The sequence below is a fragment of the Solanum stenotomum genome, chromosome 9 (genome assembly GCF_019186545.1).
Source record: "Solanum stenotomum isolate F172 chromosome 9, ASM1918654v1, whole genome shotgun sequence".
Lineage (NCBI taxonomy): Eukaryota > Viridiplantae > Streptophyta > Magnoliopsida > Solanales > Solanaceae > Solanum > Solanum stenotomum.
Genome location: NC_064290.1, coordinates 46,051,617 through 46,123,705, shown reverse-complemented (window position 1 = coordinate 46,123,705; position 72,089 = coordinate 46,051,617). Strand labels below are relative to the sequence as shown.

General features: G+C 32.5%; 3 protein-coding genes and 1 long non-coding RNA gene across 4 annotated transcripts; all 4 read right to left on the bottom strand.

Moving 5' to 3' along the window:
- Positions 1 to 31,423: 31,423 nt before the first annotated feature.
- On the bottom strand, positions 31,424 to 32,659 carry LOC125877927 (defensin-like protein 1). Its single transcript, XM_049559220.1, has 2 exons — positions 32,575 to 32,659; positions 31,424 to 31,776 (listed from the first exon to the last, which is right to left on the bottom strand). The coding sequence occupies exons 1-2, from the start codon at positions 32,630 to 32,632 to the stop codon at positions 31,604 to 31,606; spliced, it is 231 nt and encodes a 76-aa protein (XP_049415177.1). The 5' UTR covers positions 32,633 to 32,659; the 3' UTR covers positions 31,424 to 31,603.
- A 7,863-nt stretch (positions 32,660 to 40,522) lies between these two features.
- Positions 40,523 to 40,989, bottom strand: LOC125877930 (uncharacterized). The gene is made up of 3 exons (XR_007447646.1): positions 40,901 to 40,989; positions 40,721 to 40,799; positions 40,523 to 40,645 (listed from the first exon to the last, which is right to left on the bottom strand). It is a non-coding gene; the product is annotated as an uncharacterized LOC125877930 (long non-coding RNA).
- Positions 40,990 to 53,468: 12,479 nt separating this feature from the next.
- LOC125877580 (uncharacterized) lies at positions 53,469 to 54,943 on the bottom strand. The gene is made up of 3 exons (XM_049558833.1): positions 54,638 to 54,943; positions 54,532 to 54,576; positions 53,469 to 53,684 (listed from the first exon to the last, which is right to left on the bottom strand). Exons 1-3 carry the CDS (start codon positions 54,941 to 54,943, stop codon positions 53,469 to 53,471), a joined length of 567 nt encoding a protein of 188 aa, XP_049414790.1.
- Positions 54,944 to 57,891: 2,948 nt separating this feature from the next.
- LOC125877579 (uncharacterized) lies at positions 57,892 to 60,761 on the bottom strand. The gene is made up of 5 exons (XM_049558831.1): positions 60,669 to 60,761; positions 60,496 to 60,594; positions 59,133 to 59,462; positions 57,993 to 58,082; positions 57,892 to 57,918 (listed from the first exon to the last, which is right to left on the bottom strand). Exons 1-5 carry the CDS (start codon positions 60,669 to 60,671, stop codon positions 57,892 to 57,894), a joined length of 549 nt encoding a protein of 182 aa, XP_049414788.1. The 5' UTR covers positions 60,672 to 60,761.
- Between the last annotated feature and the right edge of the window lie 11,328 nt (positions 60,762 to 72,089).

Below are 72,089 nucleotides of genomic sequence, written 5' to 3'. Positions count from 1 at the left end.
TTAAAGAGAACACTACAACCGCTAACTTTAACTCATGGGTTGGGTAATTCTTCTCATGAACTTTCAACTGTCTGGAGGCATAAGCTATAACCTTGCTATTCTGCATTAGGACACAACCCAAACCAATTCTAGATGCATCACAATACACCACAAGACCTTAAGTACCTTCTGGTAGCGTCAAAACTAGAGTTATAATCAATTTCTTTTTCAATTCCTGAAAACTTTTCTCACAAGTTTCAGACCATTGAAATTTCACTGCTTTTTAAGTCAACTTTGTCAAAGGAGATGCAATAGACGAGAACCCCTCAACAAACCTTCTATAATAGCCAGCTAAACCCAAGAAACTCCTAATTTCACTTGGAGATATGGGTCTAGGCCGATTCTGCACTGCCTCAATCTTCCGAGTATCTATTTTGATTCCGTCACCGGACACAATGTGGCCTAGGAATGCCACAGACTTGAGCCAAAACTCACACTTAGAGAACTTGGCATACAACTCTTTGTCTTTCAAAGTCTGAAGAACTGTTCTGAGATGACTAGCATGATCTTCTTCATTCCTTGAATAGACTAGTATGTCATCAATGAAGACGATAACAAACGTATCTATATAAGGTTTGAAGACTCGATTCATCAAGTCCATAAAAGTTGTCGGTGCATTGGTTAAACCAAATGACATGACTAAAAACTCATAATGACCGTACCGGGTCCTGAAAGTTGTCTTTGGAATATCACATTCCCTTACTCTTAACTGATGATAGCCTGATCTGAGGTCAATCTTTGAAAAGCAGGTGGCACCCTGAAGCTGATCGAAAAGATCATCAATCCTCGGAAGAGGGTACTTGTTCTTGATGGTAACCTTATTCAACTGGCGATAATCTATACACATCCCAAGGGAACCATCTTTCTTTCTCACAAACAAGACCGGAGCACCTCAAGGTTAGACACTCGGTCAAATGAAACCCTTGTTTAAGAGATCTTTCAACTGCTCTTTCAACTCTTTCAACTCTGCTGGTGCCATTCTANNCATTTGTCTTTTTAATTTCAATTTCAAATAGCAAATAAATGTAGCGATAAGATTGAGGGTAGAAATGAAGCATATCTTTCTAAATTTAAGTAAAAATAAACAGAGTAGAAGTAACATTAGGGTTATCAATAGGACGATTCATTCGGTTATTTTTAAAAAAATTATATCATTCAATTTTTTGGCTATTTTATAATGTATAACCAATATTAAAATTTTAAAATCATCCGAATCCTAATTTATGTGACACAAGCTGTACAAAAATTAGTCTTTTTTTTTGTTGTCTTGTAGATATTTTAAGTTATTATTTATTGTAAATTATAGTACTTTTTATTAAAGTTTTTAATAACATATGTTACTTTTTATGTTTGAGAGTTAAACCAACTTTTTTTTATATGTCTTTTAATTCTATATGTGTTTTGTCCTTTTCCATTTTCAAAAACTAATACTCTCTCCATTTCTTTTTATAAATATATTGGTTATTTCCCTCTTCTTATTGGAACACATGTTGACTTCTTATATATATATAATTAGTATTTTATTGAATTCATATAAAGTTGTCGTAGTACCTTTTCAAGTATTATCTTTGTTGTGGATGATTGGTTTTGCGTTTCAATAGATATGGACGATATGGTTGTGATCAATTAACTTTTCATTCATATTTGTTTTATATTTTTCCTATTGTGTACCAATAGTTAAACTTTCTATTGCAATAGAACTTTATAATTGTGAAATTTATAATTTTGCGTGAAGCTATTTCTAGTTACAATATAACTATATAAAAGTGAGAAAAAGCATATGTAATGCGATATAAATCCAATAACATTATTTATGACTGTGCGAAGCACAAATACATTTACCAGTACTCGCATAATAAATCTAAATAGCTTTAACAAAGTAATTAAGAAGAATCTTCTAAAGTTATACTTTGCGACCAAAGTTAATGCTTTCTTGATCTATCACATGACATCCCGTTGAACCAAAATGTACACAACATTTACACATGCCCTTAAAACATGTTAGATATCCAACTTCGCATAAATTGGAACAATCCTTAATCGAAGAACATTGTTGTCCCATCACAACATCTGAGGATCGAAAAAAAAAATTAGCACCTTGCACAAAAATTGTAATTGGTGGTTAATTCATGAGAAATTAAAAATTATTGTATGATTAAGACAGATCTAGAGTTAGTATGTTCTAAATTGGTGGGTAATAATTTAACAATTATAATAAAATGTTATGATATATATTTAATATAAAAAAAATCGAGTAACGTTCATAAAAAAAATTAAAGAGAGACTAACCGGATGAAAAGATTAAACAAGTGACTAGCAAAAACATAATCAACAAAGCCTTCTCCATATTAATTACTTAATACTAAGCAAAGTGTTTTATTTAAAAAGTATTTATAAAAGAAAAATGACTGAGTTTCAAAAAATCGATTAAAATTATGATCTAAGAGAAATCGAATTTCCAAAAGGACAGAGTCGCCACATAATTTTTAGTAAAAATCAAGAAAAAACTTTAAGATTTTCAAAAAAGATTTAAACAGATAAAATTGATTGAAAATAAAAGGGTTCGAAGTTCAATGTACATTCCGAGAAGGTGTTAGGCCCTCAAAATGTCCGCTAACTTGCGATTGACCGGCGATTTGACTAAAATTGACTTTGACTAATTTAAAAATTTAACTATGCATATATGAATATTAGCTATTTTAATAAATAAATAAAAAAAGAATTACTTGAACAGAAACTAAGCTTAAACATAAGAAAATATTATTATTATTTTCGTCAAACAAACGTCTAAGCAAATATATAATAAGAACTTAATTATTTTAATTAACACAAAAAAGAAGAAGTGACTAAATTTTGGGGAGTTAATTAAATCAAAACCATAATCAAATAAAATGTTAGTTAACACAATAAAGAAATAAACAAATAAGAGTAAAGGAAAATAAGATTCAAATTTGGGCTTTTTGCACAAATTCCAAATCAGATGGGTTTTGGGCCCAACACCTGTCTAAGTCTAACAATAAAGGTGGGCCTGATGCAGATTTGGGCCAAATCAGCCCTCTTCTTCTCTGTTGAACCTGCTGTATACACTGATTGTATCACATTGTATATAGTCATTTTTGAGCTGTATATCAGCGTAATAATCTCTTCAACATCTTGTATGTTTTCTTTTTTTCTTTCTGTATTCTGCTGCGTTTACACCTGTATTTCAGTATTTCGCCCCGTATATCAGTGTATACACTAGGTGTATCGATGTATACAGGTGTATCTCGACTTGTTTTCAACTTTCTGGATCCTGTACGCTTATTTCCCTTGCTGTTCGACAGCTTCCTTTGACAAGGCAGACTCGAAACAACTCAAGAATATGCAAAGGAGAGTCCAAAATGGACTCGGATTGATCATATGCACCNATTCTGCTGCGTTTACACCTGTATTTCAGTATTTCGCCCCGTATATCAGTGTATACACTAGGTGTATCGATGTATACAGGTGTATCTCGACTTGTTTTCAACTTTCTGGATCCTGTACGCCTATTTCCCTTGCTGTCCGACAGCTTCCTTTGACAAGGCAGACTCGAAACAACTCAAGAAATGCAAGGGAGAGTCCAAAATGGACTCGGATTGATCATATGCACCGAAAGAAGAGAAAAATAAATTAATATCTATAGAAGGGCTAACAAACTCAATTAAAAATATTCATCACATACGGGAAGAACAATGAACTGCATTTCACACAATATCGACCAAATGTTCTAACATAATTATGCTTAGTCGGAAATGATCAAAGTAAGTTGAAGTTGGACACATGATTGCTTGGTTAAGATTTTCCTTTATAAGGCTCAATCTAAGCTAAAGAAGTAGGTCAAATAAACAAAGAGCATTTACAATACTAAGGTTAATCAATGAAGACATCCAACCATATTTTTTAAGTCGGCTAAGCACTCACAAATATGCCTAATTGGATAAGAGATTAAAATAAGAACCTGAAATCATGCTTGGATTAACTAGATCACTCACGACATAATACTCAAAATAGCATCAGATTTCCAAACAATGAATTTGAATAAGCATTTTTGGGACTTTCGGATGATAAACAATGGAAACAGAAAGCTCAAGAATGCCTCACATCTCCATGCTATAATACCAAGAACAATACATAAAAGAAAACAATCTAAAGCTAGACAAATTAATTAAGCTTGTAACAAGCCATCATATATTTGCAAGCTACAGCAAGAGGGAAAAACTCTTGGCAAGTTTGGTATGATACATCAACCTATCCTTTTTCAAGATAGTATGAAATTAAAGTAACAATAGCTTACAACACTTGAATAGATTTGTATCCTAGATGTTATGCATTATACTATGAGGAAGAAGGGAAAGAAAACAGTAGCTAGGGATAAGATCTCAAACTTATCCATTTTTTTTAAAACAATACATATCCATATCTTTCAAAAAGAAGCAGAAGCAGATCATAGATAGGAATCGCCAAAGCAAATCACATAATGAATTAAATTCACACAACATTCATCTAAATCTAGCCAGAATGACAAATGAATTTAAGAGGAGGAGAGATTACCTTCTTCAGAGCGGCGTTCCGGGACAACGAGCTTGAACTATGAAGCTTCCACCACCGAAATGGAGCAACGCCGAATTCCGACAAGCTAGGAATCCACCCTAAGAACTTTAAAGGAGAACCAATCTCTTGATTTTCACTCTTTCTTAGTGCAAATTTAGTTGTTTTCGAGATAAGAAAAGGACTGTTATTTTAAAATGAGTCACCGTCTCTCTAACCTCTGTTTTGGTCGAGAATTTCGCCTCTCAAAAAATCCCCTTTAATCAGTGAACGAACAAGAGTATTTATAGGGGAGAATGGAATTGAAAAGGGGGAAACGGGCAGATTTTTTAATTTGAAATTCGATTTTTTGAAAGGATCACACTGTACAAATTCCTCCACATTCTTCAACAATCACAACGAGCAAACAAGGGGAGCCACTCGATCTCGAGGCAAGGACAGATGCAGCTTGAGATCGTAACACATGGAGGATGAAGGACAATTTGCGGGCTGCTGGCTGTACGAATTGTCGAAGGATGAGAGGAAAACGATGAGGAAGTGCAGCGTACTGTTGTACGCGTAGTTGTCATCATGTACATGCTGTCTATCACCGTGAACTCGCTGTGAGATCTTCCTCTTGAACCTTAGAGCGTCGTTCACGCGCTGAAGAAGAAAGCAGAAGCGTACTGTTGTGCATATGTTACTGCTGAAATGGGTTATTGGATTGAGGGAATTAGGTTGGGTTTCTATAGGTATTGTCATGGGCTGCTGTTGTATTGTATTAGTGTAATGTATTTGTATATTAATGGGTTGGGAATTTATGGTGTGGAGTAATAGAAATGGGCTAACAATTGCTAATGAATGGGTTTGGGCCAGGTCTGCTGGTTGCTGGAAATAATGGAATAAGAATTGGGTCCGAAAAGACAACCAAGAATGTGGTCGATTTGAATTAAGAAAATAACCACGTAAAATTGTAACTTCAATCAAATTGACGCACTTGGTTGAATTTGGCCAAAATTAAAATAAGACGAATTAATGTAAATTAATTAACGAGCTTCTTAATCTTAACAAAGTAAAATAATTAACTTAATTATAAACTAATTAATTTAAAATATAATTCATTGGATAATTAAACTAATTAACCAAATATTTAACTAAAACAAAATCTTTTTTTTAGATGATTTTTATATATTTATAAAATATACTAATTATATGCGTAATTATGTAAAACATATATATTATCTAAAAATTATAAAAAGTGACAAAACTATTTAAAACAACTTGCAAACTATATTTATTTATTTTAGTTATTTTTTCAAAATTTTATAAAAACTAATTATTTTAAATCGTTTGAAATTGAAAAAACTCTAAATGATTAATTTAGTCTAGCAATGGTTGAATCAGTCTCAATCACCACATTTGTGAAGCTATTGTGGGGTCCAAAATTGGGTGTCAACACAAAATAATATATTTTTTACTCTCAAGTGTTTCTCACTGTGACAATATATATAGGACCATGTTCATTAAATACATGATATATTTCTAGTACATAGATAATATTGATATTATTACGAGCCCGTTTGGGTTGACTTTAAAAAAAATAGTTTTATAGTCAAAAATAAAAAGTCAAACTAAAATGACTTTTTAGTCAAACCTACTTTTGGTTTTTGACTTATTTTAAGTCATTTTTTACCTTGTCAAACAATTTCTAACTTATTTTAAGTTAATTTTTGATTTATTTTAAGTTATTTTTTATATCAAANATTATAATAAAATGTTATGATAAATTAAATATAAAAAAAATCGAGTAACGTTCATAAAAAAAAAAATAAAGAAAGACTAACCAGATGAAAAGATTAAACAAGTGACTAGCAAAGACACAATCAACAAAGCCTTCTCCATATCAACTAAACTTTATTAAGCAAAGTAGTATATTTTTTGCTCTCAAGTGTTTCTTAATGTGACAATATGTATAGGACCATGTTCATTAAATACATGATATATTTCTAGTACATAGATAATATTGATATTATTACGAGCCCGTTTGGGTTGACTTGAAAAAAAATAGTTTTATAGTCAAAAATAAAAAGTCAAACTAAAATGACTTTTTAGTCAAACTTACTTTTGGTTTTTGACTTATTTTAAGTCATTTTTTACCTTGTCAAACACTTTCTAACTTATTTTAAGTCAATTTTTGACTTATTTTAAGTTATTTTTTATATCAAACACTTTCAAAAGTCAAAAATTGACTTAAAAGTGGATTTGACCAATTTTTAAGTCAATTGAAACACTCTCTATATTCATTTATGAGTTTTGTTTTTGTTTTCTTAATCTTAAATTTGTTTTCCTTCTTTCTTATGTGTAATGTTGTAATTATGATTGATTTGACTTATTTAAGTTGGAAAGAATCTCTCACTCCACCTTCCTCTCATTTGTCTGTTTGTCACGATTTAAATGATCCTGAATGACACTCACACTAATATCTTTTGGGAGAATTATTAAAGCTCAACCAACAATTAACAATTATAAAATTCAATTAAATCTTTATAAATAAACAATGCTCTTATTAACTCTCCAAAAATGTTGCCACACTCGTGTCGGATCTTTCAAAAATACATTTTTTTTAAGGATCCAACACACACCTGTCAACATTATTAAAGAACAACTACTATTTCATTCCCCTCCCCTCCCCTACCCCTCTAGCCTAGCTCGGCCCGAGCAAGGCCCAAAAGCCCCATGCCTTTCTTGATCGGACTAACCCATATTGAAAAGGACAAATTACTTAACTACACTCCTTTACTTACCTTAATATCCATTTATCCCTACTTATTTCAAAAAATTCAAAAATCCCTCATTTACCTATGTATCCTGCATGTATCCCGTGCACAACGCTATGTATCCCGCTATGTGAAATGTATCAAACACTATGTATTCTGTGCACAACGCTATGTATCCCGTGCACAACGCTATGTATCCCGCATGTATCCCGTGCACAACGCTGTGTATCCTGCAAACATCATTTTTAAGGGATTTTTTAGAAAACTAAAAGGGATAGGATGTTANCCCTTATTTACTTATGTATCCCGCATGTATCCCGTGCACAACGCTATGTATCCCGCTATGTGGAATGTATCAAACACTATGTATTCCGTGCACAACGCTATGTATCCCGCATGTATCCCGTGCACAACACTATGTATCTCGCTATGTGAAATGTATCAAACCTAATGTATACCGTGCACAACGCTATGTATCCCGCAAACATCATTTTTAAGAGACTTTTGGTAAATAGAAAACTAAAAGGAATAGGATGTTATTTAGTACTTTATAATATATGTTNCGAGGCAAGGACAGATGCAGCTTGAGATCGTAACACATGGAGGATGAAGGACAATTTGCGGGCTGCTGGCTGTACGAATTGTCGAAGGATGAGAGGAAAACGATGAGGAAGTGCAGCGTACTGTTGTACGCGTAGTTGTCATCATGTACATGCTGTCTATCACCGTGAACTCGCTGTGAGATCTTCCTCTTGAACCTTAGAGCGTCGTTCACGCGCTGAAGAAGAAAGCAGAAGCGTACTGTTGTGCATATGTTACTGCTGAAATGGGTTATTGGATTGAGGGAATTAGGTTGGGTTTCTATAGGTATTGTCATGGGCTGCTGTTGTATTGTATTAGTGTAATGTATTTGTATATTAATGGGTTGGGAATTTATGGTGTGGAGTAATAGAAATGGGCTAACAATTGCTAATGAATGGGTTTGGGCCAGGTCTGCTGGTTGCTGGAAATAATGGAATAAGAATTGGGTCCGAAAAGACAACCAAGAATGTGGTCGATTTGAATTAAGAAAATAACCACGTAAAATTGTAACTTCAATCAAATTGACGCACTTGGTTGAATTTGGCCAAAATTAAAATAAGACGAATTAATGTAAATTAATTAACGAGCTTTTTAATCTTAACAAAGTAAAATAATTAACTTAATTATAAACTAATTAATTTAAAATATAATTCATTGGATAATTAAACTAATTAACAAAATATTTAACTAAAACAAAATCTTTTTTTTAGATGATTTTTAAATATTTATAAAATATACTAATTATATGCGTAATTATGTAAAACATATATATTATCTAAAAATTATAAAAAGTGACAAAACTATTTAAAACAACTTGCAAACTATATTTATTTATTTTATTTATTTTTTCAAAATTTTATAAAAACTAATTATTTTAAATCGTTTGAAATTGAAGAAACTCGAAATGATTAATTTATATTGTGGGGTCCAAAATTGGGTGTCAACAGATGGAGCAGGTCCCTTTTGCCTTTGCTGAAAGGAGGAACGGTTTAAATTACCTTTCTGCTGCCCGGACTTCGCTCTCTTATTTCTGAACTCTTCTCTGTCCCTCAGCTTCTCTTCCTCAACCTGTTGCACATAGACCATCAACCTGGATATGTCCATGTCCCCGATAATCATTGCAGCCCTACCTTCCTTACTTGACAACCGAGACAACTCAGCAACAAACAAACTCATTCTATTCCTCATATCCGCAACCATCTCCGGAGCATAGCGGGATAGTTGGGTGAACTTTAAACTATACTCATGAACACTCAAAGACTCCTGCTTAAGTGTGATGAACTCACGTACCTTGGCCTCTTTCAATTCTCGAGGAAAGAAATGCCTCAAGAAAGCTTCTTCAAAACAGGCCCAACTCGCAGGTGGTGCATTCTCAACTCTGCCTCATTTCCACTGGTCGAACCAAGCTCTAGCAACGTCCTTCAATTGATACACAGCTAGTTCAACCCGCTCAGTATCTGCCACATGCATCACATCAAAAATCTTCTTCAACTCCTCAATAAAGTCCTCTAGATCCTCACTAGTACTCGAACCCATAAAACTCGGAGGATTCATCCCTAAGAACTCACGGATCTTAGAAGTGTCAGCTCCTTCCTGTCGAGCACCCCTTTGCTGACCAATCTGATTAGCTACAGCTTGACTCAACATTCTAATTGCCTCTCTGAACTCGGCATTAGAAACTTCCCCTTGATCTTGCACTCCCGGTACATAGGGTAACTCCTGCTCATCGGCATAACGTCTAGGAAGACGCCATCTACCAACTCTTCGTGGAGGCATGGCTATCTGAAATATGCACAAGCACATATTAGAAAGAAACTTTTTAGAGATAAACTCTAACGCACGAGATGAGTGTGAAAGAAATGAGAGATCTTCTTAAATGTTGCAGCCTCCCAATTATAGATGTGGCGCGCTTCACACCGATAACTAGGACTCTACAAACACGGCTTCATAGACTCCCTAGGACTCTTGAAAACCTGACTCTGATACCAAGTTTGTCACGCCCCGAGTCTACACCCTGGGCGGGACCGGCACTCGGAGATCATTGCTGGCCCCAAGTGAATCCTTGGCATGGCTTTCTTAACTCAGCGGAAACCTAACTCAACAGAATAACTTCATGCAAAGCAAAGTCATAAGAACACTTAACTGATACAAATCTGGCCAACAAGGCACCTCGAGCCTCAAAATAGAATATTTACATGTATACATAGATAAGAGACTCAAAACTAACTGATTGTCTGTCTATGAAGCCTCTAAAATACTGAGATGGATGTTGGGACAGACCCCGTAACATCCTAATAGAAAAAAACTAAGTACACAAAATAATTGAGTCCTCCGAAAAGCAAGGAGGCTCACCACTGACTCTGGAGTGCTCAGCTAGATCAACGACGTGCAGGAAGCTGATTTGGGGTACCTGTATCTGCATCGTCATAAGATGCAGGCCAACTGGCATCAGTACATGGAATGTACGAGTATGCGAGCTGGAAACTAAGCAACAAAGGCTAGAAGGAAATCTAGAAAAAACTAAAATAGCTTACCTGGCTCAACTCAACTCAACCTGACTGACTTCTTTCAATATAGGGCAAATTTTTAAAACAAGTGCGATATAAAGAAAGACTGCTTTAAACATGCTATAAACTCTGTGTGTATACAAAGATACAATAAGCCTGAGATGTATATAGAAATACAAATGAACTGATGTATAAAAAATACAATACTTTCTGTGTATGAAAATACAATAACTGCTGTGGGAGTTTCTCTAACCGACAACCACCACATGAGAGCTATAGTGATGATACAACGATCGACCTCACACTGCCAGAACATCTTATACCCGGCCAAAGGTATAAGACCTGAACTGCCTAATGGATCCACTAGTCTATCTGGAAAATGATTCATCTAAAAAGTATGATCCTTTTCTACCCATGGTGGCTAACATGGTTTTATGGGGGCTGTGGATTCTTTGAACGCTCCCCCAATTCGGTGGTCGATAACTTGACTAGAAACTTGAGCCTTAAATGAAGTTAAATCATTCAATAAAGACTCTTGAATAACTTTAAAAACTCACTTGAACTTGCTTTTAAACCTTGCTTGATTTGACTCTAACTTCCCTTAACTTTGATCCTAACTCGCCTTAAATTGAATTATGGATTCAAGACATATAATCGCATGTTTATAGATGAGTTCGGGAGGTTTAGAAACACTTTGGGGTGTTGGAAACAACTAGGGAACATAGGTATAACACCTAGGAACATGCATGAGAAAGCATGGAAAGAATGGGAAAACTTGGCGCTCTAAGAGGCGCGGAGCGCCAGACCAAAAACTTCAGAGAGGGCCTGCTGGCGTACTGAGAGGTGCGCCATCCCAAGGGGGAAACTTCAGAACCCCTTTTGGGGGGCGCTGGCAGGCGCGACGCGCCGACCCCTTGCCCAGAAAACTCGACTTTTCTCCCTTGTTTCTCCAACTCTAAACCATCCTTACTTCAATGGGTTTAAGCCCAAACACTAAGGATCATCAGCCTCTCAACATACAATAGATTACAACTCAAATACACAACCCAATGATGTCCCACAACCAACAATAACTTCAACAACACAACTAACAACATCAACAACAACTAACAATTTCAACAACTTCAACAATAATTCCAATCTTTTCTCAAATCATAAAAAATGAGCTTGGTGTGTGGGGGGAAAGGATCACCCAACACTAAGAACTCACATACCTTGAAAGGGATCATCCCCGACGAAAATCCACGATGATCCTTGACGGAAACTTGTTGATCTCCTCTTTCTTCTTTTCTTCTTCTTTTCTTCACTCTCAAGAACCCTAACTCTTTCTCTTTTAAAATGGGACAAAACTGATCCAAAATCAGCCTAACACACAATATAATCCCAAAAGAAATGGCTAGGGAAAAGACCAAAATGCCCTTAAAATTTCCGGACGGATTCCCTGCCAACTGCCCAACTTTCACTGGCCATAACTCGCTCATACAAACTCGGAATTGAGCAAACTCAGTGGCGTTGGAAAGGTCATTCCACAAGCTTCACAACCATAATTGGAACTACTCCTAACTCATCCTGAGCTAGGAGTTACGCCTGATCAAAGTTGGCCAAAAACTCACTTATTTCCACACTTAGCCAAATTTTCCAGATTTTGAATTTTTCCAAAAATGACTATTTTCGAATTTCCAAGCTTTTTCATAGTTATTTCAAATTGCCGGATGTTACAATTCAGGATCGGCATCTAGGGGCCCGTTGATCCAATTGAGCACTTAGAGTCAGTTGGTGAGCCTTCTTGCATTCCGGAGGACTCTTGTTGCTTTGCTTTCTAGTATTTCAGTTGTTAGGATGATCGGGGGTCTTGTCCCGACATCCCTCATTGTTTTGAGGCTTCATAGACATCAGTTATAGTTCTTTAGTCTTATTCATTTCAGTTGTATACATTTAATACTTGAGTTGCCATTTATTCCAAGTTATTATCTCTTAAATTATTGCATGAGTTATGTTTCTTATGTTTAAGTCTTCCGCTGAGTAAGTAAGCCAGACCAAGGTTCACTTGGGGCTAGCAATGGTTCTCGAGTGCCAGTCCCGCCTAGGGTGTAGGCTTGGGGCGTAACAAACTTGGTATCAGAGCCCAGAGTTCAAGGTCCTAGAGAGTCTATGAAGTCGTGTCAGTAGAGTCCTAGTTATCGGTGTGAAGTGTGCCACATCTATATTTAGGAGGCTGCGACACTTAGGTAATATTCTCACTTCTTTCATACTCACTTCGTGTGTTTGAGTTTGATCTCTAAAAAGTTTCTTCTAATTCGTGTTTGCGCGTGTTTTCAGATAATCATGCCTCCACGAAGAGCTGTCAGAGGTCGTCTTGCGATGCATAATGTTGAGGAGCAAGGGCTACCCAATGCACCTGAAGTGCAACCCCAAGGGAAAGTTACTAATGCTGAGTTCAGAGAAGCGATAAGAAAGCTAAGTCAAGTTGTGACTAACCAGGTTGGGCAACAAAGAGGGGCTCGACAAGAAGAGGATGATACTTCGAGGATTCGTGAGTTTTTGAGGATGAACCCTCCAAGTTTCACTGGTTCGAGCACTATTGAGGATCCAGAGAACTTTATTGAGGAACTGAAGAAGGTATTTTATGTTATGCACATTGTCAATGTTGAGCGAGTAGAACTAGTTGCATATTAATTGAAGGATATTGCTAGGACTTGGTTTGACCAGTACAAGAAGGGTAGAGCAGAGGGAGCACCACCTGCGAGTTGGACGTGTTTTAAGAAGGCCTTCTTGGGGCGTTTCTTTCCTCGAGAACTAAGAGAGGCCAAGGTACGAGAGTTTCTTACCCTTAAGCAAGAGCCACTAAGTGTTCATGAGTATGGGTTGAAGTTCACCCAACTATCCCGTTATGCTCCGAAGATGGTTGTGGATATGAGGAGTAGAATGAGTATTTTTGTTGCTGGGTTGTCCCGTTTGTCAAGAAAAGAGGGTAGGGCAGCTATGCTAATTGGGGACATAGATATAGCGAGGTTGATGATTTATGTGCAGTAAGTTGAGGAAGAGAAGTTGAGGGATAATGAGGAGTTTAGAAACAGGAAGGCTAAGATAGGGAATGAATCCAGGCAGTAGAAAAGTAATGTGAACCGTTCGTCCTTTCAGCAAAAACAAAAGGGGCCTGCTCTATCATCTGCTAGTGCACCTGCACCCAGAAACAAAGGTGAGTATAATAGCCAGAATTCCCAGCATTTCAGAGCTAGACCTGCATAGTCTCAGGGTAGTGTGGCACAAAAAGGTAACTGGGCTCCTGCATGTGCTAAGTGTGGTATAACCCACCCAGGTAAGTGTCGCGATGGCTCCACATGTTATTTCAAGTGTGGACAAGAGGGTCACTTCATGAAAGAGTGCCCTAAGAATCGGCAAGGTAATGGGAATTAGGGAAATAGAGCCCAATCTTCATCAGTTGCTCCACCAAACAGAGTTGCATCTAGAGGAGCTACTTCAGGGGCTGGCGGAGGAACATACTGCCTTTATGCGATCACTAGTCGCCAAGAGCAAGAGAACTCTCCAGATATTGTCACTAGTATGATCAAAGTCTTTACTTTTAATGTTTATGCTTTGCTAGACCCAAGATCAAGTTTATCTTTTGTTACTCCTTATGTTGCAAATAAGTTTGATGTTCTTCCTGAAAAACTCGGTGAACCCTTTAATATTTCTACACCTGTTGGGAGTCTATTCTAGCTGAGCGAGTATATCATGATTGTGTCATTTCTGTCAATCACAAGGACACCATGGGTGATTTAGTCGAATTAGACATGGTAGAATTTGATGTCATTCTTGGTATGGACTGGCTTCATGCTTGTTATGCCTCAGTTGATTGTAGAACTCAAGCGGTCAAGTTTCAGTTTCAAAATGAGTCAATCTTAGAGTGGAAAGGTAGTTCAGCAATGCCTAAGGGCCATTTTATTTCGTAGCTTAAGGCAAGAAAGTTGGTTTCCAAGGGGTGTGTTTATCACTGGGTCCGAGTTAATGACTCTAGTGTTGAGATACCTCATATTCAGTCAGTTTTCGTAGTATAAGAATTTCCAGAAGTCTTTTCTGATGATCTACCTGGAGTCTCTCTTGAGAGAGATATAGACTTCGGTATAGATGTTCTTCCATATACTCGTCTTATATCTATTCCGCCATAAAGAATGGCACCAGCAGAGTTGAAAGAGCTAAATGAGCAGTTGAAAAACTTCATAGATAAAGGTTTCATTTGACCAAGTGTCTCACCTTGGGGTGCTCCAATCTTATTTGTGAGAAAGAAAGATGGTTCCCTTTGAATGTATATAGATTACCGTCAGTTGAACAAGGTTACCATCAAGAAAAACTATCCTCTTCCGAGAATTGATAATCTTTCTAATCTACTGTTTTCTCTAAGATAGACCTCAAATCAAGCTACCATCAGTTGAGAGTAACGGAATGTGATATTCTAAAGACACCTTTCAGAACCTGTTATGGTTATTATGAGTTTCTGGTCATGTTCTTTGGTTTGACCAATGCGTCTACAGCATTCATGGACCTTATGAATAGAGTATTCAAACCTTATTTCGATATGTTTGTTATCGTCTTCATTGATGACATACTAATCTATTCAAGGAATGAAGAAGATCATGCTAGCCATCTTCGAATAGTTCTCCAAACTCTAAGAGATAAAGAATTGTATGCCAAGTTCTCAAATTGTGAGTTTTAGTTTGTGGCATTCTTCGTCCACATTGTGTCTGGAGAGGGAATTAAAGTTGATACTCAGAAAATAGAAGCAATGCAAAATTGGCCTAAACCAATGTCTCCAACTGATATTAGGAGTTTCTTGGGTTTGACTAGCTATTATAGAAGGTTCGTAGAGGGGTTCTCATCTATTTAATCCCCTTTGACCAAGCTGACTCAGAAGTCAGTTAAGTTTCAATGGTTTGAAGCTTGTGAGAAAAGCTTTCAGGAATTGGAAAAGAGGTTGACTACCTCCCAGTGTTAACCTTACCAGAAGGTACGCAAGGCTTTGATGTATATTGTGATGAGTCTAGAGTTGGTTTGGGTTGTGTGTTAATGTAGAATGGCAAGGTCATAGCTTATGCCTCCAGACAGTTGAAAGTTCATGAGAGTAACTACCCAACCCATGATCTAGAGTTGGCTGCTGTAGTTTTTGCTTTGAAAATATGGCGTCATTATTTATATAGTGTTCATGTAGATGTATTCACTGATCACAAGAGTCTTCAATATATGTTTACTCAAAAAGAGCTTAATCTTAGACAAAGGAGGTCGTTAGAATTACTCGAGGATTATGACATGAGTATTCTTTATCACCCAGATAAGGCTAATGTTGTTGTTGATACCTTGAACAGGTTGTCTATGGGTAGTACCGCCTATTTTGAGGAAGATAAGAAAGAACTAGCAAAGGATGTGCACAGACTTGCACACCTGGGAGTTCGACTAATGAATTCCATAGAAGGAGGAGTAGTGGTAATGAATGGGGCAGAATCATCCTTAGTGTCAGAAGTGAAAGAAAACCAAGACCAAGATCCTATTTTCTGGAATTTAAGGCAAATGTTCATAAGAAAAAAGTATTGGCTTTTGAACAATGGGGAGATGACGTATTGAGGTATCAAGGTAGGTTGTGTGTACCTATGGTGGATGCACTCCAAGAGAGGATCATGGAGGAAGCTCATAGCTCCAAATATTTCATTCATCCGGGTTCCACAAAGATGTATCGCGATTTGAGAGAGGTTTATTGGTGGAGTAGTATGAAGAATGGCATTACTGAATTTATTGCTAAGTGTTCAAATTGCCAACAAGTTAAGGTAGAGCATCAAAGGCCCGGTGGTTTGGCTCAGAATATAGAACTTCCGGAACGAAAGTGGGAGATGATCAATATGGACTTCATCTTAGGTTTACCCAGGTCTCGCAAGCAGCATGATTCTATTTGGGTAATTGTCGATAGAATGACAAAATCAGCACACTTTTTACCGGTAAAGACTACCCATTCAGCAGAAGATTATGCTAAGCTGTATATTCAAGAGGTATTCAGACTTCATAGGGTTCCGGTCTCAATTATATCAAATAGAGGAGCTCAATTTACTGCACAGTTCTAGAAATCTTTTCAGAAAGACTTGGGTTCAAAGGTGAACTTAAGTACTGCTTTTTATCCTAAGACAGATGGTCAAGCAAAGCGCACTATTCAAACCTTAGAGGATATGTTGAGGGGTTGTGTGATTGATTTCAAAGGTAACTAAGATGATCACCTACCTTTCATTGAGTTTGCTTATAATAATAGTTACCACTCTAGCATCCAGATGGCTTCGATGAAGCACTTTATGGAAGAAGATGCAGATCTTCAATTGGGTGGTTTCAAGTTGGTGAAGCGGGATTGATAGGACCAGACTTAGTCCATCAAGCTATGGAGAAAGTGAAAGCTATTCAAGAGAGGTTAAAAAAAAGGCAGAGTCGTCAGAAATCCTACTCTGATGTTAGGAGAAGGGAGTTAGAGTTTGAAGTAGTTGATTGGGTCTACTTGAAAGTTTCACCCATGAAGGGTGTTATGAGATTTGGTAAGAAGGGGAAGCTTAGCCCCCTGGTATATTGGCCCTTACAGAATATCTAAAATGGCTGATAATGTAGCTTATGCGTTGAAGCAACCACAAGAGTTAGTCGCGGTTCATCCGGTATTTCATATTTCCATGTTAAAGAAGTGCATGTGAGATCTTTCATTGATCATACCAACTGAATATATTGGGATCAAGGATAGCTTATCTTATGAGGAGATTCCAGTTCAAATTCTAAATCGTCAAGTTCGCAAGTTGAGGACTAAGTAGGTAGCATCAGTCAAAGTTCTTTGGAGTAACCAATTTGTTGAGAAAGCTACTTGGAAAGCTGAGGAAGATATGAAGAAGAGATATCCACATCTCTTTGAGACCAGAGAAATTCCAGATCAAGGTACCAATCTTTTTTTAGTACTCTTTAATTTATAAGTTGGCATATTGTATTTGAATTGCTTGTTGGGTGTTTGAGTTGAATGTTAGATGTTACACCCTAGCCCAGTAAGAGTAGTCTCATTCGAGGACAAATGTTCCCAAAGGGGAGATATTGTAACATCTCACTAATTGAAAGAACTAGAAAGAATTAGAATTGGAAATAGCCATTTTAGGAAAGAATGAAAAATCTGGAAAATTGGTTAAGTATGTTAAGTTTAAGTTTTGGGTCAACTTCAAACGACCATAACTCCTAACTCAAGATGATTTAGATGTTCTTCCAGATACCATCAGAATGATCTTGGAATTATCTTTCCAACGCCACCGAGTTTGCGCGATTCCGAGTTCGTATGAGTAAGATATGCCCATTTGAAGTTGGGATGTTCAAATAAGAAAAGTCTTATCTGGATTTTTGAAGGGTAGTTTAGTCTGTTCCTTACCCAATTAATTAAATCCGCTATTTGGGGTCTAAACTGAGTTATTACAGTTTACACAATTAAGAAATACACTAGGGCTTTGAGAGAAGAGAAAAGAGGAGAAAAGAGAAGAGAAGCTCAAGATTCTTCAAGTTCGTTCGATTTTGGTTATGGAATTCGCCAAGGATTCAATCCTACAAGGTATGTGAGACTTTCATAGCACTGGGTTCGTTCACCCATGCGCCAATCATGTTTATTTCAGCGAAATTCGTTTCTAGAAAGTTGAAAGTATGATGTTCTTGAATTATGTTCTTGAAGTTTGCTTTAGTTCTTGAGATTTGATGGGATTATGGAGTTCTTGATGGAATCGTGTCGATTTAAGAGTTTTTTTTAGTTAGATTCTTGTGTATATATACTGGGCATTTGAATCTATAGAGGGATTGAGAAAAAGAATCAGATTTAGGCGAATTGGGGTGAGAAAACGAAGAAGGAAAAAGTCAAGCAGGTTTTGGTACGCAAGTCCGTGTCACGGACTTGCTCCCCCAGTGAACAAAAATCACCTCCGCGTCGCGGTTGGGACGCGGACTCCTCTGTTTCAAAAATAAATTTCGCGATCAAATAATTAAATGCATCTCCGCGTCGTGGACTTGTTTCCAGACAGTGATTTCTTGATCTTTTCTCATGTTTAGCTATCTAAAAACACTCCTAAACATCATGAGATTTTTCCTATCACAAATCATAATCCTTGAATCCATAAATTCAATTCAAGGAAAGTTAAGAGTCAAGTTAAGAAGTTAAAAATCAAGTCAAGAGAAGAAGTTCATAAAGTTTTTCAAAAGTCTTTTACAAATGTTTTAACTTTGTTTTTAAGACTTAAGCTTTGAGTTGAGTAAAGAGTAAGAGTAAAAGTTCCTTTCTTCAAATATTATACGGGAACTAAGTATTTCCAAAAGTTAGAAATGTTTTCACATTTGAGCAAGAAAGGGAACATCGATTCCAAGAGAGCTTTTAAGTTAAGTTTTGAGTAATTATCTCAAACCAAAAAAAGAAGAAGTTTTATTTCAAAACATATGAGCTAAGTGCATTTTGGGAGTAGTATTGAGCACCGATATGGGGACGTGAGTTCATAATAACTCAAGTTTCCATAAACTATGTAGCCATCATGGGTAGTAAAAGATTATACTTTTTAGATGACTCCTAAGTGATTTTAAGCATAGACTAGTGGATCCACTTAGTTAAGGCGTCCTATATGACGGCAAAGAATATGACAGTTCTAGCAGCGTGGGCAAGATATTGTATCACCACTTAGGCTCATAATGGTGGTTGTCGTTAGAAAAACTCCCACAGAAACTATATTACTTTATTACATGAGTAAAGTTGTGTTTGTTATTGCATTTCTTTAATGAACTGAGTTGATTTCTACTATTTTAAAAGCTTTCTATATATTGCATGTGTTTTATTGCTTTATATTGAGTTAAGTTGTTCATGAGTTGAGTAAAGCCAGGATAAGTGTTTCTTTCAGATTCCTTTCAAGCTTATGTTATGTTTAGTATTCCCCTCTCATACACGTTCATTCAATGTACTGATGCCATTTGTCCTACATCGTTTTATGATGCAGACACAGGTAATCAGGATCAACATCCAGGGCCCCGTTGATCCAGTTGAGCACTCAGAGTCAGTTGGTGAGCCTACTTGCATTTCAGAGGACTCCTTTTACTTTTCTAGTATTTCAGTTGTTAGGATGATCGGGGGTCTTGTCCTGACATCCCTCATTGTTCGTAGGCTTCATAGACGGATAGTTATAGTTCTTTAGTCTTATTCATTTCAGTTGTATACATTTAAGACTTGAGTTGCCATTTTGGCTAAGTTATTATCTCTTAAGTTATTGCATGAGTTATGTTTCTTATGTTTAAGTCTTCCGCTGAGTAAGTAAGGCAGGCCAAGGGTTCGCTTGGGGCCAACAATGGTTCTCGAGTGCCAGTCCCGTCCAGGGTGTAGGCTAGGGGCGTGACACGGGTACATTTGTATAATTCAGTTATTTTTGTATAAACTCGAAATAACGAATTTATACAATTACAAACACCAGAAGTGTAAATAGTTATGCAAATACAAATTCTGAATTATACAAATTTTGAATTGTACAAAACTAAAAAGATGAGCTGCGTAATTTTTGCTAAAAGTAGGTCGTGAATTGAAATTAAGGCTCACTATAGCTATATTAAGTAATTAACTAGTATATGTTTGCTTATACGCATAATTTTCCCAATTAATTTCAGGAATTCGACAAATTATTTCAAGAACCTAAGGGGTTGTCTCCTAGTAGGCATTGTGATCTGAATTTTAGTTGTCTCTAGCAGAATCGTCAGCTATTACACACCCCATTTTATTCCTCTTAAAGAAGTTTAATTTTTTTTTAATAGAAGTGATGGTTTGAAAATAGATTATTAATCTTACAAAGTTGTCATTTGAGAGTATTTATATCCACATAATCTCCCCCATATAAAAACATGGCAGAATTTCAAATAATTATGCAACCGTGATTTACTTAGCAGGCGTAAATGTAATTATTTGTTAATTTCCCCCAAATAACTGTACATCAACCAAAAAATTTTAAAAGTGAAAAAGACTTTTTTCTTAACTACCAACCTAAAACTTTGTTGTTTAAGGGAAATAAATTCCCTCCATTAACTTGTGAGAAAAGGAAGAACTTCACGGGAATATATACTTCGAAAGAATTATACGAAGTTAATTCTGCAACATGTTTGGTTGTTTGTTTATAATGTTACTAAAATTTATTGTATTATATCATTAAATTTATTGTAATTGTTGAGCCATATTAGCCAAAAAGAAAAATTGAGTATGGTATATATTATCCGTTTTGGGCTAAGTTCGCACGGTATTTTCAAAACTGTCACAACATTATTTAAGAGATTTTATACCTTATATGTAGCTTTTCGATATTTTCCCTTATCAATGTGGGACTTTTCTTTGCACACCCAACAATTATATAATCAAAATCTCAATTTTATATGTAACGATCAATTAGGTGTGGCACGTCGTTATTAATTCTTTTTTCTCATTTTGGTTTTTCTTATTATCTAATAACCATAACTCCTTCATATCAATGATTATGGGAGACAGTTTAAAAATAGATTCATATTTACTCTACTTTCTTTTATGATAGTACTAGGTAGAGATGATCTGTGTAAGCACGGACCCAACAGTGAAAGATTTTTGCGAGCTATTAGTGCAAGCACCGAGAGAGACGCACACGCACACGCACAATATAATATAGTTGGTAATCATTTGTGGCTGTGGGTTAAGTGCACAATATTTAAAGATATTTTATATATGATTGACAATTGTTTGTGGTTGTGTTATTTACATTGAATATTTAAAATTTGTACTATTTACGTAGTTTTGCGTTTTGTCTGGCAAAAAGTAGTTGTGGAAGAGGGGGGAAATAAATTTAGGTTAGTTATACATGTTTATTTGTGTATTTATATATGCATTTTTATGTTATAATTTTAATAGTTTTGACGACCCAGCTATCTTATTCTATTTTAATATCACAATTCTAATTGCATTTATATAGTTTAGTGGTAAAAGTATGATTCATTACAATGACATTATTACTCAAGCATTGAGCAACAAAAGAAAAACAAACAACACAATCAATTGACTATTAAACTTTTTTTTTTCTTAAATTTTTAAGTTGTAGGTCTTTATTTAAAATTATTTTAATAGATAATATTAGTTTTGAATATTTCAAATATTACAAATTTATTAACTATGATTTAGATATTAATTAGGAGCTTTTAAAAATATTAAAAGAAAGTGTAGTCACGGGGAATCAAACCCGCATGCACGCTGGTTGCTTATGCCAACTTTGTTGTTCAAGGGTGTTCAAATGTTTTATTTAACCATTTAAAGTATCATTTTACTTATATATACAATGTAATTTTTCGACAAAGGGTGTTTATCTGGTCACCCTTAGTATAGTGTAGCTCCACCCCTATGTGGTGGTATTTGACCGCGCATATAATTTAAGAACGAAAAAAAGAGTTTTAAACTTATAATCTCAAATACGCCTTAGATATTTGTGTGGCTATATTTTGAAGTTTTCAAATTGATTTTATAAAGGGAAAATTACATAACAAAGCTAACATATAATAGTTAATTATGCTCCATAACTATAGTTTAACTTGATTATAAAAAACGGTTATAGTTAAAAAAAATGGGTATATGGCAAGTCCCACATTTTGTATCGAAACATGTAAGTTTCTCTTTCATCTTTTATACAAATCAAAACACACACTCTCTGTTATCATACCCATTAATTTATCTCCTAAAATCTCTCAATTCCCCTTAAATAACTTAACCAAATTCAAATTCAAATTTTGAAAATTATAGTTACGCAAGTCCAATATATTGTATAATTATACAACTAAATTTATTAGGTATTTTATATATGTATATTTATTTGGTTTAAATTGTTCTTTATTTGTATATATTTCATAATTTTAAGACACATATAAGTATGCTTTATATACTTCAAATACAAGTACAAGTATGATATTCGTAACAACTTGTTTGAACAACTCAATTAATACAAAACCTACAATAACAATTTATTCATAAACATATACAAACTGCTATACATCTTATTGTTATACAAATTGATATACTTCAACTACAATTTTTTTTTGTAAACTTGATTCAATTATATACACATACAATGAGTCGTGTTTTTTTCGTCAAAAAGAAGAAGAAGTCATATCAAGTAAGGAATTCTAATTAAATATAATAGCCATGAATTAAGGGATCGTTTTCTTTTTGTAACCAAAATTGACACATCAGTTAAGGGAACTTAATAAACAATTTGTATAATCAATTAAAAAAATCCAAGCTATATAAACGCGAAACAGTTTAGCCATTAAAACTATAGCTACACTATGTAAATATGCAAACTCTAGCTAAGGAGGCCTATTATGTTTCACATTTTAGCTATTTATAAAAAATTCCCATCAATAGAAGACTTTTAAGTGATGTAAATAAGTTTATGATTGAGTACAATACTTCTAGAAAAAAAAATAAGTCATTGACACTGACATATAAAAAAGAAAGAAAATATTAAAGGATATTTTAGTATATTTTTTTTTAATTTTTTTAATTGGTTTGTCTTATTATATCAAAATATTTTTTAATATTATGTTTTTAAATATACAATGTGGACTAAAAAGGAAATGAAACATTCTTTTTTTAAAATTAACTAAAAAGAAAAGTAAGACAAATATATTGTTACGGGCGGAGTGCATATCTATTGTTTAACACCATAAAATTTAAAAGTTTTTTTTTTTAGTTTTGTGTTTAGGCAAACTAAATAAACAAACTAAAACAGAAAGAGTATAACTTGAAAAGTAAAATAATCACTTGTTATAGTTGTTTAAATTGAACTAATGGCATTATGTTTTTGAGAAAATGACATGATATGACTGCTAGAAATTTAAAAGAAAAATCACATCTCATATATATTTAAGAATTCTATATTACAAAATACAATACATAAAAAAATATTATTTACAAAACATAGGTGTTTAAAGTGAATTTTAATATGGACTTTCATGAATTGAATTACTTATATTTTAGTTGGATATAACTATGAATTCTAGTATATTTTTAATACTTAAAAATATGAACAATATTGATAAAAATATAGATATCCATATATGATCCACAGAATCTCATTACGAATAATTTTCAAACAAATCAACCTTAAACTTGCTAAATAAAAATAGTGCTTTTTTGTTTCATTTTACATAATAGTAATCTTTTTTAAAATTCAAATAAAGAATGAAACATATTTAATTGGAATTTTTACTAGAAAATTTCCAAGGGTCTCCTCTCATACTCCCATATAATCATCACCAGCAACAACAAATTCAGCTACTGCCATTATATATAGACTACACTGATAGATACTAAATTACGATATCAGTCTTTAGCGGGTCGAGGACTGTTACAAAATTTGTATAAAACGTGAATGAACAAGATCGGATTCAAATCAAGCTCCTAAAATGGAGAACATGTATTTACCGTGCTTCTAAACTACTAAAGTTTATCTACAAATGAGTTATGAAATGATATATTTTGGAAGATCGACTTCTCAAGCTTCTAAAATGGTGGGATTTAATTTTTTTGAATCTATTTGAAAGAAAATGGGGTAAAAATGAAAATAATGAGTAGGATGATGATTATTTCACCCGTGAAAGAGATAATATCACTGAAATCGACTAAATCAGCTACAAAAAAAAGGGAGCATTTTGGGTTTCTTCTTGCAGAACTTTTCTCTATTGGAAATTTTAATAAATGAAAAATGTAAGAATATTCCACATTTGTTGGATGAATATAATGGGGATCAAAAGTGTTGGTGTTGAAGAATAATCGACGATGTCATTATTAATATCTAAAGGATAAATTTTTCAAGACTTGTACGTGTCTAAATGTTCAAATAAATTTTAAGAATGACTATTTTACCAACTCTCCTCAAAGTCCGTGTCCCCAAAAAGAATGATAATTTGAACATCAAAGGGCATAGTAAGTGAAATACATCTTCAATGGTAAAGCTATTATGGCAACTTTCAGGCGAAGAGGACATATTATGCAATGCTTGCCTTTGTTTATTACACAATAACTTTATTTATATTAATATTATAAATTTACCGATGATAACAACACAATGCAATATAATGCATAATGAAACGATACGTTAATTGGACACATCAACACAACTATGTGTACTTATATATCCAATTTTAATAAATTGGACACCCTTATTCAAACAACACACAACACTAATTTACACAAAGGTGTTTGCTTTTATTTTAGCACTGGAAATAGCAGATGCACTTACGTCTAATACCATCACAAGCTCCAGTCTGAGCATTCTCCCTATTCACACAAAGGCTTTTGCAATCGTTAGTGTTAAAATATATCCCTGAAAATAATGCGCTGGGCCTTCTGCAAAGTCTTGCCTCTCCTCCTTGCATCTCTGCCACAATAATTACTTAATTAGAAATATTGTATTTTTTTTCGTTTCAATTTATATAATCGATAGTATTCACAAAATGTTTTAGGATTTCCAAGTGAATAGATATTACCATCAAATTAAAACGATAACAAAAGGAAAGGAATAGAAAATAACCTAGAAGTCATAATTGAGAATGATCAGTTTATAAGCCTGAGTTTAACACCTTATTATAAATTATCTCAAATTTGCAGTAAGGATAAAATGAAAATTTTAAAATTTAAATGTTACTACTAAATATAAAAAAAAAAATTGTCATTTTTTTTAGACAGACTAAAAATGAAAGAAGAAATTAGCAGAAGATTATTAAATTAGCTCACCATTGGATACAACGAGGAGAAAGCAAACAAGGAAAGCTAAAATGGCTTTGTTATTCATGATATGATGGATTTAACAAATTCTAGAGCTTTATATGTTTTTTTGTGAATTATACTTAAGGAGATAGTAGCTATTTATATAGTGAAAAGATTCCACTATTCAAGCTTCTTTAGTCAAATTTGTTTTTTTTTTTTGTAATATCACCTAATAAAAGAAATGAAAATTCTTAGTGCTTATAGTATTTCTACATGATTATTATTTCATAATTAATAATAAAATCAATAGCGGTATAAATATATTTGTATTATAGTGGATGTCCGTTCTGTAGAATTAATTATTATTTTTTGGAGAAAAGTTAGGAATTCCCTAAAAATGAAGAGAGATTTTTCTCATTGTAAAAAATCACTCAATCCCGATCCGTCAATCTCGGAATATCCTTTAAGAGAAATAAGATGACTTCTCTCTTCTCTCCCTACTTTATTGTAGCTTTATAACACATTGTCAACACGAGTATCCAACCAATTACCAAGGTTGAATTTAGATTTTCTTCCTCTAATGTTTCGGTACATGTGATTGACTCAACTAGTGAAAATAATTTCGTACCATACTTATTTTGTACCAATTTACATGGTAAACCTAATATAACTTTTATTTGCATGTTGGAAATACATATTCACTAATACATGTCTTGTTTTTCTTTAGAATGGATATCTACTTTGGAATTTTGAGATTATGTTGGGAAGATATGAGCTAGTAACTCTTGTTTTGGGTTTTAAAACACCTAACTACAGTCACTTAAAACACCTAATTAAGCTTTCAAAAATTGACATGCTAAGCTGATTATGCTCCATTCCCGAAGAATGAAAACTTTTTGATAAATGTTATAGATACAGATTAATTCCCTAAAATGAATGTTATAGTATAAATAAAGTTTATCAATATAGATGTGTGTTTTATCGTGATGAGATCACAACTTAATTACCTTCTGAAGAGGTAGAGTGATTGAGAAGAAATAAATTTGAAATTTATCTCGAAGTAATAAATTTGAAATTTACAAAACCAAAAGACACATATAGTAGTAAATTAACTTGATAGTACATATAATTTTATCAATTGGTATAAATGATTTGGTCATCCGAAAGATGTACATATTAAATATTCAACATATTTTGAAGTACTAGAAGATTCTTCAAGAATTCTTATGTAGTTTGTTCTTATGATAAGTTAATTGGATCAACTAATGTTGGGATTGAATCCCCTAATCTGGAAAGTATAAAAAGTGAACATGAGTCTATTCACCTGTCATGTGATTTGTTGAATTAGATGCATCTATAAGATGATAAAATGTGCTTTTATTGTCAACCTGCAGTTTGACATTCACAAAATTGCTTGTGTAAAATAATTGAGTTAAAAACACAACTTCCAAATTAAGTAATCAAGACAATTCATCTTGACAATATTGTGATTAATATCCAAGTTAATTTGGCGTTAATTAAGTGCCTCAGATAAATTGTTGAACCATTTGCTTATGAGACAAAGTTTGATGTGTTGGTTTGAAATGTGATATGTTGCAGAAAAAATAGTTATATGTATCAAACCAATAAATTATGATAAGTTTCACTCTCAATTGGTTTAGGGTCATGAATTAAATATTTTTATCTAATAATTGTTTTATGTGCAATATATGATATATGAATATATTATAATCCATAAAGATGAATTTTTCAAAATAGATTGAGATGTTTGTTAGTTTTACTAATATAAGGGAGAAATAATAAGCAGCTAAGAAATATATTTCACTTATGCACTTTTTAAAGTTGTCCACATATTTAACTCAGATACCTCAATTTAGCCTGATACCTATTGAACACTTTATATGTTCAAAAATGATTCCTATTAGACACGAAATGTTGACATGACAAAAAAGTGTATTTCACACTCCTTAAACACATAAAATCATTGGAAATAATATATTTTTCTTTTTCATCCAACTAATACACCTAAATTAATAAACAATGTACAATTATGATTAATTAAAAAAAAAACGTCTTCTCACATCTTCCCTCACTGCAACTACTCCAATTCTTCTCGTTCTTTTCCTTTCTTTCTTTTTCATGTAAATCTAATTAAAGTCTCAAATATTTTGATGAAGTTTCATTGTTTTCAAAGAAAATAATATTTCGACAAACCAATTGATTATTTTTTTCTGTAATAGTCCATTTTTTTTACTTGTAATTGTGATAAATAATTACTAGTGGAAAGAAGATGAAGATAACGTGTGGAAGGTTTTGATGCTATTAAAATGAAAGGTGAAAAAGAGTTAGCTTAGAGGGACAACAATGATGTATTATTGGTGCCGGTGAAAGGGATAAGATTCAATGGGAAAAGAAGAAAGGGGTGGAGGCTATGGTTGACTGGCGTTGAGGCGTAGCGGCCAGTGAAAAGGGAATGGAGAAGAAGAAGAATCATGGAGGCGACGGATTACTAGTAAACGTAAACCAGTGATCGACGGAGAAGGAGAAGAAGAAGAACGGTGGGTGGCCAGTAGGGTGGGGTGGGGTGGTAGGTTAATTCAAAAATAATGTTTTGTTTTCTTAAAATTGCTTTTTTTATTATTTAAATAGAATTTTTTAAAAACTAATTCAATCGCCACGTGTTATCGCTTCTTTGGTCCATCTGTTATGTATGTGTAATGTATGTTTGAAATACACACATATTTCTCTTTTTATTGACTATCATTTTGTGTCAAATAAGTATAAATTTAAGGTTTTAGTGTTCAATAGGTACAAATCTAGATTGAGGTGCCTAAATTAAATATGCAGACAATTTTAAGAGATCGCATATGATTTAAGCCTTTGAATTATTATCAATATGATCCTCATTCAAAAGATAATTCAAGTTAAATATTAGGAGCATTTGCTGACCCAAAATTAGTTTTATATTTAACTGTAGATGCTCCTATTGAATGTCCCTTAAGGACAACCTACGATATGCACGAAGCATGGCAAATCAATCCAAGAGCCTATGACATAACACTTTATGAAACCTCTTGAGAGTTTTAGAAAAATTGGTTCGAAAATATCCGATAAATTCAAAATGCATGAATCGTATACAAATTTTTAGAAAAATTGCTTATAATCCTCGTATGGATTAGATTAATCAAGAATCTTTCGTATTGTTATGCAAGTTGATGACTTGAATTGGAAATCTCGAAGAGTTTTCAAGAGGCAATAAATTATTTGTTGAAAGAATTGTGACAGAAGTCAATATAATGATACACCTCATTCGAGAAAAATATGATAAAATATTTACAATTTTATATGAAGATAGTGCAGCATACGTAATACAATTGAAGGGATGATTCACAAAAGGAGACAGAATGAAATATATTTTGCTAAAGACATGAACTTCAAAAGAATGGTGATATCAATGTGTAACAAATTTGTTCAAGTGACTATGTGTTTGATTTAAATTATTCACTAAGTCTCTACCAACTATAACTTTTGAGAAGATGGTGCACACTCTTAAAATGTGAAGATTCAAATTTTTAAATTGAATCTAGTTTAAATTAGAGAGAGTTAATACGCGATATACTTTTTTTTAAATATTTATTCATGCATAAAAACAGATGAATGCATATTAAATATAGTAAAAGTTAAAATTCTCTAAAGTTAGTACACTTGTCTCTTTTATCTTGTTTAAATTAATAGGAACGGAAATATCTCATTTTGAGATTCTAATTGCCTTTGAGAAGGTTTCATAATTTCATTTAAGTCAAACAAAGAGCGTGGGAATTATTTACAAGATTAAAGATGTCTACACTAAAGTAAAATAAAAGATGCATACATATTAAATGTCGTAGAAGTTAAAACACTCAATACCTAGTATATTTGTCCTTTTATCTAGTTAAAATTAATAGGGACGAAAATATGACATTTTGATATTTTAATGGCCTTTGAGAACTTTTTCTTATTTCATTTTAGTCAAACATAGAGCATGGCGGTTATTTACAAGACTGAAAATGTTTACCAATGCAAAATAAAAAATGCATGTATATTAAATATAGTAGAAATTAAAACTCTCTATATCAAGTATACTTGTCCTTTAATCTAGTTTAAATTAATAGGGACGAAAATATGACATTTTGAGATTCTAATGACCTTTAAATATTTCCTTATTTCATTTAAGTCAAACAAAGAGCATGACGATTATTTAAGATTGAAAAAAATACATTCATATTAAATATAGCAGAAGTTAAAACTCTCTATACCTAGTATACTTGTCCTTTTATATATCTAGTTTAAATTAAATTAATAGGGACGAAAATATGACATTTTGAGATTGTAATAGCCTTTGAGAACCTTTCCTTATATGAAAGCATTCTCTTTGGCCTTTTCACTTAGAGCTAACAATTTCAATTCATATTTATCAGCTTATCTAATCTACATTTTCATGATTTTGATTATTTTTATTTAGTTGGATAAATATAATTTTTAGTCTACTTTTGATACATAAAAATATAGACAATATATGTAAGTTATAGATATCTATATGTGAGTCTAGTAGATGGTTTGTATACTGGACGGAGATATATATTTTATCTAATTCATATTTTATTTAATTTATTTTTTTATTCATATTTATATAGATGAATTGCAATTCAATCAATTTTAATTCAATCTATTTTCAATCCTAAATATAATAAATATATACGCAATGAGCATGATTTTTCCAATTTTGTTTAAGTCAAACAAAGAGCATGTGGATTCTTTACAAGACTGAAGATATTTATTATTGCAAAATAAAAAAAATGCATGCATTTTAAATATTGTAGAAGTTAAAATTTTCTAAAGCTAGTATACTTGTCTATTCACTAGTTTAAATTAATAGGGATGAAAATGTGGCATTTTGAGATTCTAATGACTTTTGAGAATTTTTCCTAGGTTCATTTAAGTCAAATATTGGGCATGGATATTATTTACAAGATTGAAGATGTCAACTATTGCTTAAAGAATAACACAAATTAAAAGTATCCATCATATAGAAAGTTAGGTTGAATTACTAACCAACTAAATTCTTATTTGGTTANTATCCGCCCGTTATTAATTAAAGTATTCGCGCTGCTATATTATGCATCCGCCCGTTAATTAAGTATCTGTGTTGCTAACAACTTAATAATTTAAGTATCCGCCCGTTATTAATTAAAGTATCCGCGCTGCTATATTAAGCATCCACGCTGCTATATTATGTATCCGGAAAACACTAAAAAAAGGGATTTTTGGTAATTAATGAAAGAGTAGGGAAAGGAAGTAATTTCTTTCTTATACTACGTCATTTGCCTAATTTTTACCATATTTAATCAGCTAATTAATCAAACACTTCATTCTTTCACTAATTTCAATATTTGGCCTCAATGGTTGGAGCCCATTTTTGTGTAGGGTCTGGGCCAATTTATGTTTTAGGCCTCTTTAGGTTGTATTCATTAATACAAATCAATTGTATTCGTGATACAACTTGATACAACGAATACAACATGTATTCAATCTCTCTCTCGCCTTTATCGTCTCACTCTCTCTGATCTCGCCTCTCGCTCATTTCTCTCCTCCTATTAAAATGTTGCTATAAATCGTGATTGAGCAAACTATAGCTATTAATCTCTTATTAAGCTTATAGTCATTTTAAAAGTTACTCATTACACTAATAGGTCATGATGAAAGGCCCAATGGAATTGAGGGACATTAAATCCATTCAAGTTATTAAAATTGGGCCAATGTGTATTGTCAGCCCAATTAATGTCCAATGAGGTCCAAGAAGAAGGAGAGGTGCTCAAGCCATTATCATTTAGAGATCATACACTTATATGTAGTTTTCCAATCTTTTCGCTACTGATTAATGTGGAACTTTCATTTGCACACCGAACAATTATATAATTAAAAATCTCATTTTATACAAGACCGATTTGGTGTGGCACACATCACTCTTAATTCTTTCTCTCATTTTTCTTGTTCTTGTTTTTTACTAATCATATTTTACCCTTTGCCCTTTATGTATCTATAATAGCTAGCTCTATCCATTCCCTACTTTCTGTTATAGACTTCTACTATGAAAGTTTATTCTTTAAATTATTGATGTCACGTGATACTATGAGAAGATGGAGAATAATATTATCTATCCAAACATAATATTCATCAATACAATACAATATCATACATTACGATACAATAAGTAAATTGGACACACCAACATAACTATGGGTACATCCAATTTTAGTAAATTGGACGTCCTTATTCAAACAATAGTACACAACATTGTCACATATTTGATAGCACACACTCTGAGTAATAATTTAGCATTTGAAATAGCAAAAGCAAGCAAATCCAAAGCCACTTCTGTGACAAGCTCCAAAACGAGCATCCTCTTGTTCCTTGCATTGACGGCTGCAATTACCTGTGTTAATACATGGCCCTGACCATGTCTTGCTGCGCCTTTGACAAACTTTTGCCTCCCCAACTTGCATCTCTGCGTGATATAAGAATTAACATTTTATACTTAGAATGAGGACTGAGGCGAATTCAAGATTTGACGTTTGTGGGTCTCACTCATCTCAAATTTTTAAAAAATAGAAAAGATATTTACCACTGGACTAAACAACACACTTTGTTAGTGGGATACCAAGTCATTTTTCTTATATATTTACTGAATTTTTTTATTGAAGGATAGAATACGTGCAAAAGTTACTGAATTTTCAGGAACCCCATCCAATGACCTAAATCCACCAATGAATCAGGGTGGAGCTAAATAAAATAGTTTAAGAATAAGAAATACCTTTAGAATCGAATGCGTTCGTCCAACGAGAAAGATCTAGGTTCAATTGAATTCCCTCCATCAAAAAGATAATATATTGTACACAAATCTACCAAAACAATTTTTTTATTTATTTATGAATAACTTTTTGAATCTCATCGACATATAAAAACATAATGCTAGTATAGTGGTGAAGGACGTTCAATAGGTGTATAAAAACATAGGTGTGGTATGATCTAGCTAGTTAGATTTAAATCCCCGTGTATAAATTTCTAGAAAATTATACTATAGAATAAAATTTATTTACTATCTGTAGTAGAAAACAAGGTGATAATATGTCATAACTGGTTATAAGTATACTATATAATATCATAAAAATTCTTTACACTGTCAGTTTATATAACTTAAAGCAATTGAAATATTATAATAATTAACACAATTTTTCGACACACTTCCAAAGTGTGTACAATATGAGAACAAATTATGGAGAGGAAGGTAAGATATATAGCTCACCATTGGATGCAACGAGGAGGAAGCAAAGTAGGAGAGCTAGAATGACTTTGGTATTCATGATGATGGATTTAATTAGCAAATTTAATGTTTAAAGCTTTTTAGTATGAATTGTAGTGAAGAGGAATTAGTAGCTATTTATAGTGAAAGATTTCCACCTATTCAAAGAATGTTTGGGGCTAATTTTGTCCACATATTATTTGTGCAAATTTTGACTAATTCATGATGGTACATAGTCAAATGTACAAATGTCAACCGAGGGATGAAAAGAAGAAATTTTGTTCAAACAGGAAATCTATAATAATATAATTATCATTATCCTGAATATGACGTACGTTTAAATTTAATTAATCAATGGATCAAGGATCACAAGACGAGAAGATCTATGTAGTCCTCGTTTGTTTTTATTAAGATTTAAACGTCTGAATATGTAATTAATTAAGATATTGTTTTTAAATTTGAACATTGAACTAAATGTTTTTAACATCTGAATATACATAATTGATTAATATGTACATAATATATAATTTAATTAAAAATGAATAAAATAAAATTATTATTTGATTTTAAAAAATGAAACATTTATGCTTCCTAGTGATGGTAATGGTGTTGATGGTTATAATTGTGAAGTTGATTGATGTTAGTAGTTAATATTGATGGTGGCGGCTGAAGAATATGTGATGGTTAATGATGTGTTTGTGGTAGTTGGTGGCAATGCTAGTTATGATGATGGAGTGGTTGGCAGTAGGGATTGACCACAATGGTGGTAGTTGTTGATATAGTAATGATGGAGATGGCAGCAATGGTGGCAGTAAATGACAACGGTGCTAGTTTTGATGGTGAAATTTGTTGGTACGTAGTAAGAATTGACTCATGTAGTGATGATAGTAGTTGATAGTGATAGGGAAGTAGGCGGTGGCTACAGAGACAAGGGTACGGTGGTGCAACAATATATTGATATAATTATAATCATGGAGAAAGTAAGTGTGCATATGACACTAGTTGTTAGCAACAATAATGATTGTGATGACAGAAGTGGTTGATGATAAAGACAATAATAATTGTTAATAATGATAATAATTGTAATGGTGATGATAAATATTGTCAATGATGATGATTGGTAATTATGAATAAAGTGATGATGAATATTATCAAGAGAAAAATATCTCTTAGTAATATTAACACTCTCCACAAAATACAAACAAATGAAGTGATATTCTTTTTATTTTAATAATTAAAAAGGTGGGGACTTTCATAAATAGCACCAGCCTCAAATGCTGACTACTTTGACATTGATTATCTTTATGGCTGGGACAACTTCAATTTATTGGACTTTCTTTTAGTTTCTATATCAAAGACATATTTTTATATAGTAATTAATTAATTTTAAATTTTTGTATATCTTAGTTAGATGATTTATAACTACATAAATATTTGTGATTTATTTTAGATTAGAAATTTTATAAGTTTTTCGATATCTTTCATTCTTTAACTTTGTGTTAAATCAATACAACATATTATAAATTTAGACATATATATAACAGATAGAACATTACTTGAAGACGTACGCATTAACATAGGATAGGAATTAGGAACTAAGCTTTAGGAGGCACATAAGAAATATGATATTTGCAACCAAATAAAAGTAAAAAGTTTATAAAGGATATTTAAAAGTTAAATTTTGTTTTTTTATGAAAATAATTTGCTCATTATTTAACCAAACACCATTTTGGAAGAAAAAAAATCATGTCCAAACAGATGTTAATAAAATCCCCATTTAAGTGGATTAATTATGACTATAGGTTGACACATATAAATGCTAAGCCAATACAACATATTGGTAGTAGAAAATAAGATAAGTTAATTAAATGGCGTTTACTTAAATTTGGTTGGGTCGTATGTCTTTTTTTTTATTATTAATATTATTAATATTATTATTATTATTATTATTATTATTATTATTATTATTATTATTATTATTATTATTTATATTCAGTATTCATATTAAAATTTATCTATTTTGAATTGAATTCATGCCGTATAGGGGTCTATTTGGAGGGAATAGTTCCCTATCAAAATCAAAATTTCTATTTATGACTCAAACTCTAAATCTCTGATTAAGAGAGAAGTAGCCTCATTCACTACACCATATCGTGTGTCTTTTATTTTTTTTGCGTGGCAAACAAAGCATGGAAATCTTTGATATATTTGGTGATCAAAGTCTAGAAAAAATGGTGCATGTAGCTGTAGACTTTGACTATCTTGAATTGTTTATGCCACATATATTTAAAAGTGTTTGCACTTTATAAAGGAGAAAGGAAAAAAGAGGGCGGGACGGGGGGAGAAATAAATTAAAGGGAGACTGGAAAAGGTTTAAGATGTCCTTAAATTATATAAAACTAGTGAAATAGGCCGCGCTTCGCGCAATCATAAAATATCATTAGATACATAATTTATTTTTTAATACCTAAAAATCATGATTCAATGTCTGTAAGCATATTTAATGTTTTAAATACTAATAAGAACTATATTTTAAAAAAGCTTATAAAAGACCCTACAAAGAAATTATTAGAAATTTTAGATATTATTTCCAATGACTTGAACTTTCACACTTGCATGACAACTTTCTTTCATCACATATAACAAAATTTATCTTATTTTCTTCAATATAGTGGAGGAATATTGTCTAGCATTTCTAAAAAAATTGGGGCTCACATTCACTTGATTTAAAAAATATAACTAAATTTAATTTAAAAATTTAAACCTTTGAATTCTCACCAAAATGCATTATGCATATTTATTGGTAGAGTTGCAACTACTAATGGAAAAAAACATATTAAATCAACACTAATGGAAAAAAACATATTAAATCAAAAAACGTTACTTCCATAGCGCCATGCTACTTCTCAATAAACATTCACTACCCTAATAATATATGTAATATCAACAACATGAAACATTGATAATCGTCACAAGTAAGTTAACATTTAATTTGATGTGTGTGATAAAAAAAATTTTAAAAAATGTAAATTTTGATCCTAAGGAAAAAAATAGACAACCAACAAAGCATTACCTTCCTAGCTCCATTATATTACTTTTCAATAAAAATCTGGTTTTTACATAGCAAAACAACATAAAGCATTGATAATTGCCATAAGTAAACTAATAACTATATAAGTAACTGCTCAAATTCAAAATAAGATTATAGTCCTAATAATACAAAGAAAAGATAAGTAAAAATCATAAGGAGATGAAGAAAACATATAAGGACAAAATTCTATGTATCTGAGCAAGAAATATAAGTAAAAATTAGAAGGAGATGAAGAAAACATACAAGGAAAAAATTCTATGTTTCTGGGCAAGAAATAATGCAAAGGGTAAAAAATGGTTTCTAGACTTTATTAGTTTTAATTCAAGGTAGGTGTGAATGTTTAATTATTGTATTGGTGAAATTACAAATTACAAATTACAATTGCAAATTAAAATGAAGAAAATAAAATCTCTTCAGGTTGAGTCGTGAATATCTCGCTTCCTTTAAGGTGATTCAAGTCTATTGCAATAAAAAAAGTTCAGGGATCCAACATAATCTTCTTAGCTTGTCTCCTCCAAGATACAACAACTTATTCACAATGTATAAGTCAACAAATTTTGGACAAGAGTTGAGTCCAAAACTCTACAAAAGAACATATTTCTTTCAAATTTTTGACAAGAATTGAGTCCACAACTTACAAAAATAACACATTTCTTTAACTACTAATAAGAACTCTCTTTTTGACCAATTTTTATGCACTTATATTTTCTTGTACATAAAATAATGAAAGACTATCACTATTTATAGGTGAGAAAGTCTACCTTACAATATATAAAAATAATATGAAAAAGTTAATAAGGTAAATGAATAGTCTAAATGTTACATAAGATGGATGGATAAAGAAAAGCATATAATGCCATTAAGGTGGAAAAACAATTGCTGCACAATTATGATTCTCTAAATGAGAGTTAACGTGCCAAAGCAATTGTTGCACAATTATGAGAGAAATGTAACCTAAGACACTAAAAGACACTCTAAATGAGAGTTAATAAGGCATGCAATGACACCAACGGATAGAAGTAGTGCAACAGCCACAATATATATAGATTTTGGGGGTTATGAAGATTAAAAAAAGGAGTTATGAATATTATTAAGAGTGTAAGTTGAAGATATGTGTGTTATTAGTAGCTATTTCTTATTTTATTAAAGATATTAAATATATATTATAGTGGTAGGTAAATATGTATTATAGTGATGATAGGTGAAAAATTGAGTAATTGAATGTGAAAACTTTTCAAGATATTAAAAATAAAATAAATAAATAATGAAGGAAAAAATGGTCAAAGAAAAAGGAGAAATAGATAAATATGAATGGAGGTCATAGAGAGGTGCCACATCACCTTCTCTATGTTTCTCCTTTATATATATACTAGACGGTGAAGCACGGGCCCAATATGTCATTGACAGTAATAGAAAGAGTAAATTATAATTCAAAATTTGGTATCGTAAATGTTTGTTCTTTTTAATGTGCGTTGAAACATGTAATCAAAATTTGGTATTGTAAATTTTCGTTCTTTTTAATGTGCGCCGAAACATATAACTCTGTAGAACTCTCAACTCAATAGCTCAAAATTGGTTGTTGTTGTGTTTCATTGAAAGTTGGCACACTTGAAATAATTTTTTTCACAACAGAAACAATGACCAACTAAAATAGTAACTGCAATCTGAGTAAATAGGTGTCTCTCCACGAATATTCCTGAATAAATTTGTTAGATTAGTTTCTCAGATTTTCATAAAACATTTGAACAAATCAGTTAACAAAATAGGGCAAATACAAAAATAAAAAGTTCATGATAAGAAGAGAAAATCTTTGATAGCTAAGACTAAAAAGAGATGTTAACGTATGTATTTGTGATAATTTCTAGTGCTATCACTGTTAAATTAGCTCTTAAAATGGTATTGCTGGGTGGGTTCGATAAAAGATGAAAATTGATACAAAGTGTTCATAGTTAGCTAGCTGTCTACGAAAGAAACAAAAAGAAGATCAATAAAAACCTGCAGAATGCGAAGACGAAAGTATTGAAATTTGTATCAACTCAACTATAACTTCCTAACTTGATTCTCTTTTCACAACGTTTTCAAAGAGGCATTTCTAAATAAGCGAAGATCAACACAATCCTAACCAATGGAAAGTCATTAACAACCCATGCTTGCAAAATAACTCAGATTGAAGCTTCAATGAACATGTTTACCAAACTACAACATTTCAAACCACTTATAAAACGGTCTTTTAATAATAGCATAGTATTATATATATATATTAACAGTATGTACATCAAAGTATGTTTTCAAGTTGAATCGTCTGCTAGCATTGTTTGCAATAGACGCTATACGCCATAAAAACAACTACTATTGCTTTTCATACTTCAAAAGTTGAGTAAAAATTCATGCTTGATAGCCAATCTTCTGCATTCCAAAAATGACATCTTCCGGAGGCGGATAGGTACTTGAAATTACAAACTGTTGTTCTTGCAAATTATTGAAAAGGTCATATACTAAAAATAATCATGGTTAGTTTATGTTCAGTGTAAAAACATCTCTATTTGAGCAGATTGCAACTTTATATCTTTATGATAATATAAGAAGATTTAGATAGAACAAAGTTACTTAGTTTCGACTCAACATAAATTCATGAGGTTGGTTGAATGCCTCCTAAATAAAAATCGTCATAGCGACTATATGTACACTTGATACTTTTAAATCAAATATTTAATAACAAAGATGTCTAGATCAATAATTAATAACAAAGACTAATATATAATAGGTAATAAAAACCCAATGAATATCAAAATGGAAAGCATCTGCGGCTAAGAACTGAAATTGAGATTTGAAAAGAAGAAAAATTTGTTAAGCCCACAAACAACAACAATGAAAGTGTAGAAAATGAATATCGGAAAACGATAGTTATTGATTCTGCTGAAATAGTTGATCCAATCAAGTATGTAAGAAGATGTATGAGTCAATGAGTTCACAGTGCTAGAGAAGTTCCGAAATATCACTTTTTTCCAAGTTAGACATCCCAATATTGCAATAAGCAAATGAGGCAAAAAGTCAGAATTAATGCGTATAGAATCTAATCTAGCTAAAGATTGGAGAAGATCACAGAGAAAATATAGCAACCACACAACATGCTCTTGCTTTGTAGGTTGTTAATAAATCAATTTTAAAAAGAGAAATGGACCATGCCAGATAATTGATCGAAGGAGATGCTCATCATAAATCCACCAAATATAAATTGACGAAAAACCAGTAATCTTAAGCAAATAGTGAAACTCTCGAATAATTGGTAGACAAATATTCTTTCAACAAAAGCAATAATTGCATATCAAAAAAAAAATGGTCGAAAAGGACTTAATATGAAGCAACACACAGGCAAAGTGAATTATTACAGAATCACACATCAGGATATAAGAGAACATCACACAATGGACTTACTGCCTTTACAAAAGAATAGAAACCGCTTCAACACTAAAAATATTATAAATTTGAGAAGAAATGGAACAATCAGAGAAAGCAGAGAGAAAAGAAATACAATAATATCTCTTGGTTAGGTCTTCAGAATTATCAAAGAGTTCAAACTACCAACCTGGGTTAAAGCAAGTGACATAAAAACTGAAAAACATCTTTGTTAGTTCCCTATGATGGGTCTTCCCTATTGAGCATAGTTGTAGCGGATGATAATTTCAAAAAATTTCCTTTGCAGTCACCAAAAAGTACAAAAGTAAGGAAGATACTTCCTGCAATAGCAGACAATACAGAGGGTAAATATGTATGAACAGAGAATATAATAAGTCACATTATATCTCAAGCTTACTTTATATCTCAAGCATGTATTTAAAAGCCTCATCTAAGCTCAATTGTAGGTTTTTAAGTAGACTGACCTTTTATAGTGGATTTGCTGGCGTGGATGGTTCAATTTTCAACCCCGAGGTTGAAGATTCTGGTAGAACATTAGATGGTTCCAATGCTAGCTCACATGTGCTTAGAGCTTGACCTTTTTTATGTTTCTCTCAGTACCTATTGGTGGAAAGATGATTTTCTTAATGTGCAAGACAGTACAGATAGAGTTGTGGGCGTGACATTAGAGCTTCTCCAAGATGACTTTCGTAGTTTAACTCGAAAGAGTTCTGACATCATGTCTTGGACATGGTTAATGGGGAGGAGTTGCTTCTGAAAATGGGAAAGTCATTTCTTAAATTTGCCTAAAAGTTATGATGCCACTGGAGTTGTTCTGTTGTAAAAAACAAAACTTGTAAAGACAAAGCAAAAGCCCCAATAGGAGTCGAAATTGAACATTTGGATTGTAACCTCAACAGATAACTTCAAACAACTAAAAGAATTTCCTCAACTTAGCAAGTTGAACATTTGGCTTCTAACCTCAACAGATAACTTCAAATTGCTTAAAGAGTTTAGTCAACTGATGAATCAAGAGTATCAGATGGCACATGTCATTCTATCTTTTTCCAACAACGAAAACGCTACCAGATAACTTTTAATTCTCAAAAAAATTCAGAGACTCTGTATTATAAATTCAGTAATAAAGTAAAAACAACTATAAAAATGCATTTAAATAAAGGGTAACCAAGTTGTCTCAAATATAATACCTAGGCACTAATGTTGTCTGTTGATGGCACGTTGTGCATTCAAACACTTTCTTTTCTTTTGTGCGCTTTTTCTACTTACATCCTGAACACTCGAGCACACAAAACTTCTGCAGTTCATCTGAAATTTTTTATTTCTGCCTCTACGTGGAAAATTTCATTCTGTCCAGGACAATGAAATACACATGTAGGACAATATTTATATTTGTAAAAGCTTCCGGTAAGATATATTTATAATAGTTGTAAAACTTACAATTGTTTCAAATGAAATTTCTTCAATAGTGATAAATTATTGTTGAGCTGGAGCCATTGTGAGAGACGTCGATGACCCAGAGAAGTTCTCCAATGCAAAGCTTGAAGCATGTCTTTGTTTCTTTTTTTCCTATTCGTACACCAAAATAAAGTATTTAATATGTTGTTCAAGTGCAAGTAATATATTATAATAAAAAATTCATACCAGTTGATGAGCTCCAATGCCTGTGGATTAGTAGGGTTTATGTGAATCGTTGAATTGAATCTACTCTGAAGCGATAAACCTGTATAAGGACAATGTTTATATAATGTTGTCTTTTGAGTATAAATATTTAATGAATTTTTTTTAATACAATCATATCCTGATAAGGAGATATTCTTATACTTCTTGCAAGGATTACAGGAAATTCTGCAGCCGTTTCTATTTTAATTTGGAGTTCCGCTCCTTCAACTTCTCCAAAGTCTTTCTATAAAGTGAGAAGAAATTGTCTCTTCCTGAAAGCAATGGAGCATCTATATATGGTAAAGGCGTATGTGAGTTTGCAAAGGGAATATATTAGACATAAGGAGGAACCTAATAGAATCCATAAGTGGATCTGGACAAAAGGGATCCCTTTCAAAATGGCTTTTATGATGTGGAGATTGTGGATATTTAAGGTGCCAGTGGATGATAGAGTGAGAAGATGGGAGTTGAAGGTCCATCGAGATGCTGGTGCTGTGAAAACCCGAATCAAGAAACACTAACTCGTGTGTTTCTTAGATCGGACATTGCTAACATGACTTGGTCCTATTTTTGCTCTTTTGCATGTTTATCCATAATAGGATTGTAGCTGAGGGAGGTGATAATGTTATGGTGGGAAGCAAATGTCAAACCAGACTTGAAACCATATTATAGAGTTATACCAAGCTTTATTATTTGGGAATTGTGGAAAAGAATAAATGAACAAGAAGCATGAAGAGAAGGATACCTCACTCGAAAGAATCATTCTAAATGTTACCAGAAATGTATATATGTTGATTAAGGTCAGAAGGCCTAAAATGATTTGTTCGAGTAACTGGCCGAAAATTTTAAAGGAACTGGAAGATTACTACCCAAGACTGAAGGTCATCCAGATCAATTGGGAATTTCCCCTAGAAGGGTGATCAAAATAAAACACTGATGGAGCATCCAGAGGGAATCCAGGGCTAACCTTTTATGCCTACTGTTTGAGAAATGAGAAAGGGGATTTGATTGCAGAAGGGGCTAATATAGAAAATACTACGAATACTGTGGCGGAAGCTAGAGCAATTCTAGAAGCAAGTAAACACTGCAAGTATTCAAATTACAATTAGATTCTATGCTAATGTGTAAAGTGCAAGGAGGACAGTGGGATACACCATGGATCATCAGAGACATGGTGGAGGAAATCAAGGCAATACTGGTCAATAAGCAACACTCTTTTCAGCACATCATGAGAGAAGGAAATCAACTTGCAGACTACATAGCAAATCAGGTAATAGAGCAGAGAAAATGCATTTATACAGAATTCAAGAGCCTTGAAGCAAAAGGGAGAAAGATTTTGAATAGTGATAAGTTATAGAGTCCATATTTAAGAGTAACACCAAGAAGGGATAAAGGGGGAGGATTGGCTACAACATAGTTTGATTCACATCTACTACATATACAAAATATTCAGTGAAGTCTACAAAGTTGAATGCGTTTACACAGTAAAACAACACACTCACACCGGAAGAGATCCAAAGCAATTTTCACGAGCACATGCCGCCATTGTACCAACAAACACAACTGCATATCAATAGATGTTTAAGTCATATATATATTTTATCTAATTCATATTTATATAGATGAATTGCAATTCAATCTATTTTCAATCTTAAATATAATAAATATATACACAATGAGCATGGTTTTTCCAATTTTGTTTAAGTCAAACAAAGAGCATGTGGATATCAAAACGACTCGAACTATCAGGAAGATTTTATATCTAAATTTTAGGATTGTTTGAAGGTGATTTTGAATTGATAGAGATTGAATTTGGCAGTGTAGACTTCATGTATAATCAATGTATACTTCATATATAGATAGTATATACTTCGTATATAGTTAAACTATATTCAACTTTTCGAGTGTATCATAATGTATAGTCAATGTATAGTTCATATATAGGTAAGCTATATTGTATAGTTACTATATACTTTCTATGACTTTGACAAACTATATTGTATAGTCAGTGTATATTTTCTATGACTTTTGTCTAATTATTATGTAAATAAGAAGGAAAAATCACATAAATACATATCTTGTTTTATCATAATTTCTAAAAAATTTACCATTTAAAAAAATTACAAATATCTCCTCTGGGATACATCCCTCCTCTCTCGAATATATCCTTCCCATTTAGTAATGCATCATTAGCAATCTGTGAGCTATGTGCCCAAGCGCATATGCAAATTGATTTCAGAAATGCGACAAATTATTTCAAGAACCTAAGGGGTTGCCTCCTAGTAGGCATTGTGATAATTGATCATGTGTTATGATTGAATTCTCGTTGTCTCCAGCAGAATCATCATCTATTACACACCCCTTTCTATTCCTCTTAAAGATAGTTTAATTTTTTTATTGAAGTGACGGTTTGAGAATAGATTATTAATCTTACAAAGTTGTTAAGTGTGAGAGTATTTATATCCACATAATCTCCCCCATATAAAAACATGGGAAAATTTCAAATAATTATGCAACCATGATTTACTTAGCAGTCGTAAATGTAATTATTTGTTAATTTCCCCCAATTAACTGTCAACCAAATTTTTTTAAAAGTGAAAAAGAGTTTTTCTTAACTACCAACCTAAAACTTTGTTGTTTAAGGGAAATATAAGAAGTTAATTCTGCAACATGTTTGGTTATTTGTTTATAATGTTACTAAAATTTATTGTTTTATATAATTAAATTTATTGTAATTGTTGAGCCATATTAACCCAAAAATATTTTTAATATGGTATATATTATCCGTTTTGGGCTAAGTTCACATGGTATAAGAGAAAATTACGCGGTTAAGCAAACTTATACTACTTAATTACTCATCATAGCTATAGTTTTCTATAATTACCACTCACGACTAACATTATACATTAATTACGTGGGCAGACTTCGAGTTTGTATAATTAGCCATGTTTGTATATGTATAATTCGCCAGAATATACAAATACATATGTATTATATACAATTATCTAACCTATATACATATACAATTCACCTCTCTCCCACTATCTGCCCTCTCTCGCTTGCCTCTCTCCTCCCTCTCCCACTATCTGCCCTCTCTCGCTCGCCTCTCTCCTCCCTCTCCCAATCTCGCTTGCCTCTCTCCTCCCTCTCCCAATCTCGCTTGCCATATATACAAATGCATATGTATAATATACAATTATCTAACCTATATACATATACAATTCACCTCTCTCCCACTCTCTGCCCTCTCCCGCTCGCCTCTCTCCTCCCTCTCCCAATCTCGCTTGCCATATATACAAATACATATGTATAATATACAATTATCTAACCTATATACATATACAATTCACCTTTCTCCCACTCATTGCCCCCTCTCTCTCGCCTCTCTCCTCTCTCTCCCAGTCTCGCTCGCCTCTCTCCTCTCTCTCCCAGTCTCGCTCGCCTCTCTCCTTCCTATAACATGTAGCTACAAATTGTAATTATCAAACTATAGCTATGGAGAGTAATTGGGCTATTTTTGAGTGGCTATATGTGAGTTCCCCTTTTCAAAATTGTCACAAAATTATTTAAGAGATTTTATACCTTATATTAGCTTTTCGATCTTTTCCCTTATCAATGCGGGACTTTTGTTTGCACACCCCACAATTATAGCATCAAAATCTCATTTTATATGTAATAACCGAATTGGTATGGCGCATCGTTACTAATTCTTTTTCTTATTATCTAATAACCATATAACTCCTTCATATCAATGATCATGGGAAGCAGTTTAAAAACAAATTCATATTTACTTTACTTTCTTTTATGATAGTACTAGGCAGCGATGACCTATGCCATCACGGGCCCAACGTTGAAAGATCTTTGCAAGCTAAATGCGCGCATAGAGAGAAACACACACGCCCAATATAATATAGTTGGTAATCATTTGTGGCTGCGGGTTAAATGCACAATATATAAAGATATTTTTATTTATGATTGACAATTGTTTGTGGATGTGTTATTACATTGAATATATAAATTCTGTATTGTTAACGTAGTGTTGCGCTTTGTCTGCTTTACAGTGTTAATCGGTACCTCGCAAAAAGTATCTATGGAGGGGGGATAAATTTAGGTGTGTATTTGTGTATCTATGTATGATTTTTTATGGTGCTTTCTCCGTTTTAAAAAGAACGTTCTAGTTTGATTTGGAACGAAGTTTAAAAAAAGAAAGGAGATTTTTTAATCTTGTGGTTCTACATTAAAATTATGTCAAATGTATCAAAATGTCTTTTAATTTTGTGGTCTTAAACAAGGCATGTGGAAAACTAAAGTTAATGTGTTGCCAAAAAAGGAAATAGGTCATTCTTTTTGAAACAGAATAAAAAAAAATGAGTTTATTCTTTTAAAAACGGAGGGAGTATAATTTTAATCTTTTTGACTACCCTATTTTATTCTATCTTACTATCACAATTTCAATTACATTTGTATGATTCGTTACAATGACATTACTCAAGCGGTGAGCAATAACATCAGCACTATTACATCTCAACATGCATTTGGAGGTTAACAAAAGTAAAACAAACAACACAATCAATTGTCTAGTAAACTATTATATTTTTTTCTTATAGGTCTTTAATTTAAAATTAGTTAATAGATAATATTAGTTTTGAACTATTTCAAATATAATTTTTTTTTATTAATTATGATTTAGAAATTAATTAAGAGCTCTCTTAAAAATGTAAAATGAAAGTACCGCCACGAGGAATCAATCCGGCACAGACTTTGATTGCTTAAGCCACAACTTTCCCTAAGTTTATCTACAAACAAGTCATGGAGTGATTTGGAAGACTTCTCAAGCTTCTAAAATGATGGGATTTTTCTTTTTTTGAAGCTATTTAAAAGAAAATGGGGTAAAAATGGAAATAATGAGTAGGATGTGAAATATATAATATCACTGAAATCGACTAAATCAACTGCAAAAAAAAAGGAGCATTTTGGGTTTCTTCTCGCAGAACTTTTCTATATTGAATTTGCTTTTTTAGTAAATGAAAAATGTAAGAATATTTCTTTCTTATGCTGGGAGAGTACAACTTCTGAAAAGTGTTCTTTTCTCCATTCAAGTGTATTGGTCTCAAATCTTTTTGCTTCCTAAGAATTTTTTTTCAATTTGCAGAACTTTCCTTTGGACAGGAGGAGTGGAGGTTTCAAAGAAAGCTTTGTTAGCCTGGGACAAACTTTGTATGCCTAAGACTGCAGGCGGAGTGAACTTTCTCAATATTTCTGCTTGGAACAAGGCTGCTTTTTGCAAACTCTTGTGGAATCTTAGCCATAAAAAGGATATGGTATGGGTTAAATTGGTTCACATGTATTATGTAAAGGGCGGAACTCTATGGGAGGCCAATACAAAACAAGCATCTTGACTTATCAAGAAAATTTTCAAAGCTACGGAGTACGTGGAAGCTGCTGGTCACACAAAAGATCAATTCCAAAGATTGCAATATTTCTTTGTAAAAAAGATCTACCAATTGGTGCAAGGGGTGTTTCCAAAAGTAAGATGGAAGAAGTTAGTTTGCAATACCCCTTCTGCCCCAAAATGGTTGTTCATTATGATGTTGGTTGCTCATGGAAGGTTGTACACGAAGGATAGGATGATTCACTGGGAATGAGTGTTATTTCAGTATGCCCTTTGTGTGAATCAGAGAATGAGTCTATCTCACACCTTTTCTTTCAGTGCTCTGTTTCAACATCAGTGTGGAACAAGCTACTACAATGGCTAGGACAGAGACGACAAGCAAAAAAATGGGAAGAAGAACTTACATTGGCAGTGAATCATCATAATGGGAATAGTGCTGCAACAACAATTTATAGAATGGCCTCAACATGCTGCATCTATTATATGTGGCAAGAGACGAACCAAATTGTTTTTCAAGGCAAAAGAAGAGAAATATTGGACCTTGTGAAGAGAATAATTCAAGATGTATATTTCAGAGGCTGTCTCAAAGTGAAATTAACAAAATATTTGACGATATTGAACTACTATCCAACCTAAAGTAGTCGATAGATGGTTAGGAGATGAAAGGTTATTAGTTGGGTTCGATCTAGTCAGAATAGTTCTTTTTTTTCTTTTTTTGAGTTGTAAACTTCTCTTTGGTAATAAAACGCTTACTTACCAAAAAATATGTAAGAATATTCCACATTTGTTGGATGAGTGGGGATCAAAAGTGTTGGTCTTGTATATTTTGAAGAATAATTAATGATGTCATTATTAGTATCTAAAGGATTAATATTTCAAGACTTATGTCTAAATGTTCAAATAAATTTTAAGAGTGGCGGTTTTGCCAATTCTCCCCATAGTCCGTATCCCCAAAAAGAATGATAATTTGAACATCAAAGGGCATAGCGCAAGTGAAATACATGTAAAGCTATTATGCAATGTTTTCCTTTCTTTATTACACACAATAACTTTATGTATATTGATATTATAAGTTTATTGATGATAACAAGACAATACAATTAGGGGTACTTATCCAATTTTAGTAAATTGGAGACCCTTATTGAAACATTTGGTTTTATTTAGCACTAGAAAGAGCAGGTGCACCTAGGGAAAAAACCCTCACAAGCTCCAGTGAAAGCCTTCTCCTTAATCACACAATGTCTTTTGCATTCGTACTCGTTACGTATAAAACAAATATCTAAAGGTGATGAGCTGAGCCTTCTCCTTAATCACACAATGTTTTTTTCGTTTCAATTTATGTGATAGAAAGCCCTTAAAGGATATTACCATCAAATTAAAAGGATAACGAAAGGAAAGGAATAGAAAACCTAAAATTCATTTGATCAGTTTATAAGCCTCAAGTTAACACCTTATTATAAATATTCTCACTAAGGATAACATGAAAAATTTAAAATTTAAATGTTACTAAAAATTGTTTTTTTTCTTCTTTTGGGATAGACTATAAATGAAAGAAGATTATTAAACTAGCTCACCATTAGTTGCACTGAGGAGGAAGCAAACCAGGAAAGCTAAAATGGCTTTGTTGTTCATGATATGATGGATTTAGTAAATTCTAATGCTTTATCTGCTTTTTTTGTGAATTATACTTAAGGAGATAGTAGCTATTTATAGTGAAAAGATTCCACTATTCAAGCTTCTTAGCCAAATCTATTTATATCACCTAATTAAAGAAATGAAAATTCTTAGTGCTTACAGTATTTCTACATGATTATTATTTTATAATTAATAATAAAACCAATAGTGTTATAAATATATTTTGTATTATAGTGAATGTCTATTATGTAGATCTTTTTTTTTTTGTAGAAAAGTTAGGAACCCAACATAGGGAAGTCAATTTTCCCCTATAAATAATGAGAGATTTGTTGTCTATCATGTATTCCTAAGATACTTGGTAAGAAACAACAAAGTTTAAAGTGTATCTTCAAAACTAGAAAATTAAAACCAGTAGAAGAAACTGAATTACAAACAAATTAGAAACAATATACAAAATATTTTTCTCAAAGAAGAAAATCGATCTCAGTGAATGCACGGTGTCCCCTTAAGGAAATTATTCCCCTCAAGTACTCGAGGTTAATGGAAATTATCCTCCCAGGGTAGAATGATCTTACTCACATGTGTATCGGTACCAAAAACCACGGTGTTGGCGAACCACTCAACGGCAGTAAAGTACACTTAGAATACTAGATTTAGTAGTAGTAGAAGAAGTCCAGAATTTATTTATTTATTTAAATGAGAGGAAATCCCTCTATTTATAGACAACAAAGGGTAGTGTGAAATAGTGCTTATTGTACCTTACCGGAAATGCCACAACCCTTTGGAAAAGTCACAATCTTTCAGAAAGGTCACAACCTTTCATACTCTTCATAAAAATCACAACTCTTCATTTTCCATTCACACCTTTTAAAAACCAACAAGATTTTCCTCATTGTAAAGAATAAGTCAATCCCAATCCATCAATTCTGAAATATCCTTCAAGAGAAATAAAATAACTTCTCTCTTCTCTCTAAAGCTACTTTATTGCCTTATTATTTTATATAAGCTTGATAACACGTTATCAATAAGAGTATCCAACCATTACCAATGTTGAATTTAGTTTATCAACGGAGAAGAAGAAGAAGGGTGAGTGGCCGGTAGGGTGGGTTAATTCAAAAACAATTTTTTGTTTTCTTAAAATTGCCTTTTTTATTATTTAAATAGGATTTTAAAAAAATTCAATCCAATCGCCACATATCATCGCTTCTTTGGTTCATTTGCTATGTATGTGCATTTGAAATACACACATATTTCTATTTTTATTGACTATCATTTTGTGTCAATTAAGTATAAATTTGTTAAGATTTAAGTGTTCAATAGGTACAAGCCTAGATTGAGGTGTCTAAGTGAAACATGCGGACAACTTTAGGAGGTCCATATGACTTGAGCCTTTGAATTATTATCAATACGATCCTCTTTTAAAAGATAATTCAATTCAAATGTTAGGAGCATTTGCTGACCCAAAATTGGTTTCATATTTAACTGTAGATGCTCCTACTGAATGTCCCTTAAGGACATAGCCTACGATATGCATGAAGCATGGCAAACCAATCCGTTCCAATTCAATAATCATTGAAGGAAAAATCAAATGATCATTATAAAGAGATAATGTACTTTTGAAGAGGCTATGACATAACACTTCCATGAAACCTCATGAGAGTTTTAGGTACTTAAGAAAAATAATGGAAGTGATGAGATCTCAATAAGTTATATCGCATTGCGAGCTGACACAAATGTTATATGGTTGACAATATATGTAATACAATATAATGCAATATTTTAAAAAATTATAAGGATCTAAATTTGATGGTCTATCAAAGCATGATGATGTAGAAATATTTATCAAGTGAAATGATACATCTTTGTAAGCGTAAAGCATATTTGACTTGCAGTTCATACACTAGAAGATGTCATGCATTTAGTATTGAATATTGTCACTTAATAAAATTGATTTGAAAATATCCTATGAATTTAAAATGCATGAATCATATGCAAGTTTTTTTAAAAACTTGTTTATAATCCTCATATCGATTAAATTATGCAAGAATCTTTCGTATTGTTATGCAAGTTAATGACTTGAATTGGAAATCTTGAAGAGTTTTCAAGAGACAATAAATTATTTGTCGAAAGAAGTTGAATAGAGAAACTTGCCAAATCATGAAGCAAGTTAAGAATGTGCGTGACTGAAGTCAATATACACCTCATTCGAGAAAAATATGATAAAATATTCACAATTTTATATGAAGATAATGCAACATGCATAACACAATTATAGGGAGGATTCACAAAAGGAGACAAAATTTCAAAACATATTTTGCTAAAGACATGAACTCCAAAAGAATGGTGATATCAACGTGCAATAAATTCGTTCAGGTGACTATATGTCTGATTTATTCACCAAGTCTCTACAAAAAAACTGGGGTTATTACGACGGTTTTTTATAGGTAATACGACGGTTTCAAACCGTCACAATGCACTGTAACGATGTTTTACGAAAATGTCGTAATCTCGTCTGTCACAAATGTAGAAACCGTCGTACTATATATATATATATATATATATATATATATAAAATCGTCGCAATATCCCTTTGTTAAAGCGGCATTTTTTGTTGTATAGAGCGGCGGTTTACAACCGTCGTAATTGTAAAAAAAAACAATTATATATCACGGCGGTCTGAAAACGCCGTAATGATCAGTTTGTGGCGCCATAAATAATCATATCATTCTAATTTTGGCAATTCATATTTACATCCTATTTATTGCACCCTATATATTTAAATTTCTATAATTAGTAGTTTTTGAAAGTCAAGAAGGGGGGGGAGGGGTGAATTAAAATTTCCTTTAGTTGACTTCCTGTAATGGCCAGTCGATTCACCTGCACGTTAGTAGAATAGATAAACAGTAATAATAACTTGCAGTAAGTAAATAACACAAAGTGTTTTTATACTGGTTCGGATCACCAATGTGGTGCCTAGTCCAGTCCCCTTGGGTTACAAGGGTTTCCTTAAGAGCTTGTTGAGAACTTGGGTGTTACAGAATGTTACAGTTAAGAGCCCCGTCTGATATGCAAATTAGATCTTCTTCTTCGACACAACATCTACATGTATAACCTACACTCAGATCTTTCTTTCTCTTTTCTTTTCAATTGTTCACTCAAGTGTGTACAAAATTTTATGAAAGATAAAAGAAGATTACAATATAAGTTCAAGTGAAGTGCGTACTTCACATCTAAGACTGAGAAAGGTTTAAATAGCTTTGAAAGATGATACTCTGTTTCAGAAACCCAAGGGAGTTGTAAATCAATGATCCTTAGATGATTCCTTGATTTATTTGAATTGATTTGCTGAATCATGTCCATATTAGATATGTGCATGATTAAATCAATTCCTTCCTTTGTTAGATGATCTCCTTGAATCTTGGTTGATCTTCAATATCTTCCTTGAATCTTTGGCTGATCTTTAATCTTCTAATCTTCAATCTCTTCCTTGAATCTTGGCTGATTTTTAATCTTTTCCAAAAGTCTTGGCTGATTGATTTACAAATATCTCTTTTCCTTCTTTAGCCGTTTGTTCTGCGTGATTGGAGATCTCTTGCCTTTCCTGTTTTGCTTCGTAAGTTCAGACTAGGATTCTGTTTGGTCTTGATCTTTGGCATTGTGTTGTTTTCCGTAATGTTGTCATGACTTCCAGGCTGCTCGTATTATTCCTTTTTAATTTCTGCGAGTTGTTATTAATCAGAATATCATAAGTTAACAATCTCCCTTTTGATAATGACAACTATAACTTATACAAGTTTAATTTAACTTCCCTGTTAGATGTACCTTAGATTGACCGACATCCTTGTGCTCCCCCTTTCTATATACTCCTCATTTCTATATGATGTGTCTAGATTTTCTCCCCCTTTGACATAATCAAAAAGGAAAACAAACAAAAACAACAAATACGATAGGCAAAAGCAAATATACATGCAGAGAGTAAGGGGCGAGAAACTCCGAAATTATAGTCCAAAAGAAATGAAGATAAATCTCTACAAACTGATTCTCTTAAAAAAAACAGGCTTAACAATCACCAAGAAAATATTTCAGAAAGATCAACACATTCCTCATGCTTGTGAAAGTATGAGTGTCAGAAGCAATAACAATCAACACAGGAAAACCGGTAAGCTTAATTAATAAGTACAGTAATACCAAGACATTCTCAAAGGAAACAAAATCTTTCCTCAAACAACGGTTTTGTAAAAATGTCGGCTAACTGATTTTCAGAATCGATAAATTCAACCACAAAATCACCATTTTCAACATTATCACGAATAAAATGATGCTTGATGTCTATATGTTTAGCCCTGGAATGATGCACAATATATTTAGATAAACTAATAGCACTAGTATTATCACAAAAAATGGGTGCTCCCTCGAAGGATATATCATAGTCCAGGAGTTGATGCATCATCCAAAGTAGTTAAGTGCCACAACTTCCGACAGCTAGATATTCAGATTCAGTAGTTGAAAGGGCAACATAGGTATGTTTCTTACTATGCCAGGAAATAAGAGATTTTCCCAAAAACTGGCATGTTCCACTGGTGCTTTTTCTGTCAATTTTATCACCTGCAAAGTCAGCATCTGAATATCCAATCAAATCAAAATTTTCAGAAAAAGGATACCATAACCCCATATTATAGGTTCCAATGAGATATCAAATAATTCGTTTCACAGCGGTGAGATGTGACTCCTTTGGAGCGGATTGGAATCGTGCACATTTGCAAACACTGAACATAATGTTGGGTCGACTTGTAGTGAGCTATAATAAAGACCCAATCATTCCTCGATAAAAATTTTCGTCAAATGCTTTTCATGTTGTATCGGATTCGAGGCAGGTGGAGGGACTCATGGGAGTGCCAAATGCTTTGCCTTTTTCCATTCCAAATTTTTTTATCAACTCTTTGCATACTTTCCTTGATTTATAAAATTCCTTTTTCTGATTGCTTAATTTGAAGACCAAGAAAGAATGAGACCTTGCCCATAAGACTCATTTCAAATTCTCCTTTCATAAGATTTGCAAAATCCTCACAAAGAGAAATATTAGAGCTTCCAAATATAATATCATCAACATAAACTTGAACAATAAGAATACATGAATAAGATTTTTTTGTAAACAAGGTTGTATCAATTTTCCCTCTAAGAAAATTATTTTTTATCAAAAAAATGCTCAATCTTTCATACCAAGCTTTTGGGGCTTGTTTTAGACCGTAAAGAGCTTTTGATAATTTGAAAACATAATCAGAACATGAGGGATTTTCAAAACCAGCTTAACAAAAACTTCTTCTTTAATGAATCCATTTAAAAAAGCGCTTTTAATGTCCATTTGAAAAAATTTGAAGCGATTGAAAGAAGCAAATGCTAGAAGAATTCGAATAGATTCCAACCTTGCTACAGGGGCAAAGGTTTCATCATAGCCGACTCCTTCTTGCTTAGAGTAACCTTGAGCTACTAACCTGGCTTTATTTCGAATAATTTTTCCGTTTTCATCCAATTTGTTGCGAAAAACCCACTTTGTTCCTATCACATAATAGTTCTTAGGTCTTTCAGTAAGAGTCCATACCTGATTCTTTTTGAATTGATCAAGTTCTTCTTTCATTGCTTGTATCCAAGATTCATCTTCCATTGCTTCATTTATTCGTTTTGGTTCCATTTGAGATATGAGAGCTAATGAAGCTTGTTTCTTGAGAGAGGATCTAGTTTGGATTTTCTCATCTGGTTTTCCCAGAATCTCCATTCTCTGGGTACATTTATTTTGTCAGCTGGAGTAGTCAACTCTACTTCTGCAGTAGCCGGCTCTTCAGTGATATTTTCAGTGGACATTTTAGAAATGTCTTCTGCTGATTTGGATGATTTAATTTCATCCTCACCTGCTTCACTTTCCTACATTCTTGGATTAGTGTCATCAAATACCACATGGACAGATTCTTCAACACTTAAAGTTCTTTTATTAAAAACACGAAAGGCCCTGCTAATGGGAGCATAACCTAGAGAAATACCTTCGTCACTTCTTGGATCGAACTTACCAAGATTGTTCTTACCGTTATTGTGGATGAAACATTTGCATCCAAATGGATGGAAATAGCTGATGTTTGGTTTCTTACCTCTCCATAGTTCATATGGAGTCTTCTTTACTATAGGTCTGATAAGACACCTTTTAAGAATGTGACAAGCAGTGCTTACAGCTTCTGCCCAAAAATGATCAAGGAGATTTCGATCGAGTAGCATGGTTTTTTATGTAACTTGTAAAGAGCGATTTTTCCTTTCCACTACTCCGTTTTGGTGAGGTGATCTAGGTGAAAATAAGTTTTGAGTGAACCCATTTTGAACACAGAACTCTTCAAATGCCTTATTCTCAAATTCACCCCATGATCACTGTGAATAGTTGTAATAAAATAACCTGCTTCTCTTTGAACTTTTCTACAAAATACTTCAAAATTAGCAAAAGCTTCATTTTTGTGAGAGAGAAAAATTATACATGTAAACCTTGAGAAGTCATCAACAATTACAAAAGCATGTATTTTACCTCCAATACTTGTTGTTCGAGTAGGACCAAACAAATCCATATGAAGAAGCTTAAGTGGTTTAGATGTACTTACAATGTATTTTACTTTAAACGATGAACGAGTCTGCTTACCCAATTGGCATGTGTCACAAATGTGATCTTTATCGAATTTTAGTTTTGGTAAGCCGATGACTAATTCAAGTCGTTTCTCAAGAGCGTGCATACTTGTGTGTCCAAGTTTTCGATGCCATAGCCAAGGATCACTTGTGACTGCAGTAAGACAAGAAAGAGTAGGAAAAACAACATTATTTAAAATATATATATTATTTACTCGATCTCCAACGATAGTGAGCTTTTTCTCAGAATGATTGATAATGCAGCTTGATGTGTTGAAGGTAACTTGAAATCCAGCATCACATAGTTGACTGATGCTAAGAAGATTGTGCTTGAGTCCTTCAACGAGATATACTTCAACCAAATCACATGATGAGCTTAGAGTAATAGTTCCAACTCTTGTTACTTCTCCTTTAACATTGTCCCCAAATCTTACAAATCCTCCATCGATCTTTTTGATGGTTTTGAAGTTTTCTTTCTTTCCGCACATATGCCTGGAGCATCCACTATCAAGTACCCGCATTCCCTTTTTGTAGGTTTTCTTAGATTACTCCTGCAAAACAATAAAATTAGTTTCTTTTAGGTACCCAAGTATTTTTGGGTCCTTGATGATTAGTAACTTTTTGTCTCCAAATCCACTTTCCAGAAGAATATTTACAATTAAAAGATTTGTGACCAAGATCACCGCAAGTAAAACAAGTAATTTTGGTGGAAATTTCAAGAGAATAAGAGTTAGAATTAGATCTATTTGATATATTGGAGCTACGATTAGAAGAGTTTCTTCTAGAGAGCGTAGTTCTGTTAGATCGGGCAAAACTAGGACTTGGAGATTTTCTAATTTTGTTCAACTGCATTTTGACTTCCTCTAATTCTTCTGTTAGTAAGTCGACTTCAACCTGACTTGCTTCGCCAATCTTTCTTTTCTAGAGCGATTTTATTGTATTCGTCAATAACCTTCTGTAATTCATCAGCAACCATGTCCAAGGAATTTAGTAAGTCATTACAATTAGAACAGTTAAAGGATCTTACCACACTTGTTTCACCTAGTCCCATGAAACATAGATTGGCCATTTCATCATGATCATCGTCGGTTGTTTCTCCTTGATCCCATGCTCCGAGACTCTTAGGGGGTCCTTGTTTCTTCAATTGTTTCTTCTTCTCTGTTCTGGGTAGTTTTGTTTGATGTGTCCTGGTTTTCCACAGTAGTAGCAGCGATCATCATTTCTTTTGAAATCATTGTTCTTAAAGTCTTGTTGAGGTCTATATCCTCTTTGCCTAAGCATTTGTTTCACTCCTCGATTTATAAGAGTCATTCCTTCGTCTTGATTTTCATCGACTTCTTCTCCAATTTCAGATGTCTCAGCCGTAAATGCCACAGTTTTCTTTTTATCATCTTTATTATACCTGTTGATATGATTCTGTTCATAGGCCATTAAGTTGCCTCGAAGTTCATCGTATGTCATTTTCTACAGATCTCCATCTTCAAGAATGGCAGCCTTAGTTTCCCAAGCTTTGGGAAGACTTCTAACAAGTTTTCTAACTTGAAGTCTATTTGAGTACACCATTCCAAGTGATTTGAGTTCGCAGACAATTTTACTAAATCTTGAGAACATAGTTTCTATATTTTCATCTTCAGCCATTTTGAACAATTCATATTCATTTACTAGTGAACTGATCCGAGCCTCTTTCACCTTGGTGGTTCCTTCATAAGTCACTTCTAGTTTGTCCCTCATTTCTTTTGCAGTTTCACATGTTGATATCTTGTCATATTTAGCTCCGCTCACTGCACAATATAACAAACTTATAGCTCTAGCATTAGTTTGAATTACCTCTTGTTGTTCTTTAGTGATGTCAAATGATTCAGGATCAAATGATTTTGCAGTGCCATCTTTGTAAGTCAGCCCAGGAATAGGCTTTGGGCCCTTTTTGATCACTATCCATGCTTGGTGATCATTTGAAGAGACAAAATTTTTGAATATGTCCTTCCAGTTAGAGTAATGTTGTCTATTGAAGTATGGTGGTCGATGAGAAGAATGACCATCTTGAAGTAGAGCACCAGGAATCTGATAGTGTGTCATTGGATCTTTTCTCACGTGTGGTTAAACACTTAAAAGGTGAGACCTGCTCTGATACCAATTGAAAGTCAAGAAGGGGGGTGAATTAAAATTTCCTTTAGTCGACTTCCTGTAATGGCCAGTCAACTCACATGCACGTTAGTAGAATAGATAAACAGTAATAATAACTTGCAGTAAGTAAATAACACAAAGTGCATTTATACTGGTTCAGATAATCAATGTGGTGCCTAGTCCAATCCCCTTGGGTTACAAGGGTTTCCTTAAGAGCTTGTTGAGAACTTGGGTGTTACAGAATGTTACAGTTAAGAACTCCATCTGATATGCAAATCAGATCTTCTTCTTCGACACAACATCTACATGTATAACCTACACTCATATCTTTCTTTCTCTTTTCTTTTCAATTGTTCACTCAAGTGTGTACAAAGTTTTATGAAAGATAAAAGAAAATTACAATATAAGTTCAAGTGAAGTGCGTACTTCACATCTAAGATTGAGAAAGGTTTAAATAGCTGTGAAAGATGATGCTCTGTTTCGGAAACCCAAGGGTGTAAATCAAGGATCCTTAGATGATTCCTTGATTTGTTTGAATTGATTTGCTGAATCATGTCCATATCAAATATGTGCATGATTAAATCAATTCCTTCCTTTGTTAGATGATCTCCCTGAATCTTGGTTGATCTTCAATATCCTGCTTGAATCTTTGGCTGATCTTTAATCTTCTGATCTTCAATCTCTTCTTTGAATCTTGGCTGATTTTTAATCTTTTCCATAAGTCTTGGCTGATCGATTTACAGATATCTCTTTTCCTTCTTTAGCCGTTTGTTCCGCGTTCCTGTTTTGCTTCGTAAGTCCAGACTAGGATTCTATTTGGTTTTGATCTTCGGCTTTGTGTTGTTTTTCGTAATGTTGTCATAACTTCCAGGCTGCTCGTATTATTCCTTGTTAATTTCTGTGAGTTGTCATTAATCAGAATATCATAAGAACAACAGGTTGTTGCTGCTGCATAGTAGAATTCGTACACAGAGGAAGACTAAGACTTCACTGTTGCATTTCAGTTCATAGACTAACATACAGCGAAACACATTCATGAAATACCCATACTACAACAACATCAACTAAACGCATACAGAAAACGAAAACAATAACATTAAGACTAGCGTGTTTAATCCTTCAGGAGGATCATATTTTAGTATTCCATTACAGGGGAAGTAGTTTTTGGTCCTCAATTTCAGCAATTAAAGCATTAGTTTTTTTGCTATGTCACCATAACAAGAAATCTGATTAAATAGCTACTCGAGTAATCATATATAAAAAGAATACTTACCCCAATCTCTCTAGCCGCCTCAGTTACATAACTTCCATCTTTTCTCTTATGAGTCTCAGTCCACATTTTGCCTCAATCAACAGCTTTTCCCTTTGCCATCTAAAATTTTCAAATTGTAAGACATTAATAATTAATTAAGAGTATATATATCTAAGAACATTGTATTAAACTACCATTTCAACTCTTCTTCTAGCCAAACTCTTAGCACCTCCGGTATGAGGAATTTGATTTTGTCGAATCTGTTGATTCCTCTTGCAAAGTTTCTACAAGTTAAATTGGAATAATATGAACAGTTAACTTCATGTAAAGAAGAAATATGTGAAAGAAAAGAAGAAGCAGTAGAAAGTAAATAAAACGGCCACAACAATGGCAGAGAAAAACAAGTAATACTGGAAACACATTATATAACAGATAAATTGAAAATCAAAGCTGAACTAGAGAGTTTTTGAATAATCAGAAATCCTCTCAAAGCCAAAGGTTTACTTATTTACATCATTACATGCACAACAAATTATCTCAACTTATCAAAGCCAAAGGTTTACTTATTTACAGCATGTCACTTTCTAATAGAAAATGTTACTAAAATGAACAAAATTTTCATACAACAGTTTATTATACAAAGACGTTACTCATATAATTTGAGTTTTACTAAAGGAATTTTCTCTTTGATTTCCAATATGTGAGCAAATATACTCTCAAGGAAGAAGGGATGCTCTCTTCTTCTTTTTTCCTGTTGAAGCCTTTTTAGCATCAAGAGATTGCGATCAAACCTTTTGTAAGTCATGTACCCTCTCTCTCTTCTAAAAAAATAAAGCTTAAGCTCTTTCACAGATCTAATATCATATAAATAAGAGGACTGAGCAAAGCACTCATTGTGCAATGCTTCATTAATATTCCAAATCCCAGAATTCTACATTCAATTGATTTTCACCTATTTCTTCATTTACACTTGACACTATTATTTAAAACATTCTACGTTGTTTTTTTCTATTTTCTTGATGGATAACTGAGAATTCCTAAAACATTTTAACCTCTTCTAATTGACAAACCACTTTATCTAGATCCTAATCCCACACTGTAGTATCAAAAATACGAAAAACTCTGCATTACAAACAAATAGTATCACATTTTAGAGGATTTACAGACTTTGATGTATGTAAATAAGCACTAGCTAGCACCATTTACTGTGTATCGAGACAAGAGAAACTTTGCACTACCAAGTCTATGAAGGCAAATCAGAAATGAATTCCTAGCACCAAAGAGTACGTAAAGAAAGAGTGGATATAAAACATAGATATTTATAATGGTCATACCTGTGGAGGAGGTGGAAATAAGTGAGCAAACTCTTCAGGGATGTTTCCTATGTTCCTTTGATATAAGCTAAGTAGTGCATTTAATTGTGATTTCATACTCGTCATCTCTTGCTGCCACTTTGGAGTTGGATTGCTAGAGCTAGATGAACTCACATTAACATGCATAAATCTCCGAGATGTCTGTTTGAATGCCATAGTTGGAACAACACCCAAGCCTAACCTTCGAACACGGCCTGGATGTTCGGGACCGAGTACTATGCGAAGTGCATCACTAGGTGAAACTTCGAGAATACTTTCTCGCCTTTGACTTCGAATTTCTTCAATTTTCTCATGTGTAAAAGAAAAACAAGCATACTATTGTTGTCAAATACTAGTTGATGACTCTATGAAGATAGAGGGACCATGTATCTTCGAATTACAAATTTCCAGATTGTACAATTTGGTATTGTCTTCAAATGCTATTGTCTCTGATTCTAGAGTTGATGGGACTTGGTTATAGTTAATTTTAGAAGCAGCTGCAACCAAGTAGATACTTGAAGAAATATGAATGGAAAGGCTGCAAACATCTAGAGCCTTGAGTAGTAACTTATTTATTACTCTCTCCGTTTCACAAAGAATGTCCTCATTTCCTTTTTAGTCAGTTTAAAAAAGAATGACCTCTTTCTTTTTTTGGTAACATTTTAATTTCAGCTTTCCACGTAGCATGTTTAAGGCCACAAGATTAAAAGACAATTTTGTACATTTGACATAACTTTAATTTAGGACCATAGATTCCAAAGTCTTCTTTATTTTCTTAAACTTTGTGCCAAGTCAAACAAGACCATTCTTTGTGAAACAAAGGGAGTACTTGTTGGTCTTATCATCAAGTAGATACTTGAAGAAAGATTGCAAACATCTAGAGCTTTTAGTAGCAATCCACAAATACATAAGACACACGTTTAAGTCTAAAGTTCGTAAGATAAGTCCTTAATACCTAATTAGGAATAGTGCTTCACAACAAGCAACCCATTAAGAAGAAGGGGCAAGAACAACAGGTTGTTGCTGCTGCATAGTAGAATTAGTACACAGAGGAAGACTTCACTGTTGCATTTCAGTACATAGGCTAATATACAGCAAAACACATTCATGAAATATCCATACTACAACAACATCAACTTAACGCATACAGAAAAAGAAAACAATAATATTAAGACTAGCGTGTTTAATCCTTCAGGAGGATCATATTTTAGTATTCCATTACAAGGGAAGTAGTTTTTGGTCCTCAATTTCAGCAATTGAAGCATTAATTTTTTTGCTATGTCACCATAACCAGAAATCTGATTAAATAGCTACTCGAGTAATCATATATAAAAAGAATACTTACCCCAATCTCTCTAGCCGCCTCAGTTACATAACTTCCATCTTTTCTCTTATGAGTCTCAGTCCACATTTTGCCTCGATCAACAGCTTTTCCCTTTGCCATCTAAAATTTTCAAATTGTAAGACATTAATAATTAATTAAGAGTATATATATCAAAGAACATTGTATTAAACTACCATTTCAGCTCTTCTTCTAGCCAAACTCTTAGCACCTCTGGTATGAGGAATTTGGTTTTGTCGAATCTGTTGATTCTTCTTGCAAAGTTTCTACAGGTTAAATTGGAATAATATGAACAATTAACATCATGTAAAGAAGAAATATGTGACAGAAAAGAAGAAGCAGTAGAAAGTAAATAAAACGGCCACAACAATGGCAGAGAAAAGCAAGTTATACTGGAAACACATTAATGAAGTTACTTACAATAACAATTTATCACTTCTTATAACATACATGAACTAATTATCTGAAAACAAAGTATATTTGACTTAAACACATTATATAACAGATAAATTGAAAATCAAAGCTGAACTAGAGGGTTTTTGAATAATCAGAAATCCTCTCAAAGCCATAGGTTTACTTATTTACATCATTACAGGCACAACAAATTATCTCAACTTATCAAAGCCAAAGGTTTACTTATTTACAGCATGTCACTTTCTAATAGAAAATGTTACTAAAATGAACAAAATTTTCATACAACAGTTTATTATACAAAGACGTTACTCATATAATTTGAGTTTTACTAAAGGAATTTTCTCTTTGATTTCCAATATGTGAGCAAATATACTCTCAAGGAAGAAGGGATGCTCTCTTCTTCTTTTTTCCTGTTGAAGCCTTTTTAGCATCAAGAGATTGCGATCAAACCTTTTGTAAGTCATGTACCCTCTCTCTCTTCTAAAAAAATAAAGCTTAAGCTCTTTCACAGATCTAATATCATATAAATAAGAGGACTGAGCAGAGCAATCTTTGTGCAATGCTTCATTAATATTCCAAATCCCAGAATTCTACATTCAATTGATTTTCACCTATTTCTTCATTTACACTTGACACTATTATTTGAAACATTCATACATTGTTTTTTTCTTTCTTCTCGATGGATAACTGAGAATTCCTTTTTTCAGAAAAGGAAAAGAAAAAGAACAGATAAATTCATTGTTTTAGCATCAAAACATGTTGGAAAATGTGTTGACTGATACACACATGTCCACTAAGATATCATACTTGGTTCAACAACTATGTTTCAAGCTTGTGAAGTGCATTGTGCCATTGAACTAAAGCCTTAGGCCTTGTGTGTTGGGAATTCTAGATACATTTTAATTAGCCAAAATGAAGGTTCAACTCAGTGTAAATCACTTTTACATTTTAAACATTCACTAGAAAACTGTCAAAAGGTACACATAAATAGAGCCTACAAACACCAACTCAACCAAAACAAAAAAGGAAGAAAAATGGGATCAGAAAACAACAAAACAACTAGATCAATGTACCAAATTAAACAACTAGATTAATGTAGCGATAATATATTCGTAGAGAAGAAAGTCGGTCTATATAAATATTTATATTTAATAGTTTATATTTTAAGAAAATATTAAATTTATTAGGAATTTTTTTAAAATTTAGAAAATGTTAGTGACGGTTGAAAGCGTCGTAATTGAAATATTTAATATGGCGAATTTAAAAAGGTCGTAATATGTTATATTTGTGGCGGTTCATTGGAATCGTAGTAATATAGCCGCCGTAATATTTCAATTATTTTGTAGTGTCTCTACCAATTGTAACTTTCGAGAAGATGGTGCACAATTTTAAAATGTAAAGATTCAAATTTTTGAATTGATTTTCTCATTAGGAAGAGTTAATACGCGGTATACTTTTTGGAAAATATTTATTGATGCATAAAAACAGATGCATTCATATTAAATATATATGTAGTAAAAGTTAAAATTCTCTAAAGTTAGTACACTTGTCTCTTTATTTTATTTTTCTTTTCTTTCCTACTATATTAGAAGTGTGGGTGAATACAATGGTATCAACATGCCTGCTAAGTGACAATACAATTCAAATTGAGGGTGTTTTAGTCTTTTAGCACCACTTTCAGATACTACGTTTCATCTTAATGTACCTAAATAGCCACTGCATTAGCTCTCTTCTTTTCTCTGGAACAACCTCTTTTTTTTTTGGCAAAATTCTTCTGCATTCTGTATCTTTCCTCTCAAATTGTCACGATCCAGGGATACCCCTAGATGTAACATGGCGTAGAGGATCCTGAGATACCTCATATAAGCCACTTAGCATTCATAACATAAGAAATAGAACAATAGAGGTAAAACAACATTTCAAGTTTATTGTAATTAACAAATCTTGAAATTATGGTTATTTGTGAGTAGTTATTTCTATTTAGGATTTAAGTTGTCTTAGGTGAATAAAATTATGTAATATAGAGTAACCACGTTAAATTATATAATGTTTTTATATCTCGGCCCGTGCTCTGCACGGACAATAATTATCTAGCCTTGTTTAAAATAATAGGAATGAAAATATCTCATTTTGAGATTCTAATGGCCTTTGAGAAGTTTTCATAATTTCACTCAAGTCAAACTGGAATTATTTATAAGATTAAAGATGTTTACTAATGTGAAATAAAAGATGAATACATATTAAATATATTAGAAGTTAAAACTCTCTATACCTAGTATATCTAGTTTAAATTAATAGGGACGAAAATATGGCATTTTGATATTCTAATGGCCTTTGAGAACGTTTCTTATTTCATTTAAGTCAAACAAAGAGCATGGCGGTTATTTACAAGACTGAAGATGTTTACTAATGTAGAATAAAAGATGCATACATATTAAATGTAGTAGAAGTTAAAACTCTCTATACCTAGTTTCTAGTATACTTGTCCTTTTATCTAGTTTAAATTAATTAATAGGAATGAAATTGTGGCATTTTGATATTCTAATGGCCTTTGGGAACTTTTCCTTATTTCAGTTAAGTCAAACAAAGAGCATGGTGGTTATTTACGAGACTGAAGCAGGGCCAACTCAATAAAATTGGAGTACTAAAGCAAAACCTTAAAATAAGGTTGTTCATGGTTATGGTTAAAAAATCAAATCAAATCAAACTAATTAAAAAAACCAATATTTGGTTTTGTTAGGTTTGGTTTTAAATTGTGAAAATCAATACTATTTGGTTTGATTTTGGTTTTACTAAAAAACAACTGCAAAAATAATCAAACCGAACTGAGAAATTAGATAATATATTATTCATTAAATAAAATATAAATATCTTGTTAAATTTTAATCAAGTTGAGTCTTTAACTTTACCATTTTCTCAAGCCCAACACTTAAATTTTAGCTCAATTATTACAACCCTAAGTCCAAGTTCATCAAAATAAATTACTTTAGTCTTTATCTACCCTACCTCACATAAGATAGTTACACTTTTCTTAATTGAATCACTTTGTTTTTGTAATAATAACTCTAATATTGCTTAATTGTTTAACTGAACTCACAGTAGATTTCCTGTAAATTGTTCATGTACTAGGTGTCTATGTCTATCGATATACATATGTCCTAAAATAATTTATTACTTTCAAACCAAATAATCAGAAAAATTGAACCAAACCGACAATAACCAAATCAACGGTAATTTTTTTTCGTTTGATTTTGTTTGATTTTAGAAATTTAAAAACCGACTTAGATTGGTTTGATTTTGGTTTTAATCAATAACCGATCCAAACCAAACCACAAACACTCCTACATTAAAAAGGGTCCCTAGTATTTTTGATTTTTTTAATAAAAAAAGAAATTAAATTTTTTTATCATATATACTTTTATTTAAAATCTGCTTTTCTAATTTTTTTTAATATGAAGTCATTAATCACTGTTTTATAATCGATATGTTTAGTAATTCATTTTCAATTGATATTATAGTTAATCCATTCATTCTATCTTGAGACGTTGTTGATCTTAGATAAGATTTTATCAATTCTAGTTTCGAAAAACTTCTTTCAACTGAAGCAGCGGTTACAAGACTTGTTAACATTATTGTATGAGCAATATATGCATTAGGAATAAAATCAAGTCTTTTTATTTGTTTGAGTATTTTCATGAGATCATTATCTTCTACTTGCATTATTTCTCTTAACAATTTTAATTCAAAAAATAAATTTAAACCATCAATATATATTGTAACATCTCGCACCTAGAAACGACTAGAAAGAGTTTAAAATCTGAAAATAATGATCTTTGGAAAGAATAAGGAAATCTGGAAAATTGTCTAAGTTAAGAAAGTGAGTTTTGGCCATTTTAAAACGGCCATAAATCCTAGTTCAGGATGAGTTAGGAGCATTTATTGATATGGTTGGAAAGCCCTTGGAGAGATCTTTCCAACGTCGCCGAGTTTGTGAAATTACGACATCGTATGAGTGAGATATGCCTTCTAGAAGTTGGGCTACTGGATTGAGGAAAGTCTCAATCCGGATTTAGGGAAGAGCAAAGTAGTCTTTTCTCTAATTAATTTCCTAATTCATTTTTAGGGATTTACTGGGGTAAAAACATGACTTAGTCAGTTTGGAGAATTGCGAAATACGCTTAGGGCTTGGAGAAGAGAGAAAAGAAGAAAAAAAAAGGGAGAAAGCCAAGATTTCGCCAAGAACGTCAAGCATTTGGAGTGGAATTCGTCGGGAGTGATCCATATTAAGGTATGTGAGATCTTTTCATGTTGAGTTAGTTCACCCACACTCCAATCTTATTTCTACTCAGAGATTTGTGGTTGATTGAATGAAAAGTTAATGAGTTCTTGAAGAACCTTGTTGAAAATTCGTTGAGTTCTTGATGGTTGTGTTGTTGAAGTCTCTTGTTGATTTAATTCGTGTTTAAGGGTGAATTTTTGAGTTAAATTTGTTGTTTGTTGAGGTTACCATTGATCCTAGGCGTTTGGGGAAAGAACCATTAAAGTTTAGAGGGTTTAGAATTGAAAAATGAAGAAGAAAAGTCGGGGAACACCTGGGGAGGACCTTGGCGCGTCGCGCCTCTCAGAGCCCCATATTTTCGTACTAGTTTCTAAGCGATGTACCTACCTTTTCTAGTTGATTCCAACACTCTGTGGTACATCTAATCTCATGAAATCATCCATAAACATGAGATCATGAACCTTGAATCCGTAATCCAATTCAAGGAAAGTTAAGATCAAAGTCAAAGAAGTTAAGAGTCAGGTCTAGAAGTTAAGAAGCAAGTCAAAGTAAAGTTTTTCAAAGTTTTCAAGAGTCTTTATTAATCGTTTTAACTTCTTTTTAAGGCTCAAGTTTCAAGTAAAGTAAAGAGTAAAGAGTTGAATTCATTTCTCAAAAGTTATTAGGGAACTAAGTATTTCCAAAGAAGTTTATAAATGTTTTCACATTTGAGCAAGAAAGGAACTATGATTTCCAAAAGAACCTTTGGGCTAGTTTTCAGAAAAGGGAACATCGATTCCAAAAGAGCCTTTGGGCTAAGCTTTGAGCAATTATCTCAAACTAAAGAAAGAGGTTTAAAACACATATGAGCTAAAGTATATTTTGGGAGTAGTATTGGGCACCGAATTGGGGACGCGAGTTCATATTAACTCAAATCTCCATAAGAACCATGTGGCCAGCCAACATGGGATTTAACGGGTCATACTTTTTAGATGATCATGTAAGTTAAGCTAGTGGATCCACTAAGTTAAGTAAGGTCCTATATCACGGCAAGGTATAGGATGGTCCTTTGGCAACGTGAGGTAAAACGTTGTATCATCACTAGGGCTCATAGTGGTGGTTGTCGGTTAAAGAATCTCCCACTAAAGTTATATTACTTTTATATATAAGTAAAGTTGAGTTTGTTATTGTAGTATCTCGACCAATTGTAACTTTCGAGAAGATGGTGCACAATTTTAAAATGTAAAGAGTCAATTTTTNTTTCGAGAAGATGGTGCACAATTTTAAAATGCGAAGATTTAAATTTTTGAATTGATGTTCTCATTAGGGAGAGTTAATACGCGGTATACTTTTTGGAAAATATTTATTGATGCATAAAAACAGATGCATTCATATTAAATATATATAGTAAAAGTTAAAATTCTCTAAAGTTAGTACACTTGTCTCTTTATTTTATTTTTCTTTTCTTTTCTTTTCTTTCCTACTATATTAGAAGTGTGGGTGAATACAATGGCATCAACATGCCTGCTAAGTGACAATACAATTCAAATTGAGGGTGTTTTAGTCTTTTAGCACCACTTTCAGATGCTACGTTTCATCTTAATGTACCTAAATGGCCACTGCATTAGCTCTCTTCTTTTCTTTGGAACAACCTCTTATTTTTTTGGCAAAATTCTTCTGCATTCTGTATCTTTCCTCTCAAATTGTCACGATTCAGGGGTACCCCTAGATGTAACATGGCGTATAGGATCCCGAGATACCCCATATAAGCCACTTAGCATTCATAACATAGGAAATAGAACAATAGAGGTAAAACAACATTTCAAGTTTATTGTAATTAACAAATCTTGAAATTATGGTTATTTGTGAGTAGTTATTTCTATTTAGGATTTAAGTTGTCTTAGGTGAATAAAATTATGTAATATAGAGTAACCACGTTAAATTATATAATGTTTTTATATCTCGGCCCGTGCTCCGCACGGACAATAATTATCTAGTCTTGTTTAAAGTAATAGGAATGAAAATATCTCATTTTGAGATTCTAATGGCCTTTAAGAAGTTTTCATAATTTCACTTAAGTCAAACTGGAATTATTTACAAGATTAAAGATGTTTACTAATGTGAAATAAAAGATGCATACATATTAAATATATTAAATTGTGAAAATCAATACTATTTGGTTTGATTTTGATTTTACTAAAAAATAACCGCAAAAATAATTAAACTGAACTGAGAAATTAGATAATATATTATTCATTAAATAAAATATGAATATCTTGTTAAATTTTAATTAAGTTGAGTCTTGAACTTTACAATTTTCTCAACTATTACAACCCTAAGTCCAACTTCATCAAAATCAATTACTTTAGTCTTTATCTACTCTACCTCACATAAGATAGTTACACTTTTCTTAATTGAATCACTTTGTTTTTGTAATAATAACTCTAGTATTGCTTAATTGTTTAACTGAACTCATAGTAGATTTTCTGTAAATTGGTCATGTACTAGGTGTCTATGTCTATCGATATACATATGTCCTAAGATAATTTATTACTTTCAAACCAAATAATCAGAAAAACCGAACCAAATTGAACCAAACAAACAATAACCAAATCAACGGTTATTTTTTTCATTTGGTTTGGTTTGGTTTTAGAAATTTAAAAACCGACTTAGATTGGTTTGATTTTGGTTTTAATCAATAACCGATCCAAACCTAACCACAAACACTCCTACATTAAAAAGGGGCCCTAATATTTTTGATTTTTTTAATAAAAAAAGAAATTAAAAATAATTATCATATATACTTTTATTTAAAATTTGCTTTTCTAAATTTTTTAAATGTGAAGTGATTAATCACTGTTTTATAATTGATATGTATAGTAATTCATTTTCAATTGATAATATAGTTAATCCATCTCCTGAGACGTTGTTGATCTTAGATAAGATTTTATCAATTCTAGTTTCGAAAAACTTCTTTCAACTGAAGCAACGGTTACAAGACTTGTTAACATTATTTAATGAGCAATACATGCATTAGGAATAAAATCAAGTTTTTTTATTTGTTTGAGTATTTTCATGAGATCATTATCTTCTACTTGCATTATTTCTCTTAACAATTTTAATTCAAAAAATAAATTTAAACCATCAATATCAGAATAACTATTATGTGTTAAAGAAAGTTCAATGTTAAGACATTTTTTAAAATTCTCATCATCTAGTGGTCTCAAATTTTTACCACTAAATGAGAAACCAAAAATATTTTCATATGCTTCAAACTGTTCAAAACGAGAATATATATACTTTTAAAAAAAAAAAAAACATTCTGCATTTTATTCATCTTAACTCAAAAGTACAATGATCTGAGGGAGATACAAAAAGTGGCTTACTTCTCCCTAATTTGAAAGGATTTAAAATCCTATTTGAGATGAAGAAAATGCAAAAGATGATTGAAACCTTGGTCATAACCAAATGACACCAAGTTTTCAAATCTAACAATCTGTCAAAAGGCAGATTCTAAACGAAACTCATCTCAAGGCGGGTCCCAGATGATCTCTATCTTCTTTTTTCGGATAGTTCTGAAGTTAGCCATATTCCATCTATCCATAGTCATAAGGCCCTTAATTCTTCTAGGAAGCTCAGCAAAAGTTGTAAACATAGTGCTCTGTTGATTAGTATGGCATAGCGATGCCAGTTTGTCAGCAACCTTGTTGGCCTCTCTGTAACAGTGTCGCAAAATATAACATGTATTCTCCATGTGGGCTTTTAGTTCCTCCACTTCTTTCTGCATCTTTCATGGGGTAGAGTTTTGATCGTTGACACAATTTACCAGTAATTTTGAGTCACTTTCTGCCAAGATAAACTCATATTCATTGTTGATACACCACCTTATGCCATATAGCAGTGTCATAGCTTCAACCCAATTACTAGTGCCTTTTCCAAGATTTAGTGAGTAAGCAAAAAGAAGATGCCCCTCGCAGTCCCTAATCACCCCTCCACCCCCACAAAGATCATTTTTGCAACTACCATCTGAGTTCAGTTTCACAAAACTAGTCGATGTCTTACTCCATTTAACCATAACTCTCCTCCTACTGTTAATATTACTCATCTTCAGATGGACAATAGATTCCCAGTTAGGCATCAACTTCACATTCACAAATTGTTGATATGAACTAAGAATATCAACAATAATAAGTTATCAACAAAAAAATAATATAAAATAAAGTTAGAATAACAAACTTGACATGAATTTGATAAGTTGATATAACAATATCGAAATAGTGTTGTGTTCCTTCAATTTAGTGACTGCTAGCTTGTTGCACTTCTTGAGATTTTGAAGAAGACACTCAAAAGAAAATTTTATTTTTTTGTAACTTGTAAGCAACAGTAAATTAAAAGATTTTGTAGGAGAAAGTTCAATATTGAGAATAAAAATAATAAAATAGAAAAATAAAAAAGATGAATAAGGTCAAATTCTTAGGAAATAAATAAAGAAGCATAATTTTCCACGTAAGGAAATTATTTTCAAAAAATGTTTCATTCCCTTAGAAAAGTGGGAAAACTAATGACATTTTTTTTTTTTTTACTTCTTGCACATTTATTTTTTAATTTAAAAATACATATAATTTTTTAAATAATTTGTATTTAAAAAAAAGTGTGTGTGTGGTGGGGGGTGGCAAAAATATGAAGTTCCAAGCAGTGGCTTTAGTCGCCTAGTGATTAAGACGGCCCTTGACTAAAGATGTTTATCAATACAAAATAAAAAAAAATATGTATATTAAATATACTAGATAAGTAGATATAGAAGTTAAAACTCTCTATATCTAGTATACTTGTCCTTTTATGTAGTTTAAATTGATAGGGACGAAAATATGACATTTTTGAGATTTTAATGGCCTTCGAGAACGTTTCCTTATTTCAGTTCATATTTTTCAACTTATCTAATCTACATTTTCATGATTTTGATTATTTTTATTTAGTTTGATAAATATGAATTTTATTAGTCTACTTTTGATACATAAAAATATGGACAATATAGGTAAGTTATAGATACCTATATGTGAGTCTAGTAGATGGTTGTATACTGAACGAAGATATATATATTTTATCTAATTCATATTTTATTCAATTTAATTTTTTAATCATATTTATATAGATGAGTTGCAATTCAATCTATTTTCAATCCTAAATATAATAAATATATACACAATGGTCAATGAGCATGGCTTATCCAATTTTGTTTTAAGTCAAGCAAAGAGCATGCAGAAATCAAAAGACTCGAAACATTGAGAGGATTTTATATCTAAATTTTAAGACTGTTCAAAGGTGATTTTGAATTGATTGAGATTGAATTTGGCAGTGTAGACTTCATGTATAGTCAATGTATACTTCATATATAGACAATGTGTACTTCGTATATAGTTAAGCTATATTCAACTTTTCGAGTGTATCATAATGTATAGTCAGTGTATAGGTCATATATAGGTAAGATATACCGTATAGTTAGTGTATATTTTCTAAACTATATTGTATAGTCAGTGTATATTTTCTATGACTTTTGGCTAATTATTATGTAAATAAGAAGGAAAAATCACATAAATACATATCTTATTTTATCATAATTTCTAAAATTCTCTACCATTTAAAAAAATTACAAAAATCTCCTCTGAAATATATCCCTCCTCTCTCGGATATATTCCTCTCATTTAGTAATGTATCATTAGCAATCTGTGAGCAATGTGCTCAAGCCCATATGCAAATTGATTTGATGAACTTTTGCAAATAGCCACTATAATAAACTTAATTATGCTCTATAGCTATAGTTTGCATATTTATAGGTTGTAGCTATAGTTTAAGTTGTCTCATTTGTATAATTCGCAGATTCGTATAATTCACATGTTTGTATGATTCACATGTTTGTATACAAATTATATCATACAAATTCTGAATTATACAAAACTAAAAAGTTGAGTTGCGTAATTATAGCTTAAAGTAGGTCGCGAATTGAAATTAAGGGCGAATTGAAATTAAGGCAAACTATAACTATGTTAAGTAATTAAGTAGTACTCATATGTTTGCTTATACGCATAATTTTCCCAATTGATTTCAGGAATTCGAAAATTATTTCAAGAACCTAAGGGGTTGCCTCCTAGTAGGCATTGTGATCTGATCATGTGTTGCAATTGAATTTTATTTGTCTCCAGCAGAATCGTCATCTATTACACACCCCTTTTTATTCCTCTTAAAGAAGTTTCAATTTTTTGAATTGAAGTGGGAGTTGTCATTTGAGAGTATTTATATCCACATAATCTCCCCCATATAAAAACATGGCAAAATTTCAAATAATTATGCAACCGTGATTTACTTAGCAGTCGTAAATGTACTTATTTGTTAATTTCCCCCAAATAACTGTACATCAACCAAATTTTTTTAAAAGTGAAAAAAAAAAAACTTAACTACCAACCTAAAACTTTGTTGTTTAAGGGAAATAAATTCCCTCCATTGACTTGCGAAAAAAGGAAGAACTTCCACAGGAATATATAATTTGAAAGAATTATAAGATGTTAATTCTGCAATATGTTTGGTTATTTGTTTATAATGTTACTAAAATTTATTGTTTTATATCATTAAATTTATTGTAATTATTGAGCCATATTAGCCCAAAAATATTTTTAATATGGTATATATTATCCGTTTTGGGCTAAGTTCGCACGGTATTTTCAAAACTGTCACAATATTATTTAAGAGATTTTATACCTTATATGTAGCTTTTCGATCTTTCCACTTATCAATGTGCGATTTTTCTTTGCACACCAAACAATTATATAATCAAAATGTCCATTTTTTATGTTACCATCGATTGGGTGTGGCACATTGTTATTAATTCTTTTTCTCATTTTGGTTTTTCTTATTATCTAATAACCATAAC

Coding starts and splice junctions, on each gene's coding strand:
- LOC125877579 (XM_049558831.1), bottom strand. Junction 59,463..60,495: donor AGGCGGCTAGAGAGATTGGG/GTAAGTATTCTT, acceptor TCTTTTACACAT/GAGAAAATTGAAGAAATTCG. Junction 58,083..59,132: donor TATTTCCACCTCCTCCACAG/GTATGACCATTA, acceptor TTTAACTTGTAG/AAACTTTGCAAGAGGAATCA.
- LOC125877927 (XM_049559220.1), bottom strand. CDS start 32,632: ATGAATACCAAAGTCATTCTAGCTCTCCTACTTTGCTTCCTCCTCGTT. Junction 31,777..32,574: donor CCTCCTCGTTGCATCCAATG/GTGAGCTATATA, acceptor TATATCACGCAG/AGATGCAAGTTGGGGAGGCA.
- LOC125877580 (XM_049558833.1), bottom strand. CDS start 54,943: ATGCGGGTACTTGATAGTGGATGCTCCAGGCATATGTGCGGAAAGAAA. Junction 54,577..54,637: donor TCACTATCGTTGGAGATCGA/GTAAATAATATA, acceptor GTCTTACTGCAG/TCACAAGTGATCCTTGGCTA. Junction 53,685..54,531: donor TCGAAAACTTGGACACACAA/GTATGCACGCTC, acceptor CCAAGAATGTAG/GAAAGTGAAGCAGGTGAGGA.